Below are 72,089 nucleotides of genomic sequence, written 5' to 3'. Positions count from 1 at the left end.
GGTAAACCATGTAACTAATGAGGAGATACTGATCAGAAGTGGGGAGAAATGAAATTTGTGTTACGACTTGCCTAAAATATAATTGATAGTACACGTTGGGAGACGTCAAGGTATCTCCAGCTTACGGTATTCATGGAAGCTCCGAATTTTACCATTCTATTTCTCTTCCCCTAACCTAGCTACCTCTTCTATATCTTTTTCATCCCATTCTATCGTCTTATGTCTCTGCTCGATGTGAATAACTCACAAGCTGCAAGAACATAACGAGAAAATTCCCAAATAGCAATAGTACTGACATTCATAAAAGTAAAATATGTTTACTTTCATATACATGGGCATTACTATTACTGTTATTATTATTATTTTTATTGATCGTTATAATTATTTTTTGATTGTTATAATTATCCTTGTACTACTGTTATAATCTCTATTTTTTCTTTAACATTAATACTGTATAACACGTGGTATGTCCACAATGTTCTGTACAAAGTGAAATTCGCTCAATCTGAGTATGCCTGGTTAGGTGTAAGAGAGGACCTGAAGTCCCTAATCTTTCCAGGTAAAATAAATGCATAAACAAACAAATAAAGATGAGACTCAAGTATCTCGAGGAAAATCTAATTATATCGGATGTAGATCTCCAATTTAGTTCTGTAGGGATGAATGAGGGTAAAAATGAATACAGATGAGATGAACACAGGAAGCAGGTTGGAAAAGGTGTAGGCTGTGGTACCTATGCTGATATGAAGAGACTTGCACATGTTAGAGTAGCATAGAGAGCTGAGCAAGACCAGTCTGAAGACCACTACCAAAACAACAACAACAACAAAACCGATGCAGCATGACGAAGCAGAGACAAAGACGAGTCGATTGGGATGCCACAACCTACGGTGAACTCAGTCCGACTTAAGAAAAGCGGTGCTAAGCCGTATCCAAAAATAGGACTACAACTGCGACTGTCCAAAACAAGACCGGGAAACAACTCCCACTTCCAGTGACAGCCACCACTCAATAGGTGTTGATTATCAATTCCTCAGTATGTGATAGAAAAATACCTTTATACTATTATTAAGTTAACTGTCTTTGGGTAAACTTTTATACTGTAGGACGTGACTCAGTATTGTACACGTTGTACGATAAATTTTAGTGACGAAAACGTTATAAACACATTACAAGATGGGCACTGGAGAGAGGCATGATATGGCAAATATGACATATATGGGACCAGAAAGACTTTTTAATGGCGAAACAACATGTAATGTGAATGGCACACGGACACACCCACCTGGACTACAACAGAGAAGTACTTGCGTGGGCAGTCCTTTGTTGGCCAGCCTTTCTAGATCTACATTAATACCCCGAAAGCCACGCCAGAAGGTACTTCTGATACCACTACCTGATCCTCCCCCCCCCCCCCCCCCCCCCGCTCCCCCTCCACCTTTCCTGTGTGGTGCTTGGGAAGAATGATCGTCAGTAATACTCTCTGTTACATCTAATTTCTCGAATATTTCATCGTGGTCATCTGACGAGCTGCAATATATTGTCTGACCCTATAAATTGTAAACCTCTCTGTGATGCACAACGGCTCTCTTTTAACGTCTGCCACTCGGGTCTGTTGAACGTAACGCTCTCCGCTAACTAAACGAAACGCCCCCCCCCCCCCCCTCTTCGTTGGACCTTCCCTAAACTCCTAGATGGTAAGGGTCCCAGATTGACGAACAGTGCTCTACAATCGCTCGATTGAATACCTTGTGAGTCACTTCTTTCGTGGATGAGTTACGTGGCCAAAATCAAAATGTTCAAATGTGTGTGCAATCTTATGGGACTTAACTGATAAGGTCATCAGTCCCTAAGCTTACACACTACTTAACCTAAATTATCCTAAGGACAAACACGCAGACACATGCCCGAGGGAGGACTCGAACCTCCGCCGGGACCAGCAGTTACGTATCCATAAGATTCTTCGTTTGAATCTCAGTCTTGCGTCTACTTTTCCTGTTATTAATATTATGTTGTCATTCCACTTAACGTCGCTCTGGATAGTTACTCCTAGAATACACTACTGGCCATTAAAACTGCTACACCACGAAGATGACGTGCTACAGACTCGAAATTTAACCGACAGGAAGAAAATGCTGTGATATGCAAATGATTAGCTTTTCAGAGCATTCACGCAAGGTTGCCGCCGGTGGCGACACCTACAACGTCCTGACATGAGAAAAGTTTCCAACCGATTTCTCATACACAAACTGCAGTCGACCGGCGTTGCCTGGTGAAACGTTGTTGTGATGCCTCGTGTAAGGAGGAGAGATGCGTACCATCACGTTTCCAACTTTGATAAAGCTCGGATGTAGCCTATCGCGATTGCGGTTTATCGTATCACGACATTGCTGCTCGCGTTGGTCGATATCCAATGACTGTTGGCAGAATATGTAATCGGTGGGTTCCGGAGGGTAATACGGAACGCCGTGCTGGATCCCAACGGCCTCGTATCACTAGCAGTCGAGATGACAGGCATCTTATCCGCACGGCTGTAACGGATCGTGCAACCACGTCTCGATCCCTGATTCAACAGATGAGGACGTTTGCAATACAAAAACAATCTGCACGAACAGTTCGACGACGTTTGCAGCAGCACGGACTATCAGCTCGGAGACCGTGGCTGCGGTTACCCTTGACGCTGCATCACAGACAGGAGCGCCTGCGATGGTGTACTCAACGAGACCCTGGGTGCACGAATGGCAAAACGTCATTTTTTTCGAATGAATCCAGGTTCATCATGATGGTCGCATCCGTGTTTGGCGACATCGCGGTGAACGATGCTACTTTCTTATACAGAACTGCATCATCTGCGAACTCTCTTAAGGGGATACGGAATCGGATTTTGGGTTAAAAAATCGAATTTTTTTTTATTGGCGTATTATATTCTGCCATGTTTCCTCTTTAAAATGACGTATCATACATAGCTCTACTACAATTATAACTATTTTATTTTTATATATTTGTGAGATCGGGTATTGCGCTTTAGTTATACACGTCTCTCGTGGCTGACCATGAACTTTTTGGCAGTACCTTTAAAGTGACATGAATTCAAATATCCCGGTTTCCAGCGACTATTTATACACTAGTTGCCCGAAAATGTTTCTCTCTGGTTTCCTCAAGTTACTCTTTGACTTTGTGGCGGGACTGTTTTGTAAACAGTGTGATATAAGAAAGTAGTTGTTGTTGAGTTATTTCGTATTTAGTGCTTCATTTTTCGCAGTGAAAATGCCTAGAGCTAAAGCAAAAGTATTTAAAAAGCGTGTGAACTGGCAAAAGAAAAGAAATAATGATTCATTAGCAAAGCAAAGCAGTTCATCATCATCACTGTTCGAAAATGTGAATCCACTTATTACTGATTTGCCGAACGAACTTACACCAAATGAAAACAGTGCTTCTCATAAAAAACTAAGAGATTTGGAAGAGAAATATAATTTACTTGATAGAGGGAATGAAGTTTTTGAACTCATTGATACGAATATATTGTGTGAAGCTCTTGAAAACAGTTTGTGCTGCAAAAAATGTCATGGAAACGTTTCTCTGAAAGTAGAATCCCATGTTGGCCTGGCTGCCCAGTTTAATTTAATATGCAGTGTTTGTAAATACAGCTGTAAGTTTCCAAGTTCGGTTTCAGTAACTGTAAATAATGGATACAAGAAAACTGAACTTTATAGTGTAAATATTAGGTTAGTTTATGGATTGCGAGCAATTGGTAAAGGCAAAGCAGCTGGTGATATGCTATGTGGTGTTCTAAATCTTCCAAGTGCACCTTCAAAGTTTGAAGCTTACAATTATGTACTAGGATCTGCAGTTGAAGATGTAGCACAGAAGTCAATGCAGGTTGCTGTGGAAGAAGCAGTGGAAGAAAATGACGGCAGTCGTGACCTCACAGTGGCGTTTGATGGCACGTGGCAGAAAAGGGGCCACACCTCCAACAATGGTGTTGTAACAGCAACTAGTGTTGATACTGGCAAGGTTATTGATGTTGCAATAATGTCTAAATACTGTAGGTGCACAGGCAGGCTGAAAAATGAACACAGTGATGACTGTATTGCTAATTATTATGGTAGTAGTGGTGGCATGGAGGTTGCTGGGGTGAAGAAAATTTTTCATCGCTCTTCACAGTGGTATAATGTTCGCTATGTCAAATATCTGGGAGATGGTGACTCTAAAGCATTCAAAGAAGTTTTGGAAAGCAAACCATATGGGAACAGTGTAAATATAAGCAAACTTGAATGTATAGGACATGTGCAGAAGAGAATGGGTGCCAGGCTGAGAATGTTAAAATCAGTTATGAAAGGGAAAAAACTAGATGATGGGAAAACCTTGGATGGCAGAGGAAGATTGACTGATTCCATAATAGACCACATTCAGAACTGCTATGGCCTTGCAATCAGGCAAAATACAGGCAATCTTGAAGAAATGAGGAGAGCTATATGGGCTTTATATTTCCACACCGCATCCACGGATGAGCATCCACAACATGGTTTGTGCCCCAAAGGTGAAAACAGCTGGTGTAAATACAATAGGGGACTAACAACAGGAGAGAAATACATTCACCACCACAGTCTACCATCAGCCATCATGGCAGAAATAAAGCCCATTTTCAGAGATCTGGCTGACCGAAGTCTTCTGATGAAATGCCTTCACGGAAAAACGCAGAACCCCAACGAGTGCTTGAATAGTGTGATATGGCATCGTCTCCCAAAAACAGTGTTTGTCGGAATTAATACACTACATTTTGGTGTGTATGATGCTGTGGCAACCTTCAATCTTGGAAATATAACTAAATGCCAGGTCCTTCAAAAGTTGGGTATGTGTGTTGGTTCCCGTACGGTACGTGCTATGTTCTTTTTAGATCAGCACAGACTAAGGCATGCTGATAATATAATCAAGACATTAGTGAAAAAAGCAAGACAGGTGCAGAGGGGTGCCAAAAGAAGACTTGAAGATGATTATGAAGACTGTGAAGGGGGTATTAGCTACGGATCAGGAATGTTTTAATCTTCTTTCTCCGTTTCCCGTAAGTTTACTTTTTACTTCATCTAGGAACATTATCTCAGGTACTGGTCAACCTAGAAGTCTGAAATTTTTATGACGTAGTGACATAGGTCCCTATTACATACTGAAACAACGATTTTTTAATTACATGATTTACAAAAGACTTAGGGGTGATAGTCTAGTAAAAAGCGATGGAAAAAATTTACTTAAAAATAAATGTACAATATCTCTGTAAGAAAATACTTTGACAATAAACTGTTGTTTCAGTATTGTTGTAACATATGAATGCACATACAGTAAAATTTTTACCTCTCTGTCTCCAGTAGTTTGTGAGAAAATGTTCCCTATAGTAGGCATATATTAACATTGCGGGGATAGGTGATTCCGTATCCCCTTAAAGAACTTCCGACATTTTCTACTAGACAATTTATATACATTGCAAACAGTAACGGTTCTATCACACTTCCTTGGGATACTCCGGTAATTACCTTGACATCTGTAGATTTCGTTCCAGTAAGAGTGACATCTTGAATTCGATCCGTAAGACACTCTTGGATATAATCGCAAATTCGGTAAGCTCGTATTATTTCCACTAAACGGCCGTGCGGGACTGTGGCAAATGCCTTTCTGAAGTCAAGGAAACGCTGTCGCATTCAGAGCCGTTGTTTACAGAGCTACGGATCACAAAATAGTTCAAATGGCTCTGAGCACTATGGGACTTAACATCTGAGGGCATCAGTCCCCTAGAACTTAGTACTACTTAAACCTAACTAACCTAAGGACATCACACACATCCATGCCCGAGGCAGGATTCGAACCTGCGACCGTAGCAGTCGCGCGGTTCCGGACTGAAGCGCCTAGAACCGCTCGGCAACCGCGGCCGGCAACACGGATCTCATAGAGTAAGAAAGCGAGCTGGCTTTTGCAACATATTTGTTCTCGGAATCAATGTTGATTTCCACTGAAAAGATTTTCGTTATCCAAAAACATCATAATTCTTGAGCATACAACGCACTCCGTAATTCTGTAATTCTACAACACATCGACGCGGACGATATAGGCCAGAAGTATGTGGATCTGCCCTACAACACTTCTCGAAGACAGGAATGACACGCGCATTTTTCGAATCGCTTAGGTACCTTATAGCAATATGTTTACTTTTGTGCATCAACATACAGCTATAATCGGCGGTGGAAATATATTTGCAGAGAAAAGCACATGATGATATATATTGTATTTTAGGCCAATACACATAACTAGTTATTGTAGTGTTTTTGAATATGTTTACTGGTCAGGAATTTTACACCGACTGTGTGCGGCTGTATCTTGTTGAATCGTCTGATCAGTCGGAAGTTGCTTTGCAGAAGAGGGTAAATGAATAGTGAAAATATAATCGTTGTTGGATAGCTGAACATGAATTTCCTAAGGGACCGAAATTTACCATGCATTTACCAGTAGAATAAGGTGCGGAGAAAATATTTCGCCGTATGCAATTTCCATCCGATTTCGAGGAAACAATTTGTGACTATGAACCATCAAAATTTGCGGTAACATAAAAGAAAATTAAATACGTATGGTCATGAAGTAGGGAGACATAGCTTGTATACTAAATAATTAGTCCATACACAAGTTCCATTTAACTTTGAATTTATGACCATCAATAAATAACTTAGATCCTTCGACATTTCCAAATACACGTCGCACAATATAGCTTCTCACATAAATCTACTGCTATGCACTATGGCACTTTCACATCACACTAAAATAATATTTTTTTAAACAATAATAATACAGTGGCAAGACGTGTGTATCCGATACAAATTACAAAAGACAGAAGAGTGAGTAACTGTTCATCGAGAATATCTTGTGCACAAAAAGAATGTATAAAGATATTCTTCTTCTTTTGTCCGCCTTTCGCGCAGCGGCTTGCAAAGTCAATAGCTCACTGCATCTCTGACGCCACTTACACAATAAACACGTCACGTCACAGGACGTTCGTTTTTTTACATTCTCGCAACGTTATTTGTTAACGGTAGCTGTTACCGAGCGACTGCTCGGTTAGTGAATGATTTAAAATTGTAGGGCAATCACATAATGTTACAATACTAGTTGCAATTAGATAGAACAATTTATAACGAATACGTCGAAAAATAGACAGTATAGATTGGCGACGAAGTTACGGAAAGAATTCAAACTTATTTTGTAATATGTAGAAGAAATACACACACATCAACGATGTGGCACACTTTTGGTAAGACTGATAGGGCTTTCAGTACTAAGCATTTGAGTGTTTAAAAAGGATAGTTAACAACCTGGTTATGTAATGACTTATGAACTATAGCAGCGATACATGACTTTTTAATGTGGAAACCATTAAAAAACTAAACCATGAATCAAAACGTTATTTCCGACTTGTACAGAAATCAGACCTCAGTTATAAGAGTCAAAAGACAAGAAAGAGAAGCTGTATTTGAGAAGGGATTGTGACAAGTTGTTAGATTGTTTGTAACGATATTCAGTCATTTCCGACTTGTGCAGAAATCAGACCTCAGTTATATGAGTCAAAAGACAAGAAAGAGAAGTTGTATTTGAGAAGGGATTGTGACAGGTTGTTAGATTGTTTGTAACGTTATTCAGTCACTACACTGTGTAATTATCGAAGGAAACCAAGGACAAATTAGGAAAGGCGATTAAAGTTGAGGTAGAAGAATTAAAATCTTGGAATCTTTTCGATGACACTGCGATTCTGTTAGTGACAGCGAAGGATTTGGAAGAGCAAAGTAACTGTATATATGTCTTGGAACATGATTATAAGATGAACTTCAACGAAAACAAAACCAGGGTAATTAACTGTAGTTGAATTAAATTAGGCGATACCGAGGTAATTAGATTATGAAATGTAACAGATGAGGTAGTAGCTGTGTTTTGCTGTTACGATACTAAAGTAAGTAGTGATGGCCAAAATAGAGACGACATAAAGTACAGAATGGGAGTAGCCAGAAAAGCATTTCTGAATAAGAGATGGCACAACTTGAGCAAAAGAGGGGATCAATTGACAGGCCACATCCTGAGAGATCCAGGGACGTTCAGTATGGTAATGGCAGAAGGTGTGGAGCGTATAACTTATAGAAGGAAACAAAAGCTTGAATGCAGTAAGCAGGTTCAAACGAATGTAGTTTGCTGTAGTTGCATAAATGAGATGCGGCTTACACTGGACACAGTAGTGTGGAGAATAGCATCAAGCCACACTTTGGAGTGAAGACCACGACAACGACGGTGTAGAACTGGCATCAGATGAACATGTGACGCGCCAGAGGCGACGTCAGGTGGATCTGTGATGTTTTGGGAGAGATTTTCGTGTCATTACTAGGGCTCATTGATTCATATCAACATTCCAGATGTTCCAGTGTTCTGCATTCTTCTACATACCACGATGAGTATGCTCTGGACACTCCCATCTTCCAACATGACAACAGCCATTCTCAAAGAGTTGTGCTATTGGGTACTTGATTTGGTACACTGTAACATCAAGACTTGCTCCTCTAAATCAATCTTTCTTACTCCCTTAAAAAAAGTCTGGGACTATTTGGAACAGCGAGTGAAAGTACCAAAGAAGATCCTCGTAATTTTGTATTTCCACAGTTCTTATGTCAGATTACGTGGAATGTACAATTTTCTTTATTGGTAGTGCATTTCCTTGCAAACTAAATGGATAGTTTGTGTGATTCAATTTTTTTTACAAGTCTTACATAGGATGGTTTTATTCTGTCTTGGTCTGTACTTATGATTTTACAATTAATTAAAAACTTACAAAAGTAACATTAGACTTAGAAACTGGAAGAATTAACATAAAATTATTTCATTACGGAGGTGAAATAAAGGACAGGTTAGAATGTTTGAGAACCCACCACTAGTGCCATCACAAATGCGAGGAAGTTGATGGTACACTTAATTCGTCTCTGTTAGACACACTGATGTGTGATACCAGAGAAGTGCTGACGGTAGCATGAACCTGGAGTCCTTACCATGAATCCCTCTTCCATGGTAATCTATCCTAATCTATATTCCATTTAAATCCTTTTATCGTTCTGTGTGGCTAGTGTATTTTGCTTACATACGATCTAATGGTGTAGTTCTACTACTTCTAAGCTGTAGCTACTACAAGTTTAACGCGGCAATGTAGGACGCAATCTGACTGGGTTATCGCTAGTTTTAGTTTACACTAGTTACTTCCTGGGAACTGACAGCCATCAACCTGTGAGTGTTGCGTGTCTAGTTTTTTCATTCCACTTCATCTCTCATTAACTAACCACTGTCATTGTCAGAGTGAGTGTTATCATTCCGTTCTCTTTTCTCTGCATTGAGCATATGATACATGATGTGTACTGTTGGCCTGTCTGTTGATATTTGCGTTTTATCTGGCTCTCTAATGGATTCTCGGATGTCGTCGTGTGTCAATTGTGTTTATGTCCCCATATGTCTGTGCATTTTAGAAATAAATGGTCAGTATTTTCCCCACAGGACCAAAGTCCGCTGAGTGAGAAGCATTCGATGTGGATGCATTGGGTAGAAGTCGTGTCGCCTTAAAGAAATGCACTACGCCTCGACTCGGGTCTACATGGCTTACTTGGAACCGCTCCCGGATGTCGGGGAGAAACGAGAACACTGTACCACCTTTGACACTGTTTGCCCCCCCCCCCCCCCCCTTACACTGCCATCTACTGAGTCGCCACTGTTATAGCTGGCGGCTGTCCCTGAAATCTTCCCACATAATTTCCATTAGTCTTTAAAATCTTAAACTTGGCTGGAGACAGCAACTGCAATGTACCCTTCGTGTAGTAAAAGTTGAAAACACGTGCTGAAAGCCCCGTACAGTCGGAGCAGGGCCCTCCTTTATCCTCCCCTAACAACTGTTCAAAGTCCGAAAAGTAGTGACTCCGAATTTTTCACGAGAAAACTCTGAAATTTTTAAAAAATAAAACAATGGTTGTTAACATTCTATATACCACACCACACACGAGCACCACGACATCTGCATCAGTCTGATGCCTTGGATCCATTCTCATAGATCATCCTCCTTTCTGTCCCGACTAGGCCGCAAGCGGTTTTTATCTGCTTCCAAAAGTTAAATAGCACCCTCAAGGACTTCACTTTGATAGTGAAGAAGTGATGGATGCAGAGGTGAGGTTATGGAACAATCAACAAAGTCAGACATACTACAATGACGATCTCAACAAACTGTTCTCTTGTGGAGAGAAATGTGTTTGTCGCCATGGTGACTATAGTGAGAATTGAATATGCAGATGTGAAGAATAAAGCTGTAAGTTATTAGTAATGTTTGTTTTCAGAATGAGATTTTCACCCTGCAGCGGAGTGTGCGCTGATAAGAAACTTCCTGGCAGATTAAAACTGTGTGCCGGAACGAGACTCGAACTTGGGACCTTTGCCTTTCGCGGGTTCTACAACTGAGCTACCCAAGCACGACTCACGCCCCGTCCTCACAGCTCTACTTCTGCTAGTACCTCGTCTCCTACCTTCCAAACTTTACAGAAGCTCTCCTGGGGACCATGTAGAAGTAGCATTCTTGAAAGAAAAGATATTGCGGAGACTTGGCTTAGCCAAAGCCTTGGGGATCTTTCCAGAATGAGATTTTCACTCTGCAGCGGAGTGTGCGCTTATATGAAACTTCCTGGCAGATTAAAACTGTTTGCCGGACCGAGACTCGAACTCGGGACCTTTGCCTTTCGCGGGCAAGGGCTCTGTCAACTGAGCATCCAAGCACGACTCACGCCCCGTCCTCACAGCTTTACTTCTGCCAGTACCTCGTCTCCTACCTTCCAAACTTTATAGAAGCTCTCCTGCGAACCATGTAGAACTAGCACTCCTGAAAGAAAGGATATTGCGGAGACATGGCTTAGCCACAGTCTTGGGGATCTTTCCGGAATGAGATTTTCACTCTGCAGCGGAGTGTGCGCTGATATGAAACTTCCTGACAGATAAAAACTGACGGGGTGTTAGTCGTCCTTGGGTAGCTTAGTTGGCAGAGCACTTGCCCGAGAAAGGCAAAGGTCCCGAGTTCGAGTCTCGGTCCAGCACACAGTTTTAATCTGCCAGGAAGTTTCAGTGATTGTTTTATTTAAAAAGCTTTCACCCTAGCAATACCAATAACGCATACTGCCAAGGGGATGTACTTTAACCCCACCACAAGAAAGACAAATTTCGGTAACTTTTGTCAACTTCATCAACAACGTCATTTTTGAATAACGTTCTGACATATAGGTACGGCCAAGAACCTGAAAATTTTTCGTAATGTGTACACAGAGAGCACCACAATTTTTTTTAAAAAAATAAGGTATTCGTTAACTATCATTCACTTTTGTTGACACCATATTTTTTAAAAATATGCAGTATAGTTATGTAAGAGTGATCCTGAACATCAAAATATGAAAAACAAATTCATTGCGTAAAGCCACATTTAGTATTAAGACTTAAATTTTTGGCTTACGTTCTACCGAAAAATACAAAAAAAAGTGAAAAATGCAGAACCTGATACAAAAATTCATCAAAAGCAATAAATATTTCTTTCAATATTTTAATGTATGCAGTAGGTGTATGAGTAGATTACAATATTTTTAAAAGGTAAGCATGAAGACCGCTTGCAAGGCCCCGCCTCCCCTCCCCCCCCCCCCCCTCCCCAATATTACAAGGGTGACGACTTTTCACATACAAAATTCGTTCAGGGACATCACTTTTCAGTATGGCCATGCACTATTGATTCAAACTAAGCTGAGTGGTAGATTCGTTCAGTTTGCAGCAGCAGTCTGTAATTCTGCTGATGCTTGCGAGTTTTCCAGATTTCCTGCTTGATCAGTTGCATGTTTTAAGTGCCGGTTAATCGCCAGTCAATCGCCAGTATGTACCCCTAAGTATCATATTACGTGCTTTCTGTGAATACTTACATCGTGCAGTTTTACTATCGGGCTGCACTGTAGCTTTCCCTTCAGTAATACGTCTTCTCTGGACCCACATTGTACTTCCTTTTCATGCATAATCTCCCCATTCCGTGAAGAATGCCACCGGATTTGATTTTTTCTCTTCTTGAGCTGGCTGGCACCACAACCAACGAATGATAAGCGTTGTAAGTAGGCTGTTTAGTTTTGTATGTTGGTAGCGCTGTGCAGCGCTCGGTATTAAAATCGCTGACTGCGCTGTGTGCAGTCTGTGGCTGGCTGGACTCATTGTTGGAAGTTATTCGCCAGTGTATTGTTGGGCAGTCGGAGGTGAACAGCGCATAGCATTGGGCAGTTGGAGGTGAACCGCCAGGAGTGATGGATGGGGGGAGAGAAATCCCAGAGTTTTGAGATGTTAATATGAGTGGACGAAGGTAAATACATTGTTTGTTCTCTATCAGAATCTTTCATTTGCTGACTACACGTGTATCAGTAGTTAGTGCCTTCAGTAGTTAGAATCTTTTATTTAGCTGGCAGTATTGGCGCTCGCTGTATTGCAGTAGTTCGAGTAATGAAGATTTTTGTGTGGTAAGTGATTCATAGAGGGTATAGATTATTGTTAGTCAGGGCTATTCTTTTGTAGAGATTGTTCAAAGTCAGATTGCGTTGCGTTTCTTGTAGTATGCCATAATCAATTTTAATCTAATTATCTGCTCTGCACAGCTTCTCCATGGTCTAAAACCTCCCTGATATTCCCCTAACTCCTATTCTAATTGCTCCTTGATTCTTTCATATAGGATCTTGGATAGAATTTTATATTTGCAATCTAGGAGAGAGATGCCTCTGTAGTTGTCTGGGTTGCTCTTATCTCCCTTTTTGTGTAGTGGGTGGATGATAGCTGTGGTCCAATGTTCGGGAAATTGTTCTGTTACCCAAATTTTTGTTAGAGCCATGTGTAAGGAGGTCTTGACTGTGTCACTTGCATATTTCCACATTTCAACAAAAACCTGATCTTCTCCACATGCCTTATAATTTTTTTGTTCTTTATGGAAAGTTGGAGGGTCTAATTTGTTAGGTTTGGTTTTTATTGGGGTATTGATGTTGATTTGTAAGGGTTCTTTGGGTTCCTCGCAATTCAAAAGTTTGTAAAATGCTTTTGCCATGATTTCTGCATTTTCCTTGTTACTGTGTGTCATATTACATTACATTACATCAAATTACATATTGTGTGTCAGTTCAGAAATGATCAGAATAAGTAAAGAGAAAACAGTCTCAGAACATACATTTTCACTCTGGTGTTTGAAAATCAAGTAACATAGTTTTACCAGCACAGTCATTCTTTACATTCGGAGGGGAAGTTTCAGCGTATGTGGCAATCCCTTTGAATGCGCTCGCTCGATTAGTTTCCCTACCCTGCACACTGTCCGAGGTTGCTTTCCGTCGCTAATGACCTCGGAGTCGACAGGACCCTAACCCTTATCTTCCTTCGTCTGAAAATTACATTTAGCGAACTACGGTGCAGGATACAGACCAGGAAGCAGTGTGCAGCCAATACGAGGCTCAATCGCGTCGAGGAAGAAGTCGTACTGTCGAGAGGTTATCTCGGGTTGAACGGTCGCAGATATGCTCACGGTCACCTCCTGCTTCTGCAGCGAAAACTCTGGGCTGCGATTTACGCAACTCACACTTGACAGCTGAATGTTTCACGTAGTGAGGCTGCAGTTCCTGCATTTCTACCCCATTAACCGGTGACGTCATCTACATCTACATCAACGGTGTGCGCCAGAGGGAGCTTCAGCTACAACTGTGTCATGCCTCTTCCCCCTTCCATTCACGAATAGCGCGTGGATAGAATATTTCACAGTTAACTTTCAGTTTTTTGCTCTGATTTTCTCGCTGTTGTCATTTCCTTAGACGTATGATACAGCAACTGATATGTTATCTGACTCCTGGAACGTACTCTCTCGGAATGTCAACAGCGAACCTCAACACTAGGGGTTGTTGGGTACCTGTGTAACGATCGCGTTACAGAGGGGTGACGTCTCGCGCCGCTCATGTTTGGGTCCTGTCAACATCTTCTGTTAATCCAACTTGGTAAGGATCCCACACTAATAAACAATACTGAAAATAAGTCGAAGAAGTATCCTGTAAGGCACTAATTTCGTGGATGAATTGCGTTTTTTTCAAGACTCGTGTGAATATGAGTCAGATATCTGCTTTGCCTACTGTTTTTTTTTTCTATATGTTGCCACTCCACTTAAGGCCGTTCCAGATGGTTGTATGTATTAAACTGGGAAACTAGAACGACGGAGACGCTTCGCCCCCGCCATAGCCCTCAGTGGTTCACAACCCCACAACAGGCCACAGCAGTCCACCCACGCCACCGCCGCCCCCACACCGAACACAGGGTTATTGTGCGGTTCCAGGCACTCCCCCCCCCCCCCCCCCCCCCCCCCCCGGGAGTGTCTCATACCAGACGTGTGCAACCCCAATGTTTGCGTGGTGGAGTGATTAGCGGAGACAGTGTCCAGATGGTTACTGCATGATGGTTTACGGTAATAACAGTTTCCAGCAGTTTGTCAACAACAGTCCAATTGCACAGCAGTAGATTTCTTCTCCTAAGTATGCACAATGCGTTACATTCATCAGAATTTGACATTTTTTCGGAGTTGTTACCTTCTTATACAGAAGAGCATCATCCGCGAATGGAGCTGCCGACGTTGTATACAACATCATTTTTGTACATATTGTAAACAGTAACGGTCCTACCACACTCCATCGTGGTACTCCTGAAATTACCTTCAGATCTTTCGGTTCTGTTCCATTAGAAGCGACGTTTTGTCTTTTGTCTGCAAGGAGGTCGCGAATCCAGTCACAAATCTGGTCCAAGACGCGCTAGGCTCTTACTTTTCTTCTCACTAAACGGCAGTGGGGTACTGTGTGAAGAGCATCTCTGAGGTCGATTACCGGGCCATCGCAGCAGCGGCGGTATCTACGGGGCTGTGGACCTTATAGTAGCGACCAGTTAATCTCAGAAAATGTCCAGCTTATGTAAACAGATGTGCTTCGAGTACTGCGCTTTTGTGACGTTAGAACCATATGTGAGCGGTATATACAGGGTGTTACAAAAAGGTACGGCCAAACTTTCAGGAAACATTCCTCACACACAAAGATAGGAAATATGTTATGTGGACATGTGCCCGCAAACGCTTACTTTCCCTGTTTAGAGCTCATTTTATTACTTCTCTTCAAATCACATTAACCATGGAATGGAAACACACAGCAACAGAACGTACCAGCGTGACTTCAAACACTTCGTTACAGGAAATGTTCAAAATGTCCTCTGTTAGCGAGGATACGTGCGTCCACCCTCCATCACACGGAATCCCTGATGCGCTGATGCAGCCCTGGAGAATGGCGTATTGTATCACAGCCGTCCACAATACGAGCACCAAGAGTCTCTACATTTGGTACGGGGGTTGCGTAGACGAGAGCTTTCAAATGCTCCCATAAATGAAAGTCGAGAGGGTTGAGGTCAGGAGAGCGTGGAGGCCATGGTCCGCCTCTACCAATCCGTCGGTCACCGAATCTGTTGTTGAGAAGCGTACGAACACTTCGATTGAAATGTGCAGGAGCTCCATCGTGCATGAACCACATGTTGTGTAGTACTTGTAAAGGCACATGTTCTAGCAGCACAGGTAGAGTATATAAAATCATGGCGGTGAATCGAGGAAGTACAATACATACATACGAAACTAAAATGAGCTCTAACATGGAAATTAAGCGTTTCCGGGCACATGTACACATAACATCTTTTCTTTATTTGTGTCTGGGGAATGTTTCCTGAAAGTTTGGCCGTACCTTTTTGTAACACCCTGTGTATAAACTTTCATAATGTCACTTATGACAACTTGGCGAGAGGTCCAACTTAAAATGAACGCGATTCATAAGAAAAAAGGTTTTTTAACACATGAAGATGACAGCAAATACTGTCGAAACCCGTTGTTTTAAATAGAGAAATATTTGTGCGATCTTTGTTTTTAGCAAGTATAACAGATCCCTCCTTCTGTCTTCTCAAAACGAGAAAATTCGATCAGACCCCAATTTCTGGAATCCATGCTCATTTTTATACAGGAGATTATTTGCTCTCAAGAACAGACCTAATAGGTGAGCATAGAACACGTGCCATAGTTCCACAACAGACAGACGTCGGCAATGTGGGGATGTAATTTTGTGCATCTGTCCTACGGCACTTCGTTGAAATGGGAATGGTTCAAACGGCTTGGAGCACTATGGGACTTAACATCTGAGGTCATCTGACTGAAGCGCCTAGAACCGCTCGACCACACCGGCCGGTGGAAATGGGAATGACCTACGCTTTTTCCTTTTCACTACGCACTGTTCGTTTCTGTAGTGACCAATGATAAACTGCTGTAGTAGGGGAGCAAGTTCTTTTGCGTAATGTCTGATTTCGTCCGCACGCCCTCCTACTACTAAGCGTTTGTTCCTATTCGGTTCCTCGATCGCTTATCCCAGTATCTAGCATTTCGGCGTTCGTACGATGCTAGAAAAGAGGGACCATGTCACTATCTTCCGCCGTGAAACTCTTGCGAAAGAACGAATTCAGTATTTCGGCCTGTTCTGTCATTTCCCACTATAGACGTGAGTGGTTTCATACAAAATTTCGATACACTTACTTATTATATGTAAGAACAAAATATTCTTAGAACTTTTGGTCAGATCGTTTGGACAAACTTTACCTTGAAAGTTAGTGAACGCCACAAAAATCACGTGTCTTTGGCGTTTGTTGCTGTCAGACATCGCGTAGCAAGACTTCGGACGTCAGACGTGCTCACGCGTTATCACTGCACGAAACGGCAGGGGAATGTGGAGTGGGGTATGGAGTAGAGGGAAATCGGAGAACAGAGTGGGTGGGAGGTGGCAGCCCTGCCCAGCCGTGCACAGCCCAAGTATAAAAGGAGCGACTCGCGACCGCCGACCGCCATAGAGCAGGCTGCTACGGCGCGGAACGGGGTAACACGTGTCCGGTAAGTCTCTACGTGTTTTCTCCATCACCGTGCCGTGTGCTGAACGTATCTCTTTCTGGATTTTGACACTATCCTGTTCTCTGTCCTTTTTTGTTTTATTTTTCTGACTTTCTGACTGGTTGGATGCGACCCGCCACCAATTCCTCTCTTGTACCAATCTCTTTCATCTCAGAGCAGCACATCCAACCTACGCCCTCCATTATTTTTTATGTTTACCCCAATCTCTTTCTCTACCGTTTTTGCCCTCTACAGCTCCCTCTAGTGCTATGGAAGTCATTGAAGTCATTTCCTGATGTTTTAACAGATGTCCTATCATCTGGTACCTTCTCCTTGTCAGTGTTTTCCACATATTCCTTTCCTGTCCGATTGTGCGCACAAACTCCCCATCCCTACCTTATCAGCCCATCTAATTTTCAACATTTGTCTGCAGCACCACCTCTCGAATTCTTCGATTCACTTCTGTTCCAGTTTTCCCACCGTCCACGTTTCACTACCACACAATGCTGCGCTCCAAACGTACAGTCTCAGAAATTTCTTTATCAAATTAAGGCCTATTTTTATACTACTAGGCTTCTCTTGACTAGGAATCCCCTTTTTGCCGGTGCTACTTTGCTTTTGATGTCCTCTTTGCTCCACCCACCGTTGGTTAATTTGCCGCCTAGCTAGTAGAACCCCTTAACTACATCTACTTCGTGAGCATAAATCCTGATGTTGGGCCCCTCACTATTCTCATTTCTATTACTTCTCATTAATTTCCTCTTTCTTCTACACTCCTGGAAATTGAAATAAGAACACCGTGAATTCATTGTCCCAGGAAGGGGAAACTTTATTGACACATTCCTGGGGTCAGATACATCACATGATCACACTGACAGAACCACAGGCACATAGACACAGACAACAGAGCATGCACAATGTCGGCACTAGTACAGTGTATATCCACCTTTCGCAGCAATGCAGGCTGCTATTCTCCCATGGAGACGATCATAGAGATGCTGGATGTAGTCTTGTGGAACGGCTTGCCATGCCATTTCCACCTGGCGCCTCAGTTGGACCAGCGTTCGTGCTGGACGTGCAGACCGCGTGAGACGACGCTTCATCCAGTCCCAAACATGCTCAATGGGGGACAGATCCGGAGATCTTGCTGGCCAGGGTAGTTGACTTACACCTTCTAGAGCACGTTGGGTGGCACGGGATACATGCGGACGTGCATTGTCCTGTTGGAACAGCAATTCCCTTGCCGGTCTAGGAATGGTAGAACGATGGGTTCGATGACGGTTTGGATGTACCGTGCACTATTCAGTGTCCCCTCGACGATCACCAGTGGTGTACGGCCAGTGTAGGAGATCGCTCCCCACACCATGATGCCGGGTGTTGGCCCTGTGTGCCTCGGTCGTATGCAGTCCTGATTGTGGCGCTCACCTGCACGGCGCCAAACACGCATACGACCATCATTGGCACCAAGGCAGAAGCGACTCTCATCGCTGAAGACGACACGTCTCCATTCGTCCCTCCATTCACGCCTGTCGCGACACCACTGGAGGCGGGCTGCACGATGTTGGGGCGTGAGCGGAAGACGGCCTAACGGTGTGCGGGACCGTAGCCCAGCTTCATGGAGACGGTTGCGAATGGTCCTCGCCGATACCCCAGGAGCAACAGTGTCCCTAATTTGCTGGGAAGTGGCGGTGCGGTCCCCTACGGCACTGCGTAGGATCCTACGGTCTTGGCGTGCATCCGTGCGTCGCTGCGGTCCGGTCCCAGGTCGACGGGCACGTGCACCTTCCGCCGACCACTGGCAACAACATCGATGTACTGTGGAGACCTCACGCCCCACGTGTTGAGCAATTCGGCGGTACGTCCACCCGGCCTCCCGCATGCCCACTATACACCCTCGCTCAAAGTCCGTCAACTGCACATACGGTTCACGTCCACGCTGTCGCGGCATGCTACCAGTGTTAAAGACTGCGATGGAGCTCCGTATGCCACGGCAAACTGGCTGACACTGACGGCGGCGGTGCACAAATGCTCCGCAGCTAGCGCCATTCGACGGCCAACACCGCGGTTCCTGGTGTGTCCGTTGTGCCGTGCGTGTGATCATTGCTTGTACAGCCCTCTCGCAGTGTCCGGAGCAAGTATGGTGGGTCTGACACACCGGTGTCAATGTGTTCTTTTTTCCATTTCCAGGAGTGTATTTACTCACAATCCATATTGTGCACTCATTAGACTGTTCATCCCATTCAGCAAATTATGTAATTCTTCTACACTTTCACTCAGGATATCAATGTCATCAGCAAATCGTATCATTTATATCGTTTCACCTTGAATTTTAATTCCACTCCTGACCTTTCCTTTTCTTTCCTTCATCGATGTGCTGATTGAACAGTAGGGGCGAAAGACTACAGTCCCGTCTTTTTAATGCAAGCACTTCGTTCTTGGTCGTCCTCTCTTAACCTATCCTCCCTCATAACTTTCTTGGCTCTTGTACATATTGTATATTAGCCGTCTCTCCCTTTAGATTCACCCTATTTTTTTCAGAATTCTCGAACATCTTGTACCATTTCATATTGTCGAACGCTTTTTCCATGTCGACAAATCCTATGAACGTTTCTTGCTTTTTCTTTAGTCTTGCTTCCATTATCAACCGGACCGTCAGAATTGCCTCGCTGGTGCCTTTACGTTTCCTTAAAGCCAAACTGATCGTCACCTAACACATCCTCGATTTTCTTTTCCATTCCTGTCAGTAACGAAGATGCATGAACTATTAAGGTGATTACGCGATAGTTCTCGCGCTTGTCGGCTCTTGCAGTCTTCGAAACTGTGTGGATGATATTTTTCTGAAAGTCAGATGGTATGTCGCCAGACTCATACATTTTACACACCAACGTGAATAGACATTTTGCTTTCACTTCCGCTATTATTTTAGAAATTATGATAGAATGTGGTCCATCCCTTCTGCCTTATTTGATTTTTAGTCCTCGAAAGCTCTCTTAAATTGTGATTCTAATACTGGATTCCCTATCTCTTCTAAATCGACTACTGTTTCTTCTTCTATCACATCAGTTAAATTTTCCCCCTCATAAAGGTCTTTTGTGTACTCTTTCTACACATTCACTCTCTCCTCTGAATTTAACAGGGAATTCACGTTGCACTGTTAATGTTACCACCATTGCCTTTAATTTCACCAAACATTGGTTTGACTTCCTATATGCTGAGTCAGTCCTTCCAACAATCATTTCTTTTTCGATTTCTACACATTTTTCATGCTGCCATTTCGTCTTAGCTTCCTTGCACTTCCTATATATCCCATTCCTCAGCGACTTGTATTTCTGTATTGCCGAAATTCCCTCAACGTTTTTGGACTTCCTCCTTTCATCGATGAATTCAAGTATTTCTTCTGTTACCCATGGTGTAACCGCGGGTGTAAACTTCTCAGTGTTACTCAGTCTTAAAAGAGTTGGTTATGAAAACGAGGAAAGCTAAAGAAAGCACCAAGTCATTTTCTTTTTTTCTCAACTGTTTCCCACGACTTGTAGCGCGACAGCTCTTCTATGTCTTCCTCTATCGGTTCGTGTCAGTTACGTGCATTAGCAGACGACTCCTAACCAACTAAAGGCGCTACTAGCAGTTCCTATTACTCTTATATGGTGCATGCCCGTGCATCAAGTTCCTCTATGAATGTTACTTTTGTTGGCAGTTTGTTGGATCTAATGAAATCTGTGTGACGTCTGGTGTACTTGGCGAAGTGTCCAAGACATTTGTACGTCGGTATTACGTGTGTAATGAATCCAGTAGTTGCCATTTTGCACATCATCTCAACGATATTATTGAGTACACTGTTTATTATACACTGAAGCGCCAAAGTAACTGGTATACCTATGCGTGATCAAATACAGTGATACATAAAAAGGCAGAATACTGCGCTGCAGTCGGCAACGCCTACGCAAGACAACAAGTGTCTGTTGCATTTGTAGATCGGTTACTGCTGCTATAATGGCAGGTTATCAAGATTTAAGTGAGTTTGAACGTGGTGTTATAGTCAGCGCACGAGCGATGGGACACAGCAGCTCCGATGTGGCGATGAAGTTGGGATTTTCTTGTGCGACCATTTCAAGACTGTACCGCGAGTAGCAGGAATCTGGTAAAACAAGAATCTACGACATCACTGCTGCCGGAAGAAGATCCTGCAAGAACGGGACCAACGACGACTGAAGAGAATCGTTCAACGTGACAGAAGTGCAACCCTTCCCCAAACTGCTGCAGATTTCTATGCTGGGCCATCAACAAGTGTGATCATACTAACCAAACGAAACATCATCGTTAGGGACTTTCAGAGCCGAAGACCCACTCGTGTACCCTTGATGACTGCACGACACAAAGCTTTACGCCTCCCCTGGGCCCGGCGACACCGACATTGGACTGTTGATGACTGGAAACACGTTGCCTGGTCGAACGAGTCTCGTTTCATATTATATCGAGAGGATGGACGTCTACGGGTATTGAGACAACCTCATGAATCCATGGACCCTGCATCTCAGCAGGGGACTGTCCAAGGTGGTGGAGGCTTCGTAATGGTGTGGGGCACGTGCAGTTGGAGTGATATGGGGCCCCTGATATGTCCAGATACGACTTTGACAGATGGCACATATATAAGTATCCTACCTGGTCACCTGCATTCATTGATATCCATTGTGGATTACGATGGACTTGGGCAATTCCAACAGGACAATGTTACACCCCAAACGTCCAAAATTGCTAGAGAGTGGCTCCAGGAACACTCTTCTGAGTTTAAACAGTTTCGCTAGCCACCAAACTCCCCAGACATAAACATTATTCAGCATATCTGGGATGTCTTGCAACGTGCTGTTCAGAAGAGATTTCCATCCCCTCACACACTTACGGATTTATGGACAGCCCTGCTGAATTCATGGTGTCAGTTCCCTTCAGCACAACTTCAGACATTAGTCCAGTTCTTGCCACGTCGTGTTGCGGCACATCTGCGTACTCGCTGGGGAACTACACGATTTTAGGCAGGTGTAACAGTTTCTTTGGCTATTCATTGTATATGACGCTGAAGAAAGTCACAATGTTGACCACATAATTTTTATTCGGAAATATTATGAATGCGCATTTACATAATGAATACACCGGTGATTAAATATCATCAAACTTCAAATATTCATGATGATGTATTATTACGAACAGAAACGCATAACTCATGCTATTTTAACATTACGTGTAACCTTGACAAATTCAGAGTAATGGCACATTTACACCGTCATACTGTTCTAAAATCTGCTGCAGTATTTAGAACACGTAAAATGACCGAAATGTGACTTCTGTAGTATTTACTGATTTGCTTAGCTTTCATTTAATATCTGCTTTTTCCACAATAGCTCAAAACAGTTCTTAGTTATTACTTTCTACTACCTATCATAATTTTCACAATCATAAAAATTCGTAGCTTTTACAATAACTATCGCAAAATTGTGGCCTATGTTCCTTTGAACTCGTCTCACTGCGATCAGCTTTTAACTGTCTTAGGTTCATCATAGCGCATGACTAGAAGCTTGCAACAGCCATATTCGACACAGAGCTCTGTAGCCGCCGTTATATTCCTAATACAATAGTTCTCTCCCCGACCTCGCTGGGAAGCTCCCCCTGGCCTGTCCTTAACACGCCTGAGGCTCATGTAGCCACCTGATGCCTTTACTGCAGCCAAAACACACCCCCACCCCTCTCTCCACCTGTGTGAAACATTAGCACACCATGTACTATACTGCAGCTTCATTAAAGAAACTGAAGTTAATACCGATACCTCTGCAACTGATATAGGTGTGACAAAAGACTATAAGTCATTTAGAGAGCACTTTCCGACAGTTAATCAGACGCAAACAGAAATATAATGCGCTGACCGAAGTGACATCTGTCTCTTAGAACGACGTAATCCAAGTTACCTCAAAACATTAATTTACAGTAATTAATATACCATACAGCTTGCAAAGGAAAATCAATTTGTAACTCTATTTGTTCATAAAATTACAGGTCGTGCAACAGTGTGCAAATCTGATGAAAATATTTCGTGAGAAAAGTTCTTCACTTGGTCCGACATCTTAGTCCTTGCGTGATGTTCTGCAGAAGCATTAGTTGGTTCATCTGCATTTTGGTGGCCGTAGTCATAGCTGCAAATTGCAGTGACTCAGATTCTATTACAGGTAAATTCTCTTTTTCTGTTGGTATAAGTGTAGATAACGAATAACCATTTCATAAGCAGTATTAAAATATGTTTTCAGTTTTTCCATTGCGATTTGTATGAATTTCTTTTACAGGACCCGATCTGGAAGTCAATGTTTTACGCTTAAGATCTGGAAACCCAGGTAAATACTCTTTTGCATAATTTCTAAGGACATTTCAAGGTCTAATAGCTTCATTTGGTGCTGACCTATCTCGTTGTGGTTCTCTACTTCCGTGATTTAATAACTGCCTCGCAAAATCTGTTACCTGCTGTAATGTCAGTTGTAATCAACACGTGTACTTTATACGATTTTATTACTTGTCTCATCTTCATCCCATATTTCAGCGTATATCAACGTGAAGAAACGGAAATTTTGGAGATTTTTCGGTATTTACGAGTGCTACATCTAAAAAAATTTTTTTAGTAAATGGACTTTGGTTGATTGCTTAGTGAAGCACATGTTATCGCAAATTATAGCTGTATTTGAGTCTGTTAGCTACTGTAACTTCAAAAGACGTTTAACAAAAATTAATTATATTTTTATCCCTGATTTTTCTGCTGTGTTAATAGATACTAGTTCTCAACTGTAATTAGTTATACCTTTAGCTTAACTGATCCCAAAATTAAAAGACAATCCGCTAGCTCATTTTAGTGACATTTGTTTGTTATTCTATAAAAAGTTGCAGCGACCACAACGCAGCTCCACAGTGAATGCTGATGAGTTAGCTGACATTCGTTCATAGCTGGAATTCACTCTGACTATGGTCAAACAATTAGAAACTGTGCGAATAGGTGCGTTTGGAGGGCTCTCCACAGTTGTGCACCAGAGACAGCAAGCATACGCCTCGCGTATCGTCCTCTCCTGTGTATTCTGTCCCCTCTACAGGATGTACAGTTTTCATCATTACTGATGCACTTGACACTGAGTGAGTAGACGCCATGAAAAGGAGAGAGAGTGATCAGAGAGAGCTCATGGTGTTCTACCCATACCTCTGACCAACAAGTGACTCACTTCACATGTTTGGAAACATGCTGTGTCCCGTGTGAGGACTAGCCAAACGCAAAAATGCTAGAGGTCTATAAATCGTCGGCAATTCCAATGAATGGCGAATGATGGTAACAATTAGAGAAATTGCAACAAGGGTTGGGGAGCAACACGAGTTTCACTCATTTTTCACACCCGATTTCCTCATTTGACATGTTGTAGAGGCTATTTCGGCAGCTACTGAGGGAACAGGATACACCCGCTGCAGATTGTGGCACACATTGGAACGAAAATGCCCGTCGTTGCAGCTCCGACATCGTGCTTGGATCATTCCAGCATCTGGCAGAGAAGATAGAGAACACACGCCTTGTTCATGGAGTTCTGACAAAGCTCACAGTCTGAAGCAGTGTCTGAAGAACTGATAGTGCCTCCTGGTTCTGACTGTAGAGGAAGCCAGTTCTATGAAACGCTTGGCTGCAGTTTCCAGGACTTGCACCATTGGCTTAAGAACTGTAAGGTGCCACTAAAATGGTCAGGTGTACATTAGAAGCTCCTACCCAGGTAGCTGACTATGTGTGGAGTGGAGTACCTGTATGATGTTAAGTCTTTCTGATTTTCTCGATAAGAAACCCCACCGTAACTGCTCGTACTATCTTTTCTACTACCTCATGCTCCAGGGGAAAGCTTCACTTGGCGCTGACATTACACATTGTACACGGTTGGCGGGGTTACGGCAACATTCTCCCATTTCCGCTGAGTGGTCAAAACACACTCCTGCCGCATTAACTCAGCTCGTCCTGTTTCTCCGAGAGATGCAGAAGGTCACAGAAATAGCCCTCTCTGACTTCCGTTCAGGTCCGACTTAGGCTGGGACCATAACATAGACGAATCTCCAGGGATGGCAGGGCAGAGATTGAGGAGCAGCTACAAGATGCAAAGGGACTGTTTAGGAGTTTTTGCTGTATGGGATCCTTAGCAGATAGATTCGAAAAAGGTGACTCGTTTCGAGATATGAGTAGCTTGTCACACAGATACTCTGCAACACTGGTTTCTCGTGCTTTATCAAAAAGCCTTCACCTATGATTTTGGCCCTTATATAATTTAATGTTATAGTATCTCCCTGTAACTTTACCGCCCGCATCTCGTGGTCGTGCGGTAGCGTTCTCGCCTCCTACGCCCGGGTTCCCGGGTTCGATTCCCGGCGGGGTCAGGGATTTTCTCTGCCTCGTGATAGCTGGGTGTTGTGTGCTGTCCTTAGGTTAGTTAGGTTTAAGTAGTTCTAAGTTCTAGGGGACTTATGACCACAGCAGTTGAGTCCAATAGTGCTCAGAGCCTTTTGAACCATTTTTTGTAACTTTACCTGTTTTATTTATCATGGGTTCGAGATGTTGTTCACTTGCACTACACCTATATCTAGCTGTTCTCTCACATGTTTAGGTGTCTTCTCTTTGTATGGAGTAAAAGTAGCTGCTGACACGCCACTTTCTTCTTCGATTCCTTTGCGAATATAAGTTTTTACCTGTGTACAATGCCGACCAGTAAATGTTATCTCGTTTTTATAATGCTTTCAAAGCTATGAAGTTTATTCCTACTTTCATATTATCACACACCTACTATATATCTGCAAAAGCTATGTACATTCTTAAATTTCTTTCGTACAGCTCTCTAAAGTGATTTTAAATTTTATTTTGGAATCAAATTGATTTTCTGAGAATGTGGCGTCAACTGTTCGAGGACGAAGGAGTTGGATGGTGAAGCTTTTCGGTAATTTTCGCTTTTTAAGACATTCTTAATTTTGCGGATGGGCGTTATAAGGCTTCTCTCAAGATCAGCTGGCAGTTTTCCGTGTTCATGTACGCTACAGTTAAGAGCATATAACAGGACTTTGATATCCATTCCAGCCACATAGAGAAGTTAGGACAGAATATTGTCGATTCCTAGGGTACCTAGTTGCTCGTGTTTTTTTGGAGCTACTACAGATTCTGATTTTAAAATGAATATAACGAAGTCTTGGGTTGGTAGACAGAAGGACATTGCATATATGTAAAACGTAATTTAACTTCTCATTTGAAGTATCCCCTTATCATCTAAAGACGATTTTCTACACACTGGTTATGAACAGGAACGGGTAATTTTTTGAACGAAAATTAGATCTTGCAATTGAGAACTTAACCTTTCAAATTATTAATGTCATCTGAAACGCTGTTTTAGCGTACATCAGCTCAAAATAATATCAGGAAGGAAAGGTGCACTATGTGATCAAAAGTACCCCGACATCTGACTGAAAATGACAAATTCGTACCAATCTCCACCGGTAATGTTGGAATTCAGTACGGTGTTGGCCCACCCTTTGCCGTGATGACAGCTGCTTCTTTCGCAGGCATACGCTCAATCAGGCGCTGGAAGATTTCTTGAGGAATGGCAGCCCATTCTTCACGAAGTGCTACACTGTGCAGAGGTATCTACAATGTTCGGTAAGGCCTTGCACAAAGACGGCGTTCCAAAACATTCCGAAAGTGTGCTGTAGGGTTCAGGTCAGGACTCTGTGCAAGCCAGTCCATTACAGGGATGTTATTGTCGTGTAATCACTTCGCCATAGGTCGTGCATTATGAACAGGTGCTTGATCGTGTTGAAAGGCGCAATTGCAATCCCGGAATTGCTCTTCAACAGTGGGAAGCAAGAAGTTGCTTAGAACATCAGTGTACACCTGTGGTGTGATAGTGCCACGCAAAACAACAATGGGTGTAAGTCCCTTCCATGAAAAACACGACCACACCATAACACCACCGACTCCGAATTTTACTGTTGGCACTACACACGCTGGCAGATGATGTCCACTGGGGATTCGCCATACACACACTCCGCCATCGGATCGCCACATTGTGTATCGTGATTCGTCACTCTACACAACGTTCTTCTACTGTTCAATCGTCCAATGTTTACGCTCCTCACACCAAGCGAGGCGTCGTTTGGCATTTACCGGCGTGATGTATGGCTTATGAGCAGCCGGTCGACCACGAAATCCCAGTTTTCTCACCTCCTGCCGAACTGTCATAGTACTTGCAGTGGATCCTGATGCAGTTTGGAATTCTTGTGTTATGGGTTGGATAGATGTCTGCCTATTACACATTACGACCCTTTTCAACTGTCGGCGGTCTCTGTCAGTCAACAGACGACATCAGCCTGTACGCAATCGTTCTGTATGTGTCCTTTTACGTTTCCACTTCACTATCACATCAGAAACAGTGGACCTATGGATGTTTAAGAGTGTGGAAATCTCGCGTACAGACGTAAGACACAAGTGACACCCAATATATTCAATAACCTTACCACATTCAAAGTCCATGAGTTCTGCGGAGCGCCCCATTCTGCTCTCTCACGATGTCTAATGACTATTGAGGTCGCTGATATGGAGTACGTGGCAATAGGTGGTGGCTCAATGCACCTAATATGAAAACATATGTTTTTGGGGGTGTCCGTATACTTTTGATCACATTTTATAGTATTGACATGTGTAAGAAGTGCTGAAAACTGGTTGCAGTCTGATTATGCTGCTACCCCAAGTTAATGGTTCCTAGAAACGCACCCGACACTCTATTAGCCCGTTGTTGATCCTGTGTAACTGGCAACAAAGAGGAGTATCAGGAGCAGAGCAATACAATTTCCTGCAGTACAATATTGTTGTTCCTTTAAATAAATGGAAATATCAGGATGATACCTCGTTGAATAAAGAACTGCCACTTTGTGAATGATCTCCTGGCAAACAACTGTAGAAGGAAATTAAGGATATGAGATTTGCACCACATCTGTAGCTTGTTTTGCAGACGAAATGTGCTGAAACCAATAGAAAATTGTTTAGGTGGTTTAATTAGAGACTACATTACCACTCGCTGCTTCTCCCACGCAGACTGTAGGGTGTGCACAGATATTTCTTTCTTTAATCGAATTTTTATATTGTTCACAAATTTCTACACGTTCTAAACATTTCACGCAAATTAAGGCCACCGAAGCGTGGTCTTTTCTGAACATACTTCTGCCAAAAAGATTATTCTGGTAGCTGAAGTCCAAGTCTTTTTGTTAATCATGCGTTTTACGTTCTTGTGATGATATTTACTTAGAAACTTTCATCCTCTAATCCATATTTATTTATATCTAATCGAGAATTGAAATACCATTTTCATAGACTTAACTCTACAGTTTTTGATGAAATATTGTCTTGAAATTTTCCATCCCCCATTTCACCCACTGGGGGGTTCAGTTTCCAAACAAAGTGAAACACGTAATGTATATATTTGTAACATAGGAGGCAAATACAAATTTCTGTACATTTAGCTATTAGTATGCTTTCGTGATGAATAAATTCCATTAAACTTTTCATCCTGTCTCACTCCCCTAGACCTTGAACTTCCAGAAACACTGAAACACTTTTTTTTGTCAAATACCAATTTCCACAGATGTACTTTTTTTATGTTTCATTAGTTCTTCAACATGATTTATTTTCAAATAAACTTTCACCCACTATTTTAGCCCCTTAGTGGCTCAGTTTCCAAAAATTCTCAAAGTATTATTTATTTCTGACTGAAAAATCACAAACCAATTTTCGTAGTTCTAGCTTCAAAATTGCCCCAACCCTTTAATGTCAAGTGTCGCGAATTCGCGTCATATCAGTGCTCTACTAATAAATGGAAGGTTAACTGTTATTTAATAGCACTGCCGCTAGATGCTGATTCTTCATGAACCTGAGTGTTTCGGGTACATCTAAAGCACCACAGTTTTTGTTTATTACATTTCATTTAGAAATTTATTCAGGCATTAAGCAGTTGCCAGTGACCTATTTTCAAAAAAAGCTTTATCCCCCATTTCACCGCCTTAGGGGTGAAATTTCGAAAAATGCCTTCTTAAACGACGCCTACAATTTAAGACCAACACGCTCTCCAAATTTCAACTTTCTATCCTTAGCGGATTGGGCTGGGTGATGATGAGTCTGTGAGTGATTCAGTCATTGGCCTTCATACACTGAAGAGCCAAAGAAAGCCTAACATCGTGTAGGGCCCAAACGAGCATGCAGAAGTGCCGCAACATGAAGTGGAATGGACTCGAATAATGTCTGAACTAGTGCTGAAGGGAATTGACACCATGAATCCTGCAGGGCTGTGCATAAATCACTAAGAATACGAAGGAGTGGAGATCTCTTCTCAACAGCACGTTGCAAGGCATTCCAGATATGCTCAATAATGTTCATGTATGGGGAGTTTGGTGGCCACCGGAAGTGTTTAAAGTCAGAAGAGTGTTCCTCGAGCCACTCTGTAGCAATTGTGGACATGTCGGGTGTCGCATTGTCCTGCTGGAATTTCGCTAGTCGATCGGAATGCACAATGGACATTAATCGATGCAGGTGATCAGACAGGATGATTACATACATGTCGCCTATCAGAGTCGTACCTAGACATATCAGGGGTCAGATATCACTCCAAGTGCACACACCCACACGACTAGAGAGCCTCCACCAGGTTGAACAGTCCGCTGCTGACATGCAGGGTCCATAGATTGATGAGGTTGTCTCCATACCCTCACACGTCCATCGGCTCGATACAGTTTGAAAGGAGACTCGTCCGACCACGCAACATGTTTCCAGTCATCAACAGTAGAATGTTAAGGTTGGCGGGCCCAGGCGAGGTATAAAGCTTTGTTTCGTGCAGTCATCGAGGGTACACGTGTGGGCTTTTGGCTCCAGAAGCCCACATCGATAATGTTTCGTTGAATGGTTCACACGCAGACACTTCTTCATGGCCCAGCATTGAAATCTGTAGCAATTTACTAAAGGGTTGTACTTCCATCACGTTGAATGATCTCATGAGTTGTCATTGGTTCTGTTCTTGCAGGATGTTCTTCCAGCCGCAGCGTTGTCAGAGATTTGGTGTTTATACCGGATTTCTGATACTTGTGGTACACTCGCGAGATAGTCGAACCGGAAAATCCCCACTTCTTTGCTACCTCGGATTTGCTGTGTCCCATGGCTCGTGCGCCGACTATAGCACCACGTTCAAACTCAGTTGGTAAACGGTCTAACAACTGCGGCCGACACTTGTTGTCTTAGGCAGGCGTTGCCGACCACAGCATTGTATTCTGCTTGTTTGTATCTCTGTATTTGAATATGCGTGCCTATACCTGCATCTTTCGCTCTTCAATGTACATTGAGATTTGCAGCTATTCACCTATTTCATTATTTCGAGAGAGAAAGCATATTGTTGCGATCCACATGAAATGTAAAATATTCGCAATAGTTACTTGATGCAGATCTGCATAGGGCTCAAGTAAGTAAGCAGAGTGTTCTATGGGGGAACAAGGTTCTTAGTGACACTGTGTGTTTCAGGACAGTCCGCAGTGGAACCAGAAACGGAGGCTAAGGAGACCCCAACTGTGGGTCTGAGCGCCCTGCTGGACGCCGGGGAGGGCGCCGTGGTGACCCTGGTGGCCGGCGACACGCGTCTCGCAGCGCACAGGGCCGTCCTGGCTTCCAGGAGCCCCGTGTTCCAAGCCATGTTCCGGCAGGACCCGCTGGAGGCCAGCAGCGGTCAGGTCGCAGTCCAGGACGTGGAGGGCCCGGTGCTGCGCCAGCTGCTGGCCTACCTGTATACACTCCAGGCCCCCCGGCTGCCCGGCATGTCTGCACAGCTGCTGGCAGCCGCTGATAAGTACGGCGTGTCGGCCCTGAAGGCGGACTGCGAGCTGCAGCTGGCCGCACAGCTCTCCGTCGAGACAGCGGCGGCCACGGCTGCTCTCGCGGTCAGGCACTCCTCTGACAGCCTCAAGCAGGCGGCCATTAAATTCATAAGGGCTCACTTGGTGCAGGTGATTTTCACACCGGGCTGGGCTGATGCAGTGCGCTCCCAGCCTCAAGACATGGCTGATGTGTATCGCCTGCTCTTGGAGACGCCAATGGAAACCAGGTAAGCATAGGGCACTCTTCTGTGCTGTCCACTTCCATATGTGTGTGTGTGTATGTAAATTTACCAGCATTGTTTGCCACTGAGTTTCCTTAGACGTGTCTGTCGTGTATCATCAATGGCCATCTATTTTGTGTCCCATTAGGCTACTGTTAACTAGTTCATGCAAGTAGCCTTGTTGTCTCTGCTGCTGCTATCATGCTGTAAATTGGGAACATAAAGATGAGAAGCATGTGCGTCACGTATTATTTGCACCGGGAACTCTTTACGACCCTGCACTAAGGTTCAAGAAGGCCAGAAACGTATTATAATTTCCCGACTATCGCGTTACTGTGCTGTGAATACTCACCTGTAGAAAAGTTAGTTGTAACAAAGCAGACAGATGAAGTAATCGCTATTCCCACATCAGTACTACAGCTTCTTTTTCACTTTCTAGATACATGTGTGCAATATGTGTGCAAATTCCATAGCATCGTTAGTTTATTCCTCCAAGCAATACGTGGACGTTAGGAATAACTTTTCAGAAGTAAATTAGGCTCCAAGAAGATGTGTGTTGTTCTCAGTTGGACCATGTGTGGAATACATCTATTATAGCAGGTGACGTGAGCACATGTGCACCAGGTTGCAGCTGCTTGCTCCTCGCAGATCCTGTGAACACCCCACAAGGCAAAAAAGAACTAGCCCTCACAACAACAAGGCAGCCTCAGTCAGCTGCACATGACGCAGGGCCTTTCATCCCCAAAATGTGTACTGTACTTTGGAACACTCCAGTCTATAGCATGCACAGGAGAGAACATTACCCGTCAAGACGCTGTACTTGCTTCTTGGAGGAGCAGGTCAAATCTCTGCCCACCCATCTTGCTTGAAAATCTCTACAGCGTTACTCATTTCTGTCCAGTCTACTCTGCAGTGGTTCCATCTACTGAGACCTTCGCTATCCCACCTATTGCTGTTACTAATTCATCTCTAACAACGACAATACTGATGGGACGGGGACCTATCGATACAACTGTCCTTTGTTGCATACTGTATCACAATACAAGTATTCCCTACAAGTGTAGTGCCTAATAATTCCCACATATCTCCTTTGTCTTTCTTGTTGTTGTTGTGGTCTTCAGTCCTGAGACTGGTTTGATGCAGCTCTCCATGCTACTCTATCCTGTGCAAGCTTTTTCATCTCCCAGTACCTACTGCAACCTACATTCTTCTGAATAGTCCCCACCCGGAGATCCGAATGGGGGACTATTCTACCTCCGGAATATTTTACCCAAGAGGACGCCATCATCATGTAATCATACAGTAAAGCTGCATGCCCTCGGGAAAAATTACGGCTGTAGTTTCCCCTTGCTTTCACCCGTTCGCAGTACCAGCACAGCAAGGCCGTTTTGGTTATTGTTACAAGGCCAGATCAGTCAATCATCCAGACTGTTGCCCTTGCAACTACTGAAAAGGCTGCTGCCCCTCTTCAGGAACCACACGTTTGTCTGGCCTCTCAACAGATACCCCTCCGTTGTGGTTGCACCTACGGTACGGCTATCTGTATCGCTGAGGCACGCAAGCCTCCCCACCAATGGCAAGGTCCATGGTTCATGGGGGGTTGTCTTTCTTTTATGCTTAAATATTTATGCAGTATTGGATACACTGGAATTCCTGCCTGATCTACTTCTCATTTTCTTTCTATCTCTCTCGCTTCCTATATATATAAAGATTTTAAAAAAAGTTGTAATTCCAATTTGTTTGTTCAGAGGAAGAAATCCAACGATACCACACAAAACCTGTCACCCCATCCCATGTGTGGATGGTGGAAAGCAACTTAGAAAGCTTCAGTGGGAACCCTCGCTTTTTATTTTTACGATTCAGCAGCTAAATCTACAAACATTTTGTCTGAAGCATTTTTTTCCTTCCGCCAAAGATGGAACTGTGATCCCAACCTCCATGCTGTGAGAGTACATGAGGCAATATTTCATAACTTCTAATTGGGAACCCAATTAGCATCATTGTATTCCTTCAACATATTGAAAAGGGGGTTACTCAACATGACACTGTGGTCATGTAGCGAGCTATGACATATCATAACAGGCAGTATACTGTGACCAGATCTTAAATATCATTTGGACATCGAACAGATATTGGCTCTAAGCATTACAACACTTACACAGTGCTTATTGTCCTCATACCTACCTATCATTTGGTGCATGCTGGTGCAAGTGGACGATGAATGTTCGATGATTTATGGAGCATGTAAGAGTCTGCTGTTGCCTTGTATGCCCGTTTAGATACCTCTCATACGTGCCTCTTTCTGTACAAACTGTTGCTTGGTATGGTAATATACCAGTATGGGGAGCTCGGCAGAAGTGGTGGATACGATGATTAGATCAGTGGTAAGTTATGCATCTTACTGGAGCTACTACCATTGTTGGCAATGTGTTGACCACTGTTATTTGTGTGCTGTCAATTTCCCATCAGTACTGTCTGCAGGAAACTGTCATCTGGCCCCCATGTGAAGACACTCTCCTGAGTAGTATCTCTTTGTGCAGCGCGTCAGCTGTTGGAGACTGTGACAGCGGGGCCACTCCCACCCCCACCACTCAGCCACACAGCGACCACGGCGGGACCCCTGCCACAGCCGCACTCAACGCCCAGCCGCTCCACCTAATGGCAATGCCCTCTCTCTTCTGCGGTGAGTTCTGTCACTACAGATGCACATCTTCCACATCCACAGTGTTGCTTATGCTGGCACTAACCAAACGCTGTGGAAAAAAAATTGAATTTAGCAGTATTGCATTTTTATGTCTTAAATGAAGCAGAGCTTATGACTGTTAACAGCAAACTTATTGTTTCAGTTGATTTCTACAACCATCATAGCAATCATGTACAGAATTGCACTAAGTTTCGAGAGTGGACGTCATTCCATTGATGCTCCACATACTTTTTTCGATTCACCGTGTATGCAGACTGCCCCTAAACATTTTACAATTGAGTGAATGTTTTCTGCGTTTAATTTTAAAAGAATATTATCTCCTTATTTGTTTTATATTATGCAACATTTGTAAAACAATTGGGCTTTCAAGAGACATTGATAATCTGCTACCTACACACCTCAACGTGGGTTACTAAAGTACCAATGGAAGATACGGTATAACTTGCCAGTAGCCAAAGAGGTCTTGATCCAGAACATATTGAGGAACAATGTGTTGACACATGTGGAAGCTCATTAAAATTAATTGTCAGGATTTAAATCTCTTAGTGCACAGTGGTACAGCTTTGTATAATGTGATACATAACTGGAGTATATAGTTTTTTGAAAGGCAAGTAACACATGGCGAGGCAGAAATGACGCCTTGTCTGGTGCCCGTCAGCTGTGTGCAAGTGACACACTTTCAGTAGCGCCTGTGGTGCAAGGACATAGATGTCCCTTTACTTTTGTGTCACGTCATCCACTTCTCCTAGCAGTGTCAACCACACAGATGTACTTGTCTGTGTCAACCACACAGACGTACTTGTCTTCGTCCTATATCTACAGCGTGATGCGATACACAGTACATTCAACTTTTAACACAATCCTTGTCCCAGAGCAGATCTGGCCCCAGCGCCCATGATTTCTCACGCTACATGAGCTATGCCGACCATTTTCTAGGCCATCATTATTATCAGAAAGTGAAACGACTCATGCTGACGACTTGTCACAACATAATATCTCTGGTTTAATTCAACATTTCCTGTTCTATTTTCCCATATCTTCTTATTCTGGATTCATTTTGGTGTCTTTCTACTAGACAACAGCTTTGAATAACACAGAGAGCTATCTAGCATCCATACTTACCACTGTGCCTCCTACAGCATGGTCTCTAACGCCTGAACTACATTTAATGGCTATTGTCATTAGCTTGGGCGTAGCCCCCTATTAGGAGCTAACATACATCCACAAGCGACAACATAAGCAAGCCCCTACAAATTAGGAACACTGACTGGATATGCCAGCTGCTATTAAAGCAGGCTAGAGCAAGGAAGGCGACAAGCTCACACACTGACGCGCAAACAAACCGCCAACTCTACCCTACACTCTGAATACGATATATAACCTATTGGACACCAAACGATGATGAACCTAACTGTTACAGATATGCTGACGCTCACCGAGAAGCCAACACTGGCACCCCACTGCAGACGCCAAGTAACACCACTGCACAACGTCAAAGGTATGCACCTGTATGATACCCATTACTAACAAAGTCTACCCTTGCGTGAGCTATACAGTCAGCAACAAAACAGCTACTGCTCTTACAACCCGCCCCAACTATCGCAGAAGTGTTTCGCCTTGGCTCTTGCCTAGGGACCTTTTCCCCACTTCCTCTCAAACCGCTACTCTTCTGTCAACTTTAGACCTAATCCCTCTCCAGAGTCCGCAGCTCGTGGTCTCGCGGTAGTGTTCTCTTTTCCCTACCATGGGGTCCCGGGTTCGATTGCCGGAGGGATCATGGATTTTCACCTGCCTCGAGATGACTGGGTGTTGTTGTGTCGTCTTCATCATCATCATTCATCCCCATTACAGTCAGAGGAGGGCAATGGCAAACTATCTCCGCTAGGACCTTGCCTGGTACAGTGGTGTGGGTCTCCTGCATCGTCCCCCACGCTCTGTCAAGGAGAATGCGACTTCATCATCATCATCACCATCTCTCTAGATGAGGGCGTTAATCATAACAGACATACACAGACATCGCAGTACCCACATTCTGCGAGACATCACTTAGTGAAAAGTGACCAATATGCAGAGATGGCAGTAGTCCTTTCGTGTTGGGCATCATGTCAGTGTGGGTGAGGAAGGGCTTCAATCTATTTCTGATTTAAATTTCTGTACGGTTGTTATCGATATGTATTCAGAGTCATGCCCAATATTTGTCACATCACTCCAGCATAACTCTTTACTCCTGTATATACTTTTGAGTCGTGCTCGTTTTTTTTTTTTTTTTTTTTTTTTTACGAAGTGTTGATTAGTGTGCTAAGCTCCTAGTATTGGGTTTTCATGAAGAGCAGTGATAAATTAGGTCAATGGTAATTCATTCATCTTAGAGGACCTATTACTGTCGTTGTTACTGTGTGTTATATGATTTGTGTATGGCCGATCCATCAAAAGTAGTAATCTGCTGTCTGACTTCCACATGAAAACACTTTGCCACGTCAGTCTCTCTGTGGGGGGCACGCAAGCCACTAAAGACAGTGGGGAATCCCCAGCCACTCCCCTTCACCGCGACCACTGTGACTATTTCTGGACTCTTGCCTCAGCTGCACTGTCCACGGCTCCCCGCCTCTCTCCCACACCTTGTAACGCCACCATGTCTGTCCTACAGTAAGTTCTCTGCGCACATTTTCTACATTCACATTATAACTTACGGGGGCATTCAGCAAGTGTTATGGACCAAAAATGGAATATCACTTTAATGGATTTTTCAATAAAGCTGAGGTTAAGACTGTTAACAGCAAACTCGCTCACAGACGGAATCTTTCACTTTGAGACAGAGTGTACACTCAAATGAAACTTCCTGGCACATGTAAATGGTGCCTGGACCAGGAATCGCACCAGGGACCTTAGCCTTTTGGAGGCAACTGCTCTACCAACTGATGATCCCCCGCATAATACTTCCACTAGTACATCTCAAATTCCAAATCACACAGAAGTTTTCCTGCGATAGTTAGTAGAATTGTTCTCCTGGTAGAAAGGTTATTGTGGAGAAGTGGCTTAGCCACAGCCTGTGAGAGTGTTTCCTTTCTTAGCCAAGCGGTCTAGGGCGCTGTGCGGCTGGTCCCAGTGGAGGTTCGAGTCCTCCCTCGGGCATGGGTGTGTGTGTGTGTGTGTGTGTGTGTGTGTGTGTGTGTGTGTTTGTTTGTTTGTTTTTAGGATAACTCAGGTTGAGTAGTACGTAAGCTTAGGGACTGATGACCTTAACAGTTAAGTCCCATAAGATTTCACACACATTTGAACATTTTTTTTTCCTTTTTTCTGGCGATGCTGGTTCTGCAAATTTCGCAGCAGAACTTTTGAGAAGTTTGGAAAGTACGGCATTAAAGGATGTAAAGCTATGAGGGCGGGTCCAAAGTCGCGCTCGGGTGGAGCACATGCGCTGTTGGTAGAGCACATGAATGGGAAGGCTATAGTCCCAGTTTACAGTTCCAATTGTAATCTTACCCTCCCACATTAAATTTTCCAGTCTCTTCATTAGTTTAAAAAGCTTTTACTTACTTCATTTTCTCGTTGTTGGCTGCAGTCACGCCTAGGAGATTATTCTTGAGGCTGTAAGTCCTTTAACTCAGTGGGTTCCTGTTGATCTGATAACTGATGAAGTAATTTCTCTTTCTGTGACATTTTTCTTTGCTTTTCCCATTCTTTTATGTCACACCGTCTTTACAATTTCCGCTTCCATAAAAACAATAATTACAGTGTTAATGCCAAAATTAAAACATGTCCGATTCCCTCTATTCCTAACATTCTGCGGTACTAACTATAATTCAAAGAGTTTACAAAGCAAAAGAGAATACAAACTTTCTTGACAAAAGAAGCAGCTTCATCAAGTTATATCATTTTTTTATAAGTGAGTCCAGAGACCAATTTAATAATTAGAATTAGATTGTACAATTAATAATACGAATTTTAAGTATGCCAGATATTTCGTAATTTCAAATATTTCTAAAGGAAGAGTAATTATAACTGAACATATACATCGATTGTAATGAATTAATTTCTTTTTTATACATTTTAGCCTGAAATGTAATGGATCATAGACAAAATAAAATGAAATTCATTTACTTAAACAGCTGAGATAATGTTCACCTATACAAGAATCGAAAGTATACTTGGTATCGACTATTTCTATTAAAAAAGGGTAATGTTGAGGAGGATGTCCCATTGCACGATCCGGAACAGTTTTAATCCACCCCAGCAAACTTTTTGTTTCAGTCGACCTCTACCTCCTTTACATTAGCGAGTTCATTTTGGCGGCTGAATGTCATACCTTCAATTCTACACTTATCATTCTCGACTCACCACATGTCCATACTGCCTTTAAACATTTCATAGCTGGTCAATTCTTTTGTGATGTTTACATTTAGAAGAATAATATCACCTCTGTTCTTTTAGATTACGCAGAATTTCGAAACCGATCTTGCTTTCAAGAGACAGTGACCATTTGCTGCCTACACACTTTTCTGTGGGGCACTAAGACAGCAATATAAAAAAAATTGTTACAGCCAACACCTCTTTTACTGGACAATGGTGGCGGAAGTAGTCATGGTGTGGAACTCGTGGAAATTTAAAAATTTGACACATCCAGAACCCGATTAAAATTAATTGTTGGTTCTTATATATCTACTTATTTTCTACTGTAGGATACATAAAATTGTTCTCAGTTGTCTTGGAAATCAAGTAATGAGCAGCGGAATGGAAATGTCTTGGTTGGCGTCTTTCAAGAAGCTCTCACAGCACACGGACATAGATACCCTTGCTTTCTGTGTCACGCCATCTGCTTCTCCTACTGGCAAAAACCACACAACAGCCACTCTGTTTGTCCCGTGTCGAAAGCGCAGCAGCATATCCAGGGCGCGTGATGTTTCAAATTGTCACCATGCTGGTCCCAGAACAGTACAGGCAGTTGGCGCTTGTGTATTCTAACAGCACGTATGTTTCAATTGGCGCGAGTCCCTGTGGATGTCAAGGCACACTCCTGTCGGTTATGGTTTTTAGTGTCACAAATAGCCCCAGGAGCCAATGGCCTTGCCGCAGTGGCAACACCGGTTCTCAACAGATCACCGAAATTAAGCGCTGTCGGGCTGGGCTAGCACTTGTATGGGTGACCATCCGGTCTGCCGAGTGCTATTGGCAAGTGGGGTACACTCAGCCCTTGTGAGGCAAACTGAGGAGCTACTTGATTGAGTAGCGGCTCTGGTCTTGGAAACCGTCATACGATCAGCAGAGTGGTGTGCTGACCACATGCCACTCCATATCCCCATCCAGTGACGCCAATGGGCTGAGGATGACACGGCGGCGGGTCGGAACCGTTGGGTCTTCATGGCCTGTTTGGGAGGGGTTTAGTTTAGTTTTTGATAGCCCCAGGAAGTAACATCACACATGTTAACACCTTCTCACATCATATCACTGGTTTCATTTATCGTTTTTAATTGTATTTTCCATATTTTTGTATGTTCGATTTATTTTCATGCCTTCTTTCTGCAGACAGCTGGAATGGAATAACTCAAAGAGCTCTTTAGCCTCCCCATTTACTGTTCTCTATATCCTACAGACCAGTGGCTGATGCCCGGGCACGATAATTGAACTATATGTAGTACATAAAGTGTTGTTGCCTTTGAAATTTATGAGTGATTGTTGTTATGTATTCTAAATCTGCCAGCCAGTCATTGTCACATCAGTCCAGCATAACTGTCGACTCTTGTATGTACCTTTCATCTCTGCTTTATTTCGGTGCATGCGGTCGATTCAGATGCCAGGCTATTGCTGTGGGGAACTCTGGAGAAGCATAGTGTAAACTGATTAGAGCAATGGTAAGTCATCTATCTTAGCTGAACCACTGTTTTTGTCGGCAATGTGTATCCCATTATTTGTGTGTGTGTGTGTGTGTGTGTGTGTGTGTGTGTGTGTGCACAATTCCTCAGCACTACTGTCTATGGTAAGCTGTCCTCCAGCCTCCAGGTGAAATACTATCCTAACCATTGCCTCTCTTTGCAGACTGCCAGCAACTGCAGACGGCAGGACCACCCCCGCTACTGAGCTGCACAGCAACCGTGGCTGGACTTCGGTCACAGCTGCACCACCCACGACTCTGCACTCCACACTCTGGCCTGATGGCAGCACCGCCTCTACTCTGCAGTGAGTTCCATCACTACATGTGCTCTTTTTCCACATCCATAGTACAGCGTATAGCGGCATAAGTTAGAAAAGCAAATATCGTTTTATTGTACACACATCAAAAAAAGTTTTGCATCAGCTCGGTTCCGAGAGTTCCAGAATCTGTGCAGTCAATTAGAATATAGATCAACATAGGCACCATTTCCGCCCTTTTTATTGCTCATGAAAACCACACATTGCATGTTGTACCACCATGCAGCGAGACCTTCAGAGATGGTGGTCCATACCGCTGTACACACCAATACCTCTAATACTCAGTAGCATGTCCTCTTGCATTGATGCATGCCTGTACTTGTCGTGGCATACTATCCAAAAGTTCATCAACGCACTGATCATCAACATTGTCTGTCTCCTCACCAGCGATTCGGTGTAGATCCATCAGAGTGGTTAGTGGGTCACGTCGTCCATAAATAGCCCTTTTCAGTATATCCCAGGTATGCTCGATAGGGTTCACATCTCGAGAACATGCTTGCCCCTCTAGTTGAGTGATGTCATTATCCTGAAGGAAGCCATTCACAGGATGTGTAAGATGGCGGCGCGAGTTGTCGTCCACAAAGACGAATGCCTCGCCAATACACTGTCAGTGTGGTTGCACTATTGGTGAAAGGATGACATTCACGTATCGTACAGCCACTACGGGGCCATCCATGAGCACCAGCTGCATACGTCGGCCCCACATAATGCCACCCCAAAACAGAAAGGAACCTCCGCCTTGCTGCACTCGCTGGACACTGTGTCTAACACGTTCAGCCTGACCGGGTTGCCTCCAAACACTTCTCTGACAGTTGTTTGGTTGAAGGTATATGCAGCACTCATCGGTGAGGAGAACATAATGCCAATCCTGAGCAGTCCATTCGGCACGCTGTTGGGCCCATCTGTACCTCGCTGCATTGTGTCATGGTTGCAAGGATGGACCTCGCCATGGAGCTTATGTGCACAGTTTGAGTCGTAACAAGATGTTCTGTAGCTGCACGAAAAGCATTATTCAACATGGTGGCGTTACTGTCAGGGTTCTTCCGAGCCATAATCCGTAAGTAGCGGTCATCCACTGCAGTAGTAGCCCTTGGCCACCCTGAGTGAGGCATATCATCGACACTTCATGTCTCTCTGTATCTCCTCCATTTTCAAACAACATCGTTTCGGTTCTCTCTGAGATACCTGGATACTTCCATTCTTGAGAGCCTATCCTGGCACAAAGTAATAATAGAGACACGATCGAACCGCGCTATTGTTTTTCTAGGCGTGGTTGAACTACAGACAACACAAGCCGTGTACCTCCTTCCTGGTGGAATGACTGGAACTGATGGGCTGTCGGATCCCCTCCATCTAATAGGCGCTGATCATGCATTGTTGTTTACATCTTTGGGCGGGTTTAGTGACATCTCTGAACAGTCAAAGGGACTGTGCCTGTGATACAATATCCACAGTCAACGTCTATCTTCAGGAGTTCTGGGCACTGGGGTGGTGCAAAACTTTTTTTTGTGTGTGTATTTGGTAATATCCTCATAACGTACCTTGTTATTCACCAGCAGAGCTCCCCTTGTTTGCATCTGAATCTCACACTTATTCGTACACCCACTAGCTTGCTCCTGCCTAACCATAAACTTGTAGCTGCAGTTAGAGCTTCAGCCTCATGTACTTATCTCTACGCTGTACTGCAGGACAATAATGGCTGTGATTGCAACAGGAAATGTCGAGATGTACTACTCAAGATGACGAGAACGATGAGAGCATACAGCACACTTCGAAGATGCCTGCAGAGTGTGACTATAGTGATGTGCACAGCCATTATCCTCTGTAGATCTGACACGTGCTTCCAAGTTCCGTGGAGCCGAATATCTTGAACATCAGTCAATGTCAGTTGTTAATGTTAGAACTCTAACCAAAGATGTACTGTCTTTGACAAAGTACGAAAGGAGAACACTTAAGTTACACCTTTGAGGTAAAATATTTAACTAACACATCTCACTCGCTCCACCAAAATCGTCCAAAGTTCCATTTAAGTACCATGCCACTTAATTGTGTGTTTTAAGTGAATCTAAGTTCATGAATCTCTTGTCGAGCCTTGTTCAATAGTCTGGGTTTTCTAAGATTGGCCTCTCAATATACAAACACTTTGCTGTCGTTTCTTGTTGACAATATCACCTTATTCCCAAGAATTAGCAGTTTGCACTCAGTTAATACAAGGCAGAAATCCAATCTCCATTTGGGTCGCAATTCCTTAACTCTTTTGTAGAAAGATGTATAGTATACTGCTGCATCCATTTTCAGTGAGCTACCACAAGAATTCAAAAATCTTAGCAATAATCCACAAGCTTTCAAATCTAAACTGAAGTTTTTTCTCATGCGTCACTCCTTCTATTCTGTCGATAAGTCCTTGGAAAATTAAGCTGATCCCTGTGTTATGTTGTTGATTGCATTTACATGAACTTATGACTTGTCTTTTTTTGGGTTCATAAACACTTTATTTTGTCTGCAATCACTTTTATGTTGTACTTTCATGTACTGACACGTTCCTTGACCTTTGAGACTGGCTCCTTAATTTGGTACTACGAAACTAGATGTGTAAAATAAAAAAATTAAAGAAGTTTCTCCTGGTCACAGTGTTAAACAGAATACACTCACTCCTTTGGATTAAACACTGACCTAAGACACTTTCCTGCATTTACTTTAATTATGAAACTTGAGAGATTAGCTCAGTCAAAGTTCGATCAAATCACTGCACTATTTGGAACCAGTCCAAACAGAAATTAGTTCTCACTTCACTATTCAATTCAGAACACACAACTGGAGGACACTTTTCAATGAATTACTTTAGTTTAAAATTTAAGTTGTGAGCACAACACATACTGAAAACTCTTTATCTTTTTGAAGTTGGTAGATTGGTTGGTTTTTGGGGAAGAAGACCAGACAGCGTGGTCATCGGTCTCATCGGATTAGGGAAGGATGGGGAAGGAAGTCGGCCGTGCCCTTTCAGAGGAACCATCCCGGCATTTGCCTGGAGTGATTTAGGGAAATCACGGAAAACCTAAATCAGGATGGCCGGACGCGGGATTGAACCGTCGTCGAAGTTGGTAGAAATTCCATTATACACACTGCATCAATTCAGAGTAAACACTACTTGACAATTAACACTATCTTAAGGGTTTTTCCCATTCAGTTGCTGCCAGTTTGAGATCGTCAGGTTAGTGCACCCATTGTCTGATTTTATGTATTCAGTAGCAAGTGAAAGTTTATCTATAGTCAGAGTCTACTTTCAGAACAGTCAGAGCTTGGATTTATCATTGTCATATTTCTGTGAACTACACGATTTTGAAATTTTTAGAGTGTGTCGAGACGAAGTTCGATTTGCGTACCAGACTTCTTTGACACTGACTGTGATTTCATTAGCATGAGAAAAATTACCAGCAGTCACTACTGTACAACTTCAGAAACATGTCAGCTTCCATTTCTTACTGTGTTAAACTTCCATTCTTGCCAATTAACACGAATCGAAAATATCTAATTTCTGTTGAAAGAATGGTCGATCTGATTACAACACATATCCAGTGTTTCGAGATACGATTTAATCACTACTGAAACTTCTGGACACCTCACTGCCACTCATAAATATACTGTAAAACTTAGTAAACCAATCCTTTCGATCATTAGAGGTTAATTCGATGTGTTTAGCTCACAACTATGAGTCTTCATTACACAACATACTCTAAGTAATCAAAAGTACATGAACACCTCCAAAAACATACGTTTTTCACAGTATATGCATTGTGCTGAGACTTACTGCCAGGTACTCCCTATCAGCGACCTCAGCAGTCATTAGACATCGTGAGAGAGCAGATCGGGGCGCTGTGCGGAACTTCGAACGTGGTCAGCTGATTGGGCGTCACTTGCGTCATACGTCTGTACGCGAGATTTCCACACTCCTAAACATCCCTAGGTCCACTGTTTCCGATGTGATAGTGAAGTGGAAACGGCAAGGGACACGGACAGCACAAAAGTGTATAGGCTGACTTCTTCTGTTGACTGACAGAGACCGCCGACAGTTGAAGAGGATCTTAATGTGTCATAGGCAGACATCTATCCAGACCATCACACAAGAATTCCGAACTGCATCAGGATCCACCAAGTGCTATGACAGTTAGGCGGGAGGTGAGAAAACTTGGATTTCATGGTCGAGCGGCTGCTCATAAACCACAAATCACACTGGCAATCCCAAACGACGCCTCGCTTGGTGTAAGGAGCGTAAAAACTGGATGATTGATCAGTGGAAAAACTTGTGTGGAGTGACAAATCACGGTACACAATGTGGTGATCCGATGGCAGGGTGTGAGTATGGCGAATGCCCGGTGAACATCATCTGCCAGAGTGTGTAGTGCCAACAGTAAAATTCGGAGGTGGTGGTGTTACGATGTGGTCGTGTTTTTCATCGAGGGGGCTTGCACCCTTTGTTTTGCGTGGCACTATCCCACCACAGGCCTACATTGATGTTTTACGCAAATTCTTGATTCCCTCTGTTGAGGAGCAATTCGGGGATGGAAATTGCATCTATCAACACGATCGAGCACCTGTTCATAATGCACGGCCTGTGGCGGAGTGGTTACACACAATAACATCCCTATAGTGGAATGGACTGCACAGTCCTGACCTGAATCCTTCAGAACACCTTTGGGATGTTTTCGAACCTCTCCTCAGCGCAGCACTCCGTGAAGAATGGGCTGTCATTCCCCAAGAAACCTTGCAGCACTGGATTGAACGTATGCCTGCGAGAGTGGAAGCTGTCATCAAGGCTAAGGGTGGGCCATCACCGTATGGAATGCCAGCATTACCGATGGAGGGTGCCTCGAACTTGTAAGTCATTTTCAGCCTTGTGTCCGGATGCTATTGATCACATAGTGTACATGACGAATAAGGAGCAACGTGGAGGACTTTCGTCCGCGACGAAGAAAATGACTAAATGCAGTTCGTAGAAATTCTACAGCCCACAGCTTTTTGATATTATAGTATGTTCCTGCGCATTAAACGACTCGATGCAAATGCACAGCTACATCTGCCGCCATATTCTAGTGCGACTTTTACTTTTAAAAGTATACTATCTATAATTTCTTATACGTTAAACACCACTTGTAATCCAAGTCAAGATTTGAAGAGATCATGTTTATCTACTACATGTCCAGTTCCTCGTGGAGAAAAATACTTGCCGCACGTAGCGGCTGCGCAGTTTGAGGCGCTAAGTCACGGAATGCATAGCCTCTCCCTCCGGAGGTTCGAGTCCATCCCCAGGCATGGATGTGTGTATTGTTCTTGGCATAAGTTAGCTTAAGTTGTGTGTCAGTCTAGGGACAGATGATATCAGCAGTTTGGTCCCTTAGGAATTCACAAAAATTTGAATATTTGAAAAATACTTACAATGGGCACCTATTTCTTGACAACAGCCGAATAGCACTCACTCAGGAACTCGTGGAAGCTGAACTACTTGAGACAAATGGCAGCTCATTAAAATTAAGGTGTTACATATCTACTTCATTACACAAAAGTCATTTGTAATATTGTAGGATATACACTATGTGATCAAAAGTAATCGGACACATGGCTGAAAATGACTTACAAGTTCGTGGCGCCCTCCATCGGTAATGCTGGATTTCAGTACGGTGTTGGCCTACCTTTAGACTTGATGACAGCTTCAATCAGGTGCTGGAAGGTTTCTTGGGGAATGAAAACCCATTCTTCACGGAGTGCTGCACTGAGGAGAGGAATCGATGTCAGTCAGTGAGCAATGGCACGAAGTAGGCGTTCCAAAACATCCCAAAGGTGTTCGATAGGATTCAGGTCAGGACTCTGAGCAGGCCAGTCCATTACAATGATGTTATTGTCGTGTAACCACTCTGCCACAGGCTGTGCACTATGAACAATCGCTCGATCATGTTGAAAGATGCTATCGCCATTCCCAAATTGCTCTTCAAGAGTGGGAAGCAAGAAGGTGCTTAAAACATCAATGTAGGCCTGTGCTGTGATAGTGCCACGCAAAACAATAAGGGGAGAAAGTCTCCTCCATGAAAAACACGACCACACCAACACAACCGCCTCCGAATTTTACTGTTGGCACTACACACGATTGCAGATGACGTTCACCCGGCATTCGCCATACCCACACCCTGCCATCAGATCACCACATCGTGTACCGTGATTCGTCACTCCACACAACGTTTTTCCACTGTTCTATCGCCCAGTGTTTACGCTCCTTACACCAAGCGAGGCGTCGTTTGGCATTTACTGGCGTGATCTGTGGCTTATGAGCAGATGCTCGACCATGAAATCCAAGTTCTCTCAGCTCCCACCTAACTGTCATAGTACTTGCAGTGGATCCTGATGCAGTTTGGAATTTCTGTGTGATGGTCTGGATAGATGTTTGCCTACTACACATTACAACGCTCTTCAACAGTCGGCAGTCTCTATCAGTCAAAAGACGAGGTCGGCGTGTACGCTTTTGTGGTGTATGTATCTCTTCACTTTTCCACTTCACTACCACATGGGAAACAGTGGACCTACGGATGCTTAGGAGTGTGGAAATCTCGCGTACAAATGTATGATACAAGTGACATCCAATCACCTGACCACGTCGAAGTCCGTGAGTTCCGCTGAGCACCCCATTGTGTTCTCTCACGATGTCTAATGACTGGTGAGATCGCTGATATGCAGTACCTGGCAGTAGGTGGCAGCACAATACAGGTAATATGAAAAAAGTATGTTTTTGCGGGTATCCGGATACTTTTGATGACATTGTGTATATACTGGGTCCCAGTTTGTTTGTTTGAAAAGCGAGTAGCTAGCGGTGAGATGGAAATGACGTCTTGGCTGACATCAGTCTGGTCGACATAGGCATGATGGCGCGTTTTCAAGCAGCTTCTGTTGCGCGCAGACAAAGAGGTCACTTCTATTTTTTGTTGTGAGATCCGCCTCGCCCAGCGGCACCATTTACGTAAGCACCTCTTTGTCGTACAGTCACTGTAGCACGTTATTCCTGGCACATGTGCCGTTTCATGTTTTTCCCATCCAATCCCAAGACAGAATTGGTACCATTACACATGTTTTCTCACGGAATACAGATGTCAATGAACATTTTTTGGGCCATCAGTAGCGGTAGAAGGTGAGGTCACACATTCTGGCAACCTCTCAAAACATCGAATCAGTGGTACCACACTGAGGTGATGAAAGTCTTGGGATATTTCCTAATACCATGTCAGAGATCTTTTTGCCCAGCGTAGTGTACCAACTCGACGTGGCACCGACTCAACAAGTCGTTAGAAGTCCCCTGCTGAAACACTGGGCCATGCTGCCTGTAGCTGTCCATAATTGCGAAAGTGTTGCCGATTTAAGATATTGTGCACAAGGTGACATCTCGATTATGTACAGTAAATTTTCGATAGGATTCATGTCAGCTGATTGGGTTCACCAAATAAAATGCTCGAACTGTCCAGAATGGTCTTCAAACCAATTATTGTTTGGGAACATGAAATGCTTGAATGGTTACAAATGGTCGAAAGTAGCTGAACATAACTACTGCCAGTCAATTGTAGGTTCAGGTTGGACCAGACGACCCAGTCCATTCCATGTAGGCACATCCCACAGCATTTTGGAGCCACCACCAGCTTGCACAGTGTCTTGCAGACAATCAGGGTCCATAGTTTCGTGGGGACCGCGCCACACTCGAACCCTACCATCAGAACTTACTAACTGAAATCAGGACTCATCTGAACAGGCCACGGTCTCCAGGTTTCTAGAGCCCAACCGATATGGTCACAAGCCCACGAGAGATACTGTAAGCAATGTCGTGTTGTTATTAAAGGCACTCGAGTCGGACATCTGCTGCCATACCCCATTACCGCAAAATTTTAATCACTCTACAAACGAATACGTTCCTCGTGTGTACCCCATTATATGACACAGCATTTATTGTCCATTAGCATTGACAATTCTACGCAAACACTATCGCTCGCATTCGTTAAGTGATGCACGTCACCCACTGCATTTTCTGCGATGAGTGGTAATGTCCTAATTGTGGTATCCATATCGGAGTGCCCCACGCATCTAGCTTAAACTACCTCTCGGTGTTCCAAGTCTGTTATTTCCAGTCGCGCACTCATAATCACATCAGAAACCTTTCCACATGTCCTACCCGAGTACAAGCGACAGCTCTGCCAGTGAACTACCCTTCTGTACGTTGTGTGCGTGATACTGCCGCCGTCCATACCTACACATATCGTTATGCCAAGACTTATCTCAGTGTACATTATTCTTTCCTATGTTTACTTCATATTCCTTTCTAGGTGGATTTATTGTGTGTTAGCCACCAGATGCCGTGTTGTTTGATTTCAGTAAGGCATTTGACACCGTCCCACATTGGCATTTAATGAAAAAAATACAAGCTAACAGAGTATCGGAGCAGACCTGTGATTGGATTCAAGACTTTCTTGCAGATAGAACTCAACACGTCACTCTTAACAGAACTAAATCGACAAATGTAAAGCTAATATCTGGAGTGCCACAGGGAAAAGTGATAGGACCGACACTGTTTACAGTATATGTAAATGATTTAGTAGAAAGTGGCCGATGCTCTTAAAGGCTATTCGCAGATGGTGCAGTTGTTTATACCAAAGTAGCAACGCCAGAAGATAGTAAGAATTTGCAGAACGACTTGCAGAGAATTGATGAATGGTGCAGGTTCTGGCAGTTGACCCTGAACGTAAATAAATGTAACATATTGCGCATACATAGGAAGAGAAATCCACTACTATACAGCTACACTATTGATTACAAACAGCTGGAGACAGCGTCTGCCGTAAAATATCTGCCCGTAACTATCCAGAGCGTCCTTAAGTTGAATGACCATATAGAAAATATAGTGGGAAAATCAGACACCAGACTCAGATTCATCGGAAGAATCTTAGGGAAATGAAACTCATCCACGAAAGAAATGGCTTAAAAGCCGCTTGTTAGCCTGATTCTTGAGTATTTTTCATCTATGTGGAAACCCTATCAGATAGGACTGATAGAAGATCCAACGAAGAGCGGTGCATTTCGTCACGGGGTCGTTTAGCTGGCGAGAGAGCGTTACAGAGATGCTAAACAATCTCCACTGGCAGACGTTACAAGAGAGGCGCCGTGCATCACCGAGAGATTTACTATTGAAATTTCGGGACAGCACTTTTCAGGACGATCAGACAACATATTACTTCCCTCCCACATACATCTCGCATACTGACCATGAGGAGAAAATTCGAGAAGTTAGAGCCAATACAGAGGCTTACCGACAATCATTCTTCCCACACACTATTCGCGAGTGGAACAGGATTCGAGAGATCAGAAACTGGTACCGGAAGTATCCTCCGCCACGCACCATTAGGTGGCTTGCGGAGTATGGTATAGATGTAGATACAGAATAACACAAAGAGATTTTTAGCACCTCCGTGTCTCATCTGTCCTTCTTTCAACCTGACTCCAGACATGTGAGCTACAAACACTGATAATGGCAGTCCCACGCCATGTACGAGATGCGAAAATAAAGTAATGAGACTGATGTGAAAAAAAAATGTTGCTTACCGTTTTAATCAAGTTTAGTGTTGTCTCCTTCAAAGTAGTTCCTATATGATTCCACTCACTTTTGCCAACGTTTCTGCCACTGATTGTAACATTTCTTGAACTCATCTTCCGTAATATCCTCCAAGAACCTCGTCACACCTTTTTGGACATCTTGTGTTATTTGAAAATGGTGTCACTTGACTGCCGTTTTGACTCTTGGAAATAGAAAAAAAGTTCCACAGAGCGATGTCTGGTGAATAAGGTGGCTGTGGTAGTACTGAAATTTGCTTTGAGGCTAAAAATTGCTGTACTGGCAGAGCAGTATGGGATGCCGCATTATCGTGATGCAGAATCCTATTATCAGCAATATTGGCACAGACATGAAGCACTCTTTTACAAAGTCTTTCTAATATTTTTTTGTAGTAATATTGGTTAACTGTTTGTCCAGGAAGCACCCACTCTTAATAAACAATTCCCTTGGAATCAAAGAAGCAGACAAGCATGCATTTAACTTTTGACTTTGACATGCGAGCTTTTTTTGGTCTGGGTGATCCCTTTCAGCACCATTGCCAACTTTGGCGTTTTGTCTCTGGATCGTACTGAAAAAACCAACTTTCATCATCAGTGGTAACACGGCTCAACAATTCTGGATTGATTTCCGTTTGCTCTAACAGATCGGCTGCCACATTTTTCCGTGTTTCTTGCTGTTGTGATGTGAGATTTTTGGGGACCATTTTTGCACAAATCTTTCTCATACCAAGATCTTCAGTTATTATTAGACAACTATTTCTCTATTGATGTTCAGTTCTTCTGCAATCATTTTCACGGACAATCTTCGATCAGATCGTACGAGTTCACGCACCCTGGCCAAGTTGACATCCATCCGTGAGGTTACTGGTCGTCCACTGCGGTCTTCGTCTACAACATTCGTTCTGCCTTCACCAAACATTTTTTGCCAATGAAAAACTTGAGCTCTTGACATAACCTCCTCTCCAAAAGCCTTGTGAAGCTTACCGTAAATTGTCGACGCGTTTTCACCCAGTTTAACGCAAAAAGAAATGGCATACCATTGCACAATTTTATGCGGTTCTATTTCCGTGACGGGAGACACAAACACGTTTTGACTTATTACAACACAACCCACTACTGAGCAGCTGCATCGATGTGCCACTTTTACTAGAATCAGCTTATAGACCAAGGTCAAAGATATTGGGCCTACACAAGCCTGCAGGGTTGCCACATCTTGCAAGTAAAATCAGTCTCATTACTTTATTGTCGCACCTCGTATGTTAAAAGGGTATTGCTGTTTCAATTTCTGTGTGATTTTCGTTGTTATGTATTCAAACTAAACTGTCCAATCGTAGCTGTACCACTCCAGCATAACTATTGAAACTTGTATGTACTTTCCAGTCGTGCTTTATTATGTACAAACTGTTGTTTGGTGTGCTAAGCTACTTGTATGAGGGGCTCAGAGCGAAATTGTAAAATGATCTGGTCAACAGTAAGTAATTTGTCTAAGTATGCATATTACTGTTGTTGACTATGTGTGTTCTAATATCTGTGTGCGGACAATCCCCCAGCTGTTAGTGCCTGCAGTAAGCTGCCCTCTGGCCTGGATGTGAATGCACTTTTTCAAGTAGCTTCTCCCCTCACAGCACTCCAGCCTCTACAGAGATCTCAGTCGCCCCCGCCACTCAGCTGCAGAGCAACAACGGCGACCACAGCCAGACTTCCGCCTCAGCTACCACGCCCACAGTTGCCAGCCCGACTCTCTCAACCGATAGCACCGCCATCACTCTGCTGAGGTGAGTTTTGTCACGACATGTGCCCTTTCTTCACATTCATAGAACAGCGCATGTGGGTTTTGAACCAAGTGTTATGCCCAAAAAGACAGATGTCACATTATTGTATTTTTTAAATGTTGATATATACACTGAAGAAACAAAGAAACTGTTACACCTGCCCAACATCATGTAGAGAACCTGTGAGCACGCATAATTGCCGCAGCACGACGTGGCATGTACTCGACTGTGTCTGAAGTAGTGCTGGAAGGAACTGACATCATGAATCCCGCAGGGCTGTCCATAAATCCGTAAGAGTACGAGTGGGTGGAGATCTGTTCTGAACAGCACGTTGCCAGGCATCCAAAATATGCTCAATTATATTCATGCCTTGGGATTTTGGTGGCCAGTGGAAGTGTTTAAATTATACTGAGTGTTCCTGGAGCCACTCTGTCGCAGTTCTGGACATGTCAAGTGTCGCATTGTCCTTCTGGAATTGCCGAAGCCGTCGGATGCACAGTGCGCGTGAATGGATGCAGATGATCATACGTACATGTCACCTGTCAGATGTATCAGGGGTCCCACGTCAATCCAACAGGACATGCCCCACACTGCAACAGAGCATACACCAGATTGAACAGCCCCTGCTGACATGCAGGATCATTGGATTCATAAGGCTGTCTCCATACCCTCATATGTCCATCCACTTGATACAATTCGAAACAAGACTCGTCCAACCAGGTAACATGTTTCCAGTCATCAGCAGTCAGATGTCAGTGTTGACAGGCCCAGGCGATGTGTAAAGCTTTGTGTCGTGCAGTCATCAAGGTTACAGGAGTGGGTCTTGGGTCCAAAAGCCCATATCGTTGATGTTTTGTTGAATGGTTATCACGTTGACACTTGTTGATGGCCCAACATTTAAATCTGCAGCAATTTGTGGAAGAGTTGCACATCTATCACGTTGACCGATTCTCTTCAGTCATTGTTGGTCCCATTCTTGCAGGATCCTTTTCTGGCCCCAGCGATGTCAGAGATTTGATGTTTTACCAGATTCCTGATATTCACGTTACACTCGTGAAGTGGTCGTACGGGAAATCCCCACTGCATCGCTTCCTCGGAGATGCTGTGCCCCACCGCTCGTGCGCCGACTATAACACCCCATTCAAACTCACTTAAATCTTGAGAACCTGCCATTGTAGTAGCAGTAACAGATGTAACAAGTGCGCCAGACACTTGTTGCCTTACATAGGCGTTGGCGACCGCAGCGCCATATTCTGCCTGCTTAAGTAATTCTGTATGTGAATACACAGACCTGCACCTGTTTCTTTGGCGCTTCAGTGTAGTTATTAGGAATATTTATTCCCTTTGTAAAATTTGACATTGAAATAGGTGTGTGAATTACATTCAGATCAGAACGGATATGTTTCAATAAACGCAGATATTTGGGAACTATGCTACAATTTGCACTCATGTGGGCCCGCTGCATTGTATATCTCATATAAGGACGTTGAATGTAATGCTATGATACCAAGACGTTGCTGTGTTCCATTATATAGTTCACTGAAGTAGGCATATTTCGGTGTGACTGCCATCGTCAGGTCATGTGTGGAAAGCACATAATTTGGTAGCATATTTCACATTTTAGAGTAGACAGTACAACATATTATACAATTATGATTTGCTATGTACCTCAGGTGGTCTTGATATCTGCATGACATCAATGTCTCACTCGCTCTTGCACAACTATGTAAGTTTGCTCCTTTGATACTGATGGAGCTGTAGTGTGCGTTTAACTTTTCCTGGAGCAGTTAAAACTGGAGCAGTATATAACTGTTTCAGCAAAAGTTTAACAGCTGCAGTAGCTCCATCAACATCAAACAAGCAAGCTTATACAGTAGCATGACAGAAACTGCGACATCAACCTCTTATAGATATCAAGACCACCTGGTGTACATAGCAAATCATAATTCTGTAATATGTTGTGTTATCCATTCCAAAATTTGAAATTTTTAATCAAGCTCCAAATGACATACTTGCCACAGATAACCGGAAGATGGCACTCACACCAAAAGAAGACCATTGAAGACCATATTAATAAACAATATAATCGAACACAGCAACATCTTGATCTCATAGCATTTCTATATATATATATATATATATATATATATATATATATATATATATACGAAAATGTCTGCTTGTGTCTGTGTATGTGCGGATGGATATGTGTGTGTGTGTGTGTGTGTGCGAGTGTATACCTGTCCTTTTTTCCCCCAAGGTAAGTCTTTCCGCTCCCGGGATTGGAATGACTCCTTACCCTCTCGCTTAAAACCCACATCCTTTCATCTTTCCCTCTCCTTACGTCTTTCCTGACGAAGCAACCGTTGGTTGCGAAAGCTTGAATTTTGTGTGTATGTTTGTGTTTGTTTGTGTGTCTATCGACCTGCCAGCACTTTCGTTTGGTAAGTCACATCATCTTCATTTTTAGATATATTTTTCCCACGTGGAATGTTCCCCTCTATTATATTCATATATATATATATATATATATATATATATATGCGCTACAACTTTTACTAAAATAGTGACTGTATTGTTTTGTTGGATACCATTTCTGGTTTGAGTTATAACAGGTAGCTGGAAGTCGAGGGACAGAACGATTGATTGATGTTAGGAACCTTTACTTTTCTTATAAATGCGTTTAAAAATCGAAGACACTCCAAAAATTAGTATAATTCAACACAATAGACTCTGAAGTCATTTGTTAATAAAAGTTACCCATAAATTTAGAAAAAACTACATTAAACGCATCTATATTAAACAACAGAATTGCAGCCGTCACGCTCCTCAATACACGCAAATGTTAAGTAAGAAAATATTGCGATTATTAAGTATGAACTGGTTTTTCATGACAAAAAGAAAATTTACACAAAGTCCTCCCTGAAATCACTTGGCGACTTCTGTGTAATCACGTGACAGAGGAACAGTTTTCCTATACTAGTGTCACCCACTCTGTATGTCCATTCAATGAGACCATTAGCAACACTACATAAAAGTTAGAAGAGAATTTAATTATCGTGCATTAAAATCAGTTCTTCTAAAAAACAGCATTGAACAAAAGAAATCTTCCAAATAGGCATATACAGGGTATACATAAAGTATGGGAACACTTTCAATTATTTATTGCACAAGAACCAAACATTGTACAGATATCATACACATGTCATTTTGAAGAGAAACCGTGAAAGTTTTTTCATGTCTACCGCCACAGCATAGTTTGGTAATTTGCCAATAGTCAGAGGTGCTCGCAACGATGGCGAGTGCAGGTGCGGAGCGAGCTTTCTGTGTGTTGGAGTTCGACAAAAACAAGTGTGCTACAGCTGTTCAACGGATGTTTAGAACTAAGTACGGTAAGATAGCCACCAACAAGGAAGGACATTTACCACTGGAACAACAAATTCGTTAACACGGCTTGCTTGTGCCCAGGAAAGAGAAGCAGACATCGCAGTGTGGGTGAAGTGAATGTGGAGCACATACGAGAGACATTCGTAAGGAGTCCAGAGAAATCAGTGCGTCGTGCATCGCATGAACTCGAAATGGCTCCAGTGACAGTGTGGACAGTCCCGCGACAGCAACTGTCTGTGGGACTATTCAAATTGTAACTAGTGCAGAAGCTCAGTGACGACGACAAAGACAAGCATTTTGAGTTTTGTTCGCAGTTGCTACAATTGAATGAGGATGGGGATGGCATTGTTGATCGTTCAATTTTTAGCGACGAAGCCACTTTTCACACTAATTGGAAACCGAACAGGCATAATTGTCGAATCTAGGGTACAAAGCATCCACAAAAATGCATTTAATTCGAGCGTGATTCCCCAAAGGTAAATGTTTTTTGTACCTTGCCACGTCGAAAACTGCACGGGCCATTCATTTTCGCTGAGAACGCTGTCACTGGATATTCCTACTTGGACCTGTTTCAGCAATGGCTGATGCCTCAATTGCAGTCGGACTCCCCAATAATCTTTCAGAAGGATGGGGCTCCACCCCATTTTTATCATGAGTTCATGGGTACCTGAACACAGAGCAGCTGCATTGATGGATCGGTGTGCTACAGAAGGGGACAGATGATTCATGAAATGGCCTCCTCGATCACCAGGTCTCACTCCATGTGACTTTTTTCTGTGGGGACACATTAAAGATCTGGTGTATGTAGCGCCTCTACCATGTAGCAGAGCTCCGGGAGAGAATATGGGAAGCGACTGCCACAGTCGATGATGCTGTGCTGGGACGGGTATGGAAAGGATTTGATTATCGTATTGACATCAGCCAGGTCACTTATGGTTTGCATATCGATTGTTTGTAAGAAAATGTTGAGAGTTTCCCTTCAAAATGCAATATGTATCAAATGCGTACAACGTTTAGTTCATGTGCAATAAATAACTGAAAGTGTTCCTGGACTTTATGTACACCCTTTAACAAACTGTATACATCTATTAATGAAATAAAGCATCGTGTTTTCCCTAGTATCAGTGTGTTTCCACTGACTCAAATTCTTCCATGCGACATCAGTCTTTCCTCTTCGTTCTAGCTTCTCCTGCCAATAATAACACTCAGATACACATTTGCTTTAGTGCTTGCAGACCAACACAGTGCAATAAAATGCCACTTGTAGCAAACTCACGTTCATGACATGCAGGGACAATGTTGAAAGGTAGGCAGTTCCACAGTAAACCACAAGGACACTTTGTTGGAATCACAATAAGCACTATAAGTAGTTTACTGTGACACAACGACTAATGCCGACCTCCAACATCAGAAACACATAGCATGCTCGGTGGCATTGAAAATCCCCTTGGACATAATCACAGCTTGGGTACATAATCAACAGTGCATGTTCCATCCCAGTTGCTGTCAAACATGGACAGTTCCGAGATCATCCACAGCGCCATGGTAACTGATCTCAAGTGCACCATCTCACCACCCACATTGCCTCAATGCACACCTCCCATGACACCTCACATGCACCAGCGAGACTCCTGCTAGCAAAATGCCACGTCCGCTGTCAGTGTGGGACACGACCCGATGCCCACCATAGATGGAGTGGTGAGCCATGAGTGGCATGAGTGCCGACGTGTCACAGACTCCCCCCCCCCCCCCAATAAAATTCAGCTGGGTCCGAAAATTCTCCTTCCTTAACTCTTGGTATCTGTCTTAATCGGAGATGGACCCTTAGCTCTTGACCAGTGTGCAGTTCTTGTAGCAGCACTGTTATAACTTCGTCCAAACAGGCGTTGGAAGGCCCAATGGTACCGACCGGCCGTCGTGATATCCTCAGCCCACAGGCGTCACTGGATGTGGATATGGAGGGGCATGTGGTCAGCACACTGCTCTTGTGGCTGTATGTCAGTTTATGAGATTGGAGCCATTACTTCTCAATCGAGTAGCTCCTCAGTTTGCCTCACAAGGACTGAGTGCACCTTGCTTGCTAACAGTGCTCGGCAGACCAAATGGTTACCCATCCAAGTGCTAGCCCAGCCTGACAGTGCTTAACTTTGGTGGAACTGGTGGTACCACTGCAGCAAGGCCATTGGCAGCAATGTTATAAGGGTAAGATAATCCTACAGTAAGAATGGTCCCCTACACCAGGCCAACAAATTCTTATTAATACTATCAGCTGACTTAATATTCCCTTCAAAATTCTTAACATGAACCTCATATCCAACTTAGTAAGCATTAGACTGGCGTTCCTTATCTAAGTGTGTTTCTTCCATTCTATGGCCCCCTGGATATTCTTCCTGGTTGTCCTCTACTGATTCGCAACTTGCTGTGGAGTCTTTCCTTTAGGCAACAGGTCCTCTGATGCCCACAAATTGCGCAGCGGAGTTGCCACCTCATACCCAAGAGGCACCTTGGCCAGTGTTGACTTGTGTGTGTCACAGAATGCCGTATTGAATGCCATCGCCCCAATTATCACAGTGAACGATCCCAGTTGCTCTGGCCCGTGTGATGACAGGCATTCAATCTAGATCTAACATTATGATTGAGGCATTCAGCAAAAGAAGGGTTGGGGTAATGTGAAGTAGTGGAAATATGTTTTTACCCCCATCCCTAAAGAGAACTACACAAACGCCTCAACCGACAGACTGGCCAGGATGAGGGCAATGACTTCATTTATTGGATTGGAACCTGCCCTGACAATCACTAAGGATATGATCAAACTAGAACTATGGAACTGGCTTAGGAAGCAGCACGTAGAATATTGGACCAAGATCCATAAACAAAAATATGGTAAGGTTATGATGCCCAAGCCATGTTTTACAAGAAGCTCTGTAATCTTGGGATTGAACAGGAAAGAGATCAAACCCATGACTGGACTTATGACCGCCCATGTGAATTTCAAAAAACACCTGCACACAGTGGGTATAACGGAAGAAGACCCTAAGTGTAGGATTTTTTATGAGAGTGAAGAAATTGCATCACACCTCATCTTCGAATGCATGGCATTGGAGAGTAAAAGAATCAGAATCTTCGGGACAATTAGACCTGAAGAAATTATGTCGAACAAAACACTGGTAACGGGGCTCCTTGCACTATTTGAGGGCAGGTGTTTCCATTCCTGTTACCTGTACCATACTGGTATGCATTATGAGCGTCTTTCGCGTTACCACGTCATTCCAGCTCTGCAAGAGCGTGGATGTGTGGATGGAGATCATTTTTATGCAAGATGGAGCACCTCCACACATTGCAAATCCAGTTAAGCAGCTGCTGAAGCGCCATTTCGGAAATGCTAGAATTATCAGTCGCCATTTCCCTACAGCCTGGCCATCCCGATCACAGCATTTTCTGATAGCTCATAAAGTTGTCGTTGACTTGTCATGAGAGGTACATGGAATCTCTAAATTGAACTATGTCTACTAGCGCACAGACTGGCTAACAAAATTCATGGAAGAGACAAGATTTCGTAGCTTCACAAACTGAGTTTATTTGATGTTATTAGTTCTGTTAAACTGCTTAAGCGAAAAAGCTCTTAATTTGGTTCTGACATCAATCCTCCGAACAAAAGGTTCACTGCCTATGAAGAAAACAGCAGCCATTCTAGTGGTGGACACAGTGATGTGCTGCTCAGAAAAAAAAGCAGAAAGCGGGCTTTATTGTATGTGCATGTGCTGTTGAGGCCACTGTAAAGAAGTTTATGCAGAGCAGCATTTATTGTTTGCTTTCTTTTCTGTTACTAGCAGTGAGCTCTGCATAAAGGGAATATATCGGTCTCGTTCAATACCTGCACCAAGAACGCTGCAGTATGCTGCTGTGTGGTTGAAGGATGGTAGCCACGTATTTAAAATTTCTCATTTCTTGTGCTGTCATTCTCTAAATGTTGACCTATGCAAACGTTAGCTGTCGTAAGGCCAAAGGTCAGAGTAATTGCAATTCCCACATTAGCACTACTGTTTGATGCGCTATGTATACCTTTTCTCTTTCTAGGTACATGTGTACAATCTCCATAATAGGATCCACTTATTCTCTCCAAACAGTGCAGGGGAATTGGAATTTTTATGGAGTATACTGGTCTTCAAAAATAAGATTTTGGTTCTCCATCAGAGCAGGCATGGAAGACATCTATTACAGAAAGTCTCATAAGTACATGGGCTGGATTGGTTAGCTGGTTACTCCACATACAACACCTGACAAGACAACAAGCCAGACTGCACAAGAGCAGAGCAACTTAGGGTGGTTTCATATGGTGCTGGCCCTTCCATTCACCTTTCTTGTCAGTTGATTCTCATGATATGTACAGGACCTTAGTCCACTCCTTTCTATAACTCAAACAGGGAGGTATTTCTTGGACAAAGGCGCTGTACTTGCTTCCTAGAAGAGCCATTATCAAATATCATCTTGGTTGTCTTGCATGTAGCTATCCCTAGCGATACTAAATGCTGTCTAGTGAATTCCAGTGCTTCATTCTACCAAGAGTTCACTAGTCCATCCACTGCAGTTACTGATCAGTCTGTAACATCCTCAAAGTTGATATGACCTCCAGATAGAACTGTCCTCAGGTAAGTACAGTACAAGACCTCCTTACACGTCTACTGTGTAGTATTACTTGTAACTTTCCTTTAATTTTCAGCTATTTTTAAATGTTTATACAGCTCTTAACTGATTGCCTGATAAACTAGAATTCCTGCCTTCGAGATAATGTTGTCTGCATTGTCTGACTCATTCCTCATTTAGTTGTATCTTGTCTCGCAAACCACTAAAAGCTTATCTCTCCTGTTCATTGTAATGTAACACGAAAACGAATATTCGAAACAAAATACTTATCACCAACAGTCTTTTCAAGATATCCTATGATAATACATATATTTAAACGCAATTCTATCAGCAGTACTGAAATGTATATTTCGTAAATGCTCTTGATAACCTAAACTGGATAATGTTCTAATTCCCACCCATTATCTTCTTCATTGCCACATGTTACTCTATAGTATATGGTAATTGCATGTTTTCTTATCAAAACATCAACTTCAAAGATAGTTTTTCATTCACATCACCTGTATGTCTACAAAGCCCTTTATTTTATGTCAGTGGTAAATTCGTAGATGAGTTTGCTAGATTAAATAACCAGAACACACATTAACACGCAACCACAAGAAAACTGTCGAATCTGGTAATTACAATACATTGAACATAATACTCATTTGACTACATCTTCTCGATCATTGGCTGCATTCGTAAATTTCATGCCTAGTTTCACTCCTACCACAGTTGTTTTCATTTGTCAACACATTACGCACAAATTTCTGTGAAGACACTAACTTTGCTCTGCTCCTTTCTGAAAACATTACAACTATGTTTCTGGATTGCACTGAGATAATAAATTACTGTCATATATTTCATAATGTGTTATCCTAAACACAGCAGTAAATTTAAATTACTAACCACAGGTATATAATTATTACACACACACACACACACACACACACACACACACACACACAGAGAGAGAGAGAGAGAGAGAGAGAGAGAGAGAGAGAGAGAGAGAGAGTTTTCAGACATTTTCTTGTACTGTATTCTCCTTTCTGGCCAAAATCACATTTTTTAATCAATTTCTATATGCAATCATACATTCTTGATTATTTACAAAAAATACACTTTTTCTACTGAATTATGCAGTCTTTTTACTACTATTTTCAATGACTTATCGAAGATTTTATTCTAACAAGAACAATAGTCCCTACAACTTATACAATGAGTTTTGTATTAATTTTTATATTCTAATGAAGCGTGGGAAATGAGCAAATGGGGTCTGGTTTAGCGAAGAAATTGTTCGTTTCCTATGACAATCAGGATAATTAAGTAAACTTTTAAGAGAACTGGGGAAAACTTTATTCTGAATTTTCATAGCCTAGTTTGGCCCTGAATAATCTGACAAAGATGGACAATTGGGGTATCAAATATACCACCGTTACGTGCAGGTTTGCAAAAAAAGATGTAATTACTTAAAGAAAAAAATCAGGACAGTTAAAAAAACTTAATCATTTCAAGGAAAACTGAAATATTTCATTAATAAATGCTACTAGCTATGTAAATAAAGTGTCAAAAGCTTAATCCCTTCAAGTCCTAACATTCTCCACAAATATAGTTAATTGTTGTGCTATTTGACTATTAAAAAGGCTTCCTTCGAATGAAGTTATACATTTAGGTTCTTTCGAGAACATCAGAGGCTAGGAACGTAAGTGAGATATCAAAAACTTCATCTATTCAAAGTATAGATATTTCGGGCGTAAAAAGTAGCACTGGTGTAGTATTTAACTAACAAAATGGTTGACTTCTAAGCAAGTATTAAATTGGAGAACCAAAGACGCTAGGAGAAAGGGGATTCATGTTGAGTGGTCTGGGTGGCCAAATCATTTGCTCAAGTTATCCAGGGTGTTCTTCAAACTAGTCGAGAACAGTTATGACCCAATAACATCATATCACTGATTGGGACCATGAAGTCCAAGTAGCTGAACACGACCATTTACAGTCAATGTTCAGTTGGACCAGAATGGCCAGTCCGTTTCATGTAAAAACCGCCCACACCATTATGAAGCCACCACCAGCTTGCAGTGACTTGTTGAGAACTTGGCTCCATAGCTCCATGAGGTCTGCACCACACTCAAACTTTACTATGAGCTCTTACCAACTGAAATCAGAACTCATTTGACTGGGGCGTGGTTTTCCAGTCGTCTGGGGTCCAACTGATATGGTAACAAGCCCCTGACGTGCTGTTATCAAAGGCACCCGTGTCGGTCGTCTGCTGCCACAGCCCATTAATGCCAGATTTAAAGAGGTTGAAAAAATCAGCCAACCAGTTGTATTAGCCCTTGACCTAGGTTTCGATGTTTCTAAAAATATCTTTTTCAGAAGGAATGGGTCCTGTTACATCACATGATGGAAGATATTTTTAGAAATATGGGAACCCAGGTAAAAGGCTAATAAACCATTGTTTTGCAACTGGGTGGCTGATTTTTTTCAACCTGTCCAGATTTTCACAGTTGCTGTTTCAGACCCATGTTAAGATTTTGAAATGTCTCACGTCACCACACTGTCCTGCTGGATACGTTCGTCGTAAATCCAACATTGGTTTCTGCAGCTATTTCAAGCTGTGTTCCTTGTGTGTTAGCACTGACAAATCTACTGAACTGCTGCTGCTTTTGGTCGTTAAGTGAAGGTTGTCAGCCACTGCATAGTCCCTGGTGAGAGGCAATACCTGAAATTTGGCATCCAGGGCACACTCTTGACACTGTACATCCCAGAATACTGAATTTCCTAATGATTTCCTGAATGGTATATCTCATGCATGTTGCACCAACTGCCATTTCGCGCTCAATGTATGTTAATTGTCAACAGAGATGTGTTCAAGTTGGTGGAGGCTCTGTACTGGTGTGTAGTTGGAGTGATATGGGACCCCTGATACGTCTAGATACGACTCTAACAGGTAACACATACGTAAACATCCTGTCTGATCATCTGCATCCATTCATGTCCATGTGCATTCCGACGCACTTAAGCAATTCCAGCAGGACAATGTACACCCCACACATCCAGCACTGCTATAGAGTGGCTCCAGGAGTACACTTCTAATGGCCATCAATCTCCCCAGACATGATCATTACTGAGCATATCTGGGTTGCCTTGCAACGTGCTGTTGAGAAGAGATCTTCACCCCCTCGTACTCTTAGGAATTTATGGACATCCCCACAGGATTCATGGTGTCAGTTCCCTCCAAAACTACTCCATACATTAGTCGAGTCCATCCCACATCATGATGGGGCACTTCTGCATGCTCGCCAGGGCCCTATACTACGAGGGCAGTTCAATAAGTAATGCAACACTTTTTTTTCTGAAACAGGGGTTGTTTTATTCAGCATTGAAATACACCAGGTTATTCCCCAATCTTTTAGCTACACAACACTATTTTTCAACGTAATCTCCATTCAATGCTACGGCCTTACGCCACCTTGAAATGAGGGCGTGTATGCCTGCACAGTACCATTTCACTGGTCGATGTCGGAGCCAACGTCGTACTGCATCAATAACTTCTTCATCATCCGCGTAGTGCCTTCCACGGATTGCGTCCTTCATTGGGCCAAACATATGGAAATCCGACGGTGCGAGATCGGGGCTGTAGGGTGCACGAGGAAGAACAGTCCACTGAAGTTTTGTGAGCTCCTCTCGGGTGCGAAGACTTGTGTGAGGTCTTGTGTTGTCATGAAGGAGGAGAAGTTCGTTCAGATTTTTGTGCCTACGAACACGTTGAAGTCGTTTCTTCAATTTCTGAAGAGTAGCACATACACTTCAGAGTTGATCGTTTGACCATGGGGAAGGACATCGAACAGAATAACCCCTTCAGCGTCCCAGAAGACTGTAACCATGACTTTACCGGCTGAGGGTATGGCTTTAAACTTTTTCTTGGTAGGGGAGTGGGTGTGGCGCCACTCCATTGATTGCCGTTTTGTTTCAGGTTCGAAGTGATGAACCCATGTTTCATCGCCTGTAACAATCTCTGACAAGAAATAAGAAATTGTCACCCTCAGCCACATGACGAGCAAGCAATTCCGCACAGATGGATCTCCTTTGCTCTTTATGGTGTTCGGTTAGACAACGAGGGACCCAGCGGGAACAAACCTTTGAATATCCCAACTGGTGAACAATTGTGACAGCACTACCAACAGAGAGGTCAAGTTGAGCACTGAGTTGTTTGATGGTGATCTGTCGATCATCTCGAACGAGTGTGTTTGCACGCTCCGCCATTGCAGGAGTCACAGCTGTGCACGGCCGGCCCGCACGCGGGAGATCAGACAGTCTTGCTTGACCTTGCGGCGATGATGACACAAGCTTTGCCCAACGACTCACCGTGCTTTTGTCCACTGCCAGATCACCGTAGACATTCTGCAAGCGCCTATGAATATCTGAGATGCCCTGGTTTTCCGCCAAAAGAAACTCGATCACTGCCCGTTGTTTGCAACGCACATCCGTTACAGACGCCATTTTAACAGCTCCGTACAGCGCTGCCACCTGTCGGAAGTCAGTGAAACTATACGAGACGAAGCGGGAATGTTTGAAAATATTCCACAAGAAATTTCCGGTTTTTTCAATCAAAATTGGCCGAGAAAAAAATGTGTTGCATTACTTATTGAACTGCCCTCGTATATTAGGCAAGTGCACCAGTTTCTCTCTCTCTCTCTCTCTCTCTCTCTCTCTCTCTCTCTCTCTCTCTCTCTGTGTGTGTGTGTGTGTGTGTGTGTGTGTGTGTGTGTGTGTGTGTGTGTGTGTGTGTGTGTGTGTGTGGGCGCGCGCGCGCGTGTGTGTGTGCGAGAAGCTGTGTGTAAACTGATTGATTTAGTGACTGGTTATTCATGTTAGCGAATCCTCTACTTTCTTTAGCAGCGCGTGTTCTGTTGTCAGTGTGTGGACAGACCCTCAGGAATACTGTCCACTGTAAGCTGTCCTCTGGCCTCCACGTGAACACAGTTTGCCATGCAGTGTCTCTGTGTGCAGCTCGCCATCTACTGCAGTCAGCCGGACGACCCCCTCCACTCAGCCACTCAGTGACCACAGCTGGAGTCGCGACGCAGCTGCACTGACCACCATGTCTACCCACGACACTCCCCTACCTGACAGCGTTGCCATCGCTCTCCTGAGGTGAGTTGCATCACTACACGTGTCTCTCTTCCACATTCACAACACACGTTATTTGGGATTTCACAAAGTGTTATAGTCATGAAACCGAATGTCACTTTACTGTGTCTCCTGTCTTCATTTTATATTTGTATGTATTTTAAATGTGTATGTTTGTTCAACATCACATTCTAAACTACTGGAGTAATTTCAAGCACATGTAACACATCGCGTCTGGAATGAAACAGTGCGGAGGTAACATACATCTAAATTTCGAAGGGGTGAGGATGAGAAAGTTATATACACTACTGGCCATTAAAATTGTTTCACCAAGAAGAAATGCAGATGATAAACGGGTATTCATTGGACAAATATATTATACTAGAACTGACATGTGATTACATTTTCACGCAATTTGGGTGCATACATCCTCAGAAATCAGTACCCAGAACAACCACCTCTGGCCATAATAACGGCCTTGATATGCCTGAACATTGAGTCAAACAGAGCTTGGATGGCGTGTTCAGGTACAGCTGCCCATGCAGCTTCAACACGATACCACAGTTCATCAAGAGGAGTGAATGGCGTATTGTGACGAGCCAGTTGCTCGGCCACCATTGACCAGACTTTTCAATTGGTGAGAGATCTGGAGAATGTGCTGGCCAGGGCGGCAGTCGAACATTTTCTGTATCAAGAAAGGCCCATACAGGACCTGCAACATGCGGTCATGGATTATCCTGCTGAAATGTAGGGTTTCACAGGAATCGAATGAAGGGTAGAGCCACAGGTCGTAAACACATCTGAAATGTAACATACACTGTTCAAAGTGCCGTCAATGCGAACAAGAGGTGACCGTGACGTGTAACCAATGGCACCCCATACCATCACGCCGGGTTATATGCCAGTATGGCGATGACGAATACACCCTTCCAATGTGCACTCACCGTGATGTCGCCAAACACGGATGCGACCATCACGATGCTGTAAACAGAACCTGGATTCATCCGAAAAAAATGACGTTTTGCCATTCGTGGACCCAAGTTCGTCGTCCAGTACAGCATCGCAGGCGCTCCTGTGTGTGATGCAGCGTCAAGGGTAACTGCAGCCACGGTCTCCGAGCTGGTCCGTGCTGCTGCTAACGTCGTCGAACTGTTCGTGCAGATGGTTGTTGTCTTGCAAGCGTCACCACCTGTTGACTCAGGGATCGAGACGTGGCTGCAGGATCCATTACAGCCATGCGGATAAGATGCCTGTCATCTCGACTGCTAGTGATACGAGGCTGTTGGGATCCAGCACGACGTTCTGTATTATCCTCCTGAAACCACCGATTCCATATTCTGCTAACAGACATTGGATCTCGACCAACGTGAGCAGCAATTTCGCGATATGATAAACCGCAATCGCGATAGGTTACAATCCCACCTTTATCAAAGTCGGAAACGTGATGGTACGCATTTCTCCTCCTTACACGAGGCATCACAACAACGTTTCGCCAGGCAACGCCGGTCAACTGCTTTTTGTGTATGAGAAATTGGTTGGAAACTTTCCTCATGTCAGCTCGTTGTAGGTGTCGCAACCGGCGCCAACCTTGTGTGAATGCTCTGAAAAGCTAATCATTTGCATATCACAGCATCTTCTTCCTGTCGGTTAAATTTCGCACCTGCCGCACATCATCTTCGTGGTGTAGCAGTTTTAATGGCCAGTAGTGTAAGTACATCGCTGTGTATGTATATACCCAACTTGTATTCAACCAGTATTTGAGACTGAAAGCACTTAGTGGCTCGCAACTGACCCCTACAAAATGATGGAAGGATATTTCAGTGTTATTCCAAATTACGATGTAATGTACCTTGGGACATGCATTCATGTCTGGAAGAATATGACATTGTAATTCGGAATAACGCCATCATTGCAATATCGTATTTATTCCTCGACACCGGGCAAACGACTTTGAAATAAAACGTCTTCCTTTATGGGAATATACATAATGTATGTACAGTTTGTAGGCACATGGAACTTTGTGCCTGGCCATTAGTCGTGCTCAGAGAGCCTAATGGCATGCCGGCACAGTAGCTGAGCGTGTTCGGTCATAGGGTTAGCTGCCCTCTGTAATAAAAAAACTGAGTAAATGGATCAATGATGAACTTGAACAAGCGACGTGGGACGTCCGCACGGAAGAAAAAGAACGAACAACATGAGATGATGGAAGAAGAAGAAAAAAAGGTGAAGCGACCACTCGTTATATGTGGGGAAATCCGGGTTCAAGTCGCGGTGTGGTACAATTTTTCACTTTCGTCATTCCATTCTACAGCTGATGGTAGTCCATATTTGCAAATGCAAATACATTTCAGGAAGGCAAAAATGTTTTTTGCTTTTTTAAATTTTCGCTCCTCATGCAGAAATATTACCGTTCAGGCAAAACGTATTCCTTTATTACTTCGTCACTACAAATGCTGTTCCTAACGCATTTTGTACACTGTATCCACACATAACAGAAAACGTGGTTGAAAAATCATATCATTGTACGACACATAGTTCAGGATGGATGTTATAAACACTGGCATACGCAAAAATCAACCGCTGCCGGCATGACATTTTAATGTTATGTCTTTATTACTCACTCAATTCGCAACACATTTTGAAGACTGTACCCATGCATCAGGTGTGTTCAAAAATTAGTCGAAAATTTTATTTTCGCTTTCTATATACATCCGATTTTCAAAATTTTTTATCATGTTGTACACATTTTTTTCGTCGAAAAACATGGATCAAAGAATCTGCAATAAATTTTGTTTGAAAGATGGAATAACGTGCAGGGACGCGTTCTACATTTTGATCGTGGTCTTTGGCGAATCTACTGTAAGTAAGACAGGAGTTTACGAGTGGTGTAAACGTTTCAAAGAGGGTCGAGAAGATGTTGAAGACGACGACCGCTGAGAAAGCGGTAGCATATCACTTACTGACGGCAATGTCGAAGAAGTATAGGTAACAGTTTTCGAAAATTGTCGAATCACCATCAGAGAGGTTGCTCATGAATTTGCCATGTCCTTTGGCTCATTCCAAGCAATTTTTCAGACGTTTTGGGCATGAAATGTGTAGCAGCAAAGTTTGTTCCAAGATTATGGAACTTCGACCAAAACCGACGCCACGTAGACTTCACCCAGAAACTGCTGAATGAAGTCGACAACGATCCGGAACTTCTAAAAAAGGTTACAAAAGGCGACGAAAAATGAGTGTATGGATACGACGTCAGAACTAATGCCCAGTCGTCCTAATGGTAACTGCCTGAAGAACGAAGACCGAAAAGGTTCGACAAGTTCGATCATGTGTGAAGGTTCATCTCAGAGTTTTCCTCTATTACTGTGGGACAGTACTTCATGAGTTTCTGTCTTATGATCGTGCGCTCACTAAGGTATACTACCTGGAAGTAACGCGCCGTATGCACGAGGATATCCGAAAAAGAAACGATCAGAATTGTAACAAAACCGCTCGTGGATATCGCATCACGATAATGCTCCCATCACACCTCAATGCTTGATTGTGAGGTTTTGGCAAGAAACAAAGCCATTGTGTTCACGTGGCCAACCTATTCTTCGGACATTGACCTCTGCGACTTATTTCTATTTTCGACGCTGAAGAGAACCATGAGAGGACGTCGTTTTGCCAACACTAATGAGAAAAATAGAGGATCGCCGAAGGAGCTGATAACAATAACGAAAAGTGAGTTCCAGAAGTGCTTCCAAGCTTCTAAAAGGAGGCAGTGGCACAGGAGTGCTTTATCTGACGGAGATTACTCTGAAGAGAATAAAGCTGATGTTGATGAATAAATAAAGATCTTCAAGAAAGAGAAAAATTCCCTTGACGTTTTGATGACACCTCGTTTATCAGTGAATGCACCTGCCAAATTATATCACACTAATACACACATACGCGGAGATATGTTGGCCTCACATGGGCTGAGTGCACCATGCCTGCCAACAATGCGAGGCAGACGCAGGTGGTCATCCATCGAGGTGTTAGCCAAGCTCGTCAGTGCCTGACGTCAGTGTTTCGATGGGAACTGGTGTTACCACTGTGGTAAGGCCATTCGATGCCAGGAACGCCACTCACAAAAGTGTCTGGTGAGCTGTGTCCTGTCACTGCTCACCTGAATGTGGGAGGAGGCTGCCCTGTGTTCGCACCTCGGACATACTGCTATGGGTTGACACCCCTGCTGGTCCTATAAGCATACACAGGCAGGCAAAGCAGAAACTCCTCCCACCGTAGAATACGTTTATGGGTGCTTCAAAATCAGATTCAGAGTGCAGAGTTCCCTATCCTTTAACAGCCTAAACGTTGAGGCATATAAAAGCGCACATAATTGTCAGAACTTACACTTCCAGTATGTGGGCCATCCAGAATACTTGTTACGCGGGAGCAGGAGGTTTGTAGCAGTGGAACATTCCGAAAAATGCACAACAATGGTGACCGTACTAGTTAGTTACAACGCCACTGGTCATATCAATCCGCATGTGGTTTCCGTTGCAACAGCAGTAGATAGAAAAATACCTGGACCTGAACCATGTCGACTGCTCTGTGCAAAAGTGCCTGATTCCACAGCTCAGACTTTCACTCACATTTTTAGTATTGTTTGAATCTGTAGATGTGACACTGACCTTTGTCACTGCTCCGTGCATCTCAAAACTAACTAGCACCGTTGCTAGTCTTTACTGTGTAATTGTGAGTCCTTGTGAACCAGTGCACACACCAAAGACAGGCGAAGGCGCCATGTCTCTAACGAGACCACGCCTTGAAAAGTAGCATGGGGGTCAAAAGAACTTACAGCCTGTTGGCCACTGTACAGTCGTTCATAATTCACATTTTCCTGTCTCACCTTTCCATAGAAAAGAACAAGAATCGTTTCCCACAGTTATCAGAATTCTAATATCCATTCTTAAAATATGAAATTGATTTTTAGTCGGAAGGGTGACATTAGCAACTCCACGTGGATGTGATATTTATAGAGGAAAAAAGTGAGTACTTAATTGATTGATGGATTTTGGATTAACCAGGAATGATATCACATTTGGCAGGATAATAACATGAAACTGTTCTAAATTGTCCCTAGCTTAAAAATAGTTCGCTACATTTTACTGCTGAACACCGTTTTTAGTATCAGAATTTTGGCGCTATGCTCACTGCAGTGAGGCTGTTAAATGCAAAAGATATGGTGCATTTCTGAGGACACACATCAGTGGCTAAAGTTCTACTGTGTGCTCAGGAAGTCAAGATTTACTTGGAGCCAAATTTATCATGATAAACTAGTGCATGTGTCATTAATTCACTGTCATATCCTGCAGGTTTCACTGTTGCCTTCAGACACATTGCAGCCACAAGACTTCACGTTCTTTTGTGTGTGTGTGTGTGTGTGTGTGTGTGTGTGTGTATGTGTTTTTGGAAAAAATTATTAGAACATCTGTGGTTTTTGCAGGACATTATCTGGAGAGGAGAAGGGCAGGAGGCTGATCCAGGCAGCTATTCTGGGCTCAATGGAGGAGTTGCAGGCCCTGCTGGCGGCTGGAGTGAACTTGGGGGCGAGAGACATGAATGAGTGGACCCCCTTGCATTGGGCAGCTGGCAGGGGATACGAGGAGATGGTGAGGCGTCTGCTGGCGGCAGGTGCGGACGTGGGGGCGAGGGACAAGTTCCAGCAGACGCCGCTGCACTTGGCTGCGTGGGCCGGCCGCCCGGCCGTCGTCAGGCTGCTGTCGGCGTCCTCCGCCGACCCCAACGCCAGGGATGTGGACGGGTGGACGCCGTTGCACTCTGCAGCATTCAATGACGAGACGGAAGCAGCGACGGCGCTGCTGGAGGCAGGGGCCGACAAGGGGGCCATAGACAACAATGGGAGAACCCCGCTGGACATCGCCAGACAGTACAACCAGCAGCAGGTGATAGACGTGCTATGATCAACCTGTGGACTAAAATAAATAAACCTTTTTACAGTACTTTTCGTTGTTTTCAGAAAAAAGCATACAAAGCAACCTGTCTTTGTACCCATTCTTACACTGTGAGTAAAACTCCTGTAGTAACACCAGATGGATACCACAACGATAAAAGCAGAGGTATAATGAAAAGTAAAAAGACTAGAGCTTCCAATCTTGAAAACTAGGTAAAAATAGAGAAATATTCCATTAACAATACACACTAGGTATCTGCAACACATTATGTTCGTGAAGTCCTCTAGCGATAATGCTCGAATTCAATATGGTGTTGGCCCACCCTTAGCCTTGATGATAGCTTCCACTCTCCCAGGCATAAGTTTAATCAGGTGCTGGAAGGTTTCTTGGGGAATGGCAGCCCATTTTTGACAGATTGCTGCACTGAGGAGAGATTTTGATCTGTGTCAGTGAGGCCTGGCACAAAGTCGCCATTCCACTACAGGGACGTTATTGTCGTGTAACCACTACGCCCCAGGCCGTGCATTACGAGCAGGTGCTCAATTGCTTTGTGAGATGCAATTGGCATCCCCGAATTGCTTTTCAACAGTGAGAAGCGAGAAGGTGCTTAAAACATCAATGTAGGAATGTGCTGTGATAGTGCCCACCCCTCCCCCCTTTACGAAAAACACGACCACACCATAACACCACCGCCTCCGAATTTTACTGTTGGCACTACACACGCTGGCATATGACGTTCACCGGGCATTCGCCACAGCCACACCCTGCCATTGGATCGCCACATTGTGTACCATGATCTTCACTCCACACAACGTTTTTTCACTGTTAAATCGTCCATTGTTTACGCTTCTTACACCAAGCGAGGCGTCGTTTGTCATTTAACGGCGTGATGTGTGGCTTATGAGCAGCCGCTCAGCCTTGGAATCCAAGTTATCTCAACTCCCGCCTAACTGTCATAGTACTTGCAGTGGATCCTGATGCAGTTTGGAATTCCTGTGTGATGGTCTGGATAGATGTCTGCGTATTACACATTAGACCCTCTTCAACTGTCGGCAGCCTCTGTCAGTCAACAGACGCGGTCGGCCTGTACGCTTTTATGCTGTACGTGCCTCTTCACGTTTCCATTTCACTATCACATCTGAGAAAGTGGACCTAGGGATGTTTAGAAGTGTGGAAATTTCGCAAACTGACGTATGAGACAAGTGACACCCAATCACCTGACCACGTTCAAAGTCCGTAAGATCTGCAGACCACCCCATTCTGCTCTCTCACGATGTCTAATGACTGCCTAGGTCGCTGATATGGAGTACCTGCAGTAGGCGGCAGCACAATGCACCTAATATAAAAATGTATGTTTTTGGGGGGGTGTCCGGATACTTTTGATGTCATTGTTTCCAATTACTGAAAAATGCTTGATAGAAGCATGTTTGGTACTATCTAAAACCACTGTAAATTTATCCATCGACAAATTTTTGCTTTGTATGGTCTGTAATCAAAATGCAATTTCAGTTC

At 43.4% G+C, this 72,089-nt stretch overlaps 1 protein-coding gene and 1 pseudogene across 1 annotated transcript; both read left to right on the top strand.

Moving 5' to 3' along the window:
- The first annotated feature begins 16,996 nt into the window (after positions 1-16,996).
- LOC124720141 (ankyrin repeat, PH and SEC7 domain containing protein secG-like) lies at positions 16,997-70,625 on the top strand. The gene is made up of 9 exons (XM_047245442.1): positions 16,997-17,038; positions 23,081-23,250; positions 23,365-23,412; positions 30,630-31,206; positions 35,325-35,402; positions 39,938-40,078; positions 51,349-51,498; positions 64,519-64,662; positions 70,109-70,625. The coding sequence occupies exons 2-9, from the start codon at positions 23,163-23,165 to the stop codon at positions 70,584-70,586; spliced, it is 1,704 nt and encodes a 567-aa protein (XP_047101398.1). The 5' UTR covers positions 16,997-17,038; positions 23,081-23,162; the 3' UTR covers positions 70,587-70,625.
- On the top strand, positions 38,959-39,076 carry LOC124720680 (annotated as a pseudogene).
- Positions 70,626-72,089: the final 1,464 nt, after the last annotated feature.

Source organism: Schistocerca piceifrons, chromosome 11, assembly GCF_021461385.2.
Source record: "Schistocerca piceifrons isolate TAMUIC-IGC-003096 chromosome 11, iqSchPice1.1, whole genome shotgun sequence".
NCBI lineage: Eukaryota > Metazoa > Arthropoda > Insecta > Orthoptera > Acrididae > Schistocerca > Schistocerca piceifrons.
The sequence above is the reverse complement of the archived record's forward strand: the minus strand, read 5'-3'. Positions and strand labels throughout refer to the sequence as shown.

Coding starts and splice junctions, on each gene's coding strand:
- LOC124720141 (XM_047245442.1), top strand. CDS start 23,163: ATGTTCTGCAGAAGCATTAGTTGGTTCATCTGCATTTTGGTGGCCGTA. Junction 31,207..35,324: donor GAGACGCCAATGGAAACCAG/GTAAGCATAGGG, acceptor TAACTGTTACAG/ATATGCTGACGCTCACCGAG. Junction 64,663..70,108: donor GTTGCCATCGCTCTCCTGAG/GTGAGTTGCATC, acceptor TGGTTTTTGCAG/GACATTATCTGGAGAGGAGA.